This window comes from Pseudorca crassidens, chromosome 19, assembly GCF_039906515.1.
Source record: "Pseudorca crassidens isolate mPseCra1 chromosome 19, mPseCra1.hap1, whole genome shotgun sequence".
Lineage (NCBI taxonomy): Eukaryota > Metazoa > Chordata > Mammalia > Artiodactyla > Delphinidae > Pseudorca > Pseudorca crassidens.
The window spans coordinates 58,038,464-58,107,599 of NC_090314.1; the positions used below are offsets into that span (position 1 = coordinate 58,038,464).

The window sequence follows — 69,136 nt, forward strand, 5'->3', positions numbered from 1 at the left end:
ATCTGAAAAGCAGAGTTCATCCCAAAGAGACCATAGGACCAAAGCAGTGAGAAATCGCAGTCTTTGACATTGGGTGTATGGTACATGGTCAGTGCCTGATAAATGCTGTACTTTATTGAATATTGATTATCCCCAGCCATTTCAATAGCTCCTTCATCTCCCACCCCACCCCCTCACCCCCAGCTACAAGGACAACAACCTTTGGCAAAATCTACACCTGCCCCGCGCTCTATGTGTCCTTGTCCTAGAGAAACAGTGTGGATCGCCTCACTCCCCTCTCTGCTTGCTGCCGCCCCACTAGGTGATGCCTCTATCATCGCCCGGGGTCCCTGTGATGGGAGCTGGGCCCTTGCACTCACCAAGTTGCTGTACTCCACCTCCTCCTGTGTGGGTCGCATGGGCTGTTCCAGAAGGGGCCACATCGGCAGCTCTAGGTTCTCATAGCAGGGTTCACTCAGCTCAGCAGCCTAGGGTGGGCAGGAGGTGTGAGGGCTTGGTGGGTGTCCACAGAGCCCCTGCATGGTCCAGTCCAGAGGGCCTTCTGTCCCTCCTTCTCTGCAATCATCTCCCCTTTCCCTCTCTGCTCTGAGCGTCCCAGTCTTCCCACTCGGCCTCCCCCTTCCCACACGCTGGTCCTCTCAGGGCAGAATTTGAATGGTCAGGTCAACAGCTGGGCTGGGAGGACCCTCCCTCACTCCACTTTCCCCTGGGGTGGGAAGAGACTGGCTAGAGTTCATGATGACCCAATGGCCAGATCTCCCAGGCGTTGTTCTTCCCGTTCGGGGCGAGCACCTCGCTCCACCCATGTGTGATCCACACAGACCTCCACTGGCTGATGGGACAGTTCAGGCCCCCAACATCCTCTGTGCTCCCCGCAGCTACCCAGACACTCCTCCTGCAGTAGCCTTTCTTACCTGACTGGGGTTCTGGGGAGGCTCTGGGTTCTCACCAGCTAAAGAGACAAGAGAAGAGAAAGGAGGTCGAATCCCAGCGCAAGGCAGCGATGGGGATCCCTACGGTCCAACCGAAGGAAGGCCTTTCCCTAGAGACTTCAGCCCTGGGGACCTATTGCTTCAGGCCGGTAGCATGGTAGGAACTCAAGGGTTTGTTGAATGGGTGAATTAGTCAATGAGGACATGAATGAATAAACAAATGAGCAGGAAGGATCCAGCTTGGGGAGAGGGGCCAAACAAAGGTAGTTCTCCAAACAGTCACGCATAAAAATGTTCCCCAGGGACTTCCCCTGCAGTCCCCTGGTTAGGACTCCACGCTTCCAATGCAGGTGGCATGGGTTCGATCCCCGGTTAGGGAACTAAGATCCCACACGCTGCGTAGCATGGCCAAAAACAAACAAAAAAAGTTCCCAGGTAGGAGAGACAAGAAAGGAAGGACACTCATTTAAAAGGAAGTGTCTGTATGATGAAAAAGTTCTAGAAGTCTCTTTTGCAACAATGTAAATATACATAACACTGCTGAACTGTAAACTTAGAAATGGTTAAATTTTACGGTAGGGGGCTTCCCTGGTGGTGCAGTGGTTAAGAATCCACCTGCCAATGCAGGGGACTGGGTTCGAGCCCTGGTCGGGGAAGATCCCACATGCCACGGAGCAACTAAGCCCGTGCACCACAACTACTGAGCCTGCGCACTAGAGCCCGTGAGCCACAACTAATGAAGCCTGCACCCGTAGAGCCCGTGCTCCGCAGCAAGAGAAGCCACCGCAGTGAGAAGCCGGCGCACCGCAAAGAAGAGTAGCCCCGGTTCACCGCAACGAGAGAAAACCCGCACACAGCAACAAACACCCAACTCAGCCAAAAAAAAAAAAAAATTTACGGTACGTATTTTTTTACCGCAATTAAAAAAAATGCAGATCTGCAGGCCCCACTGCTGATGTACTAAATTATCAACGTTGAGGATGAAGTCCAGCTATCTGTGTTTTAACAAAGCCCTAAATTTGTTTAAATAAAATAATAAAATAAAAGGCAGTGTCCTTGGGCTTCCCTGGTGGCGCAGAGGTTGAGAGTCCGCCTGCCGATGTAGGGGACGCGGGTTCGTGCCCCGGTCCTGGAAGATCCCACATGCCGCGGAGGGGCTGGGCCCGTGAGCCATGGCTGCTGAGCCTGCGCGTCCGGAGCCTGTGCTCCGCAACGGAAAAAGGCAGTGTTCTTGTGGAGACCTAGAGCCACATCAAACTCTACAAAGTCACAAGGGTCATCTGCTCTGACCCCTGGCCTGGGCGTCCGTCCCTCCCAGACACGAGGCCCTGTCAGCTCTGAGGGATCGCAGCTCAGGCCACACAACCTTTTGTTTCTGGCTCCTGCAGCGTGGCTCTGCAGGTGTCCTGCCTCCGAGCAAAACCCTGTGCACCCCTGGCCCTTTCAACCTGGAGCCCCAGGAGCCGATGGGGACAGGTGATGCACACACAGCCAGAATGCCCTATAGGTCTAGGTGCACCGCCAGGCAACTCCAGAGCCCAGTCCACTGAACACTGCGGGGAGACACTGTCCAGCCTCAGGGAGGGAGCCCCAAAGTCAAAGGTGAGATACCCAGCTTCAGGAGACACAAGGGCACGTATGACAGAAGTGTTTGCTAAGCCCCATCAATTGACTCAGCAGAACATGCAACCAGGGGCTCTGAGATATGAACACATTTTGTTCCAAATGCTGCAGGCGGGTGCCCCACTACCCTCCGTCCCTTCAGCTGAGATGGGTGATTTGATGATAAGGAGGAAGGGGGCTGGTGAGGAAGGGATGGGAGTCCATTCCGGGGGAGGGAAGTTGGCATTGAAAGAGTTGGGTGGCAGCCAGCTGGACGGGAAGCACCCTGAAGGTGGAGCCAGTCTACCCTGGTCATGACAGTGTCCCCAAGAGCCCGGTACAGGCCCTCGTGCACAATAGGTCCTCAAAACAGCTTTGCTGTGTGAGTGAATGAATGAATGAACAAGAGTGGGCTGAGGGGAAAAACCATGAGTGGGCGGTAGGGCAGGCATCAGGCTGAGGCGGGAGGGGCAAGGACACTGGGTAGACAACCCCAGATGCAGCCAGGAGACAGGAGCTGAGACGCAAAGCAGGGGAGGGACAGTCAGGCTACTTGAAAAGAAAACCTTTCTCCTGTTAAACAAAGATCACGTAACAAGGTGTGATCCACCCGCACAAGTCAACTCTGAGTCAGGGATTTTCGGAAGAACATTGTTAGCAGGGAAAATCATACAATATGTTACGGTTTAAAAGTGGAATTACAGTATGATGCAAACATTTTAAGAAGTCAGATGTGCAAAAGGGACTGCAAGGACGTGACTCACATGCCCTTGGTTGGTTTTCTCTAGGTGGTGCGAGCTTCCATTTTTATTTATTAGGGTGAATTTATTTCCTTCTTTGTGCTTTACTTACTTTTCCAGTTTTCTACAGTGATCACACATCCCTTTTTTAAGCGGGGGGGGGGGGGGGGGGGGCGGGGCGGTGCTTTTTAGGTGAAAGGGCACCGTGGAGATGGCTGGGACCCATAGATCTGAGGCAATCCAGGCTGGGAAAATCCCCATGTGGTAAGCAGTATGGGTTGAAGTTTAGGGGGAGGGTTCCCAAAAATGATATGCAAGCAGCAGATGGGGAAGAGGAAGTGGTTTTCTTTCCATCCGCTGATTTCTCTCCTAAAGGCCTGAGCTGTGCTGGGGGGAGAGGCTGAACCCCACGGGGATGCTGGAGGTGAGAGAGTAATGCAGGGTCCCCTCCACCCGGCCCCCAGAAAGTACCAACTCCCAGTTAGCACTGCAGCTATGGAGCAGAGCAAGCTTGAAAGGCTCAGCATTGGTAACTACGCACGAACATCCCCCCAGAACACTGTGCGCGTGGAATCAAGAACTCTCAACACAGTAAGCAAACTTAAGGCTCACATTCCGTCTCAGGCAGAAACTGGCTGTCCTCCAGGTGACAGTTGGGCCTCCAGCCAGCAACAAGACCACAGCTTCACTGGTTCCTCTGTTCTTCTGTTTATTTAAATTTGCTCAGCTGTTTATTGAGCACCTACTTACTGAGCGCTGGACAGGATGCTGGGTGCCCCCTATGTTCTCCCTTTTAATCTGAGCTCAGAGAAGAGTGACTGGACCACAAGATGCCTGGAGCTTCCTGGGGTGCCCAACGTGACGATATTAAATAATACATTCATTCAACAAATACTGTACTTTCTCGAGTCAGGGTCCCTGATCTTAAGGAGTCGCACGGGCTGGTGGGCAGGCAGGCATGGAAGCAGCTGTGACAATCTGGTGTGAAAAGGGCTATCGTGGTGGAAGAACCGAGGTCCACCCGGAAAGGGCCCCTAAGCTGTTCTTGGGGGGCCAAGAAAAGTCCCAGAGGAAAGGAAATCTGAGAGCAGTGCTTAGGGCCCAGCAGGAGTGAGCCACAGAGAGGCAGGGGGGCACCCCAGGCGCCCAGAGCAAACGCAGAAGAAGTTGGGAAACAGCTGCCTTCCAGAGTGTAAGGATGGGCAGGTTGCAGAGGGCCTTCAGTGTCCTGTGGGGACCTGGACTTTGGAGAGTGTGGGAGGTCACAGAAGGGTTTAGACAGAAGAGGGACCCTGCTTCACAAGCACGCACCCCAGGCCCCGCTGTGGGAAACGCCTCTTTTCGGGGAGCCGTCTCCCACAGGCTGGATCTGCCAGGACACCGCCTCTGGGGTCTGCCCTCTAGGGTCACCCGGGATATATGGTCTCAGGGGATGCATCTGAGGACCATTCTGGGAACCAGGACACAGAGCCTCAGAGACCAGAGGCTGTGGGTGGGTCCTGCCTACCCCGGGGCGGCAGGTGTAAGGAACTCACTTACATTTGATCCATCTCTGAACCATTCTCCAGGCCAGCAGTGAGATGCCCCCCAACAGAAGCAGCAGAAGTGCCAACAAGGCCAGCAGCACTTGCAGCCTGAGGGGAGAGAGGGTGAGGTGGGCATCACGCCTTCCCGCTCTTGTTCAATAGATAGATAAGGTCCCATTGAAAAAATGTAGATGGTATAAGGTCTCCTTTCTACACATCCCCCATCTACCTAAATCCCCCCCCCCACACACACACGGTATACCTAAGAACCTTCCAGAGGCCCTTTATTCAGATACAAGAAAATACGAATGTACATTATTTTTATATATGTCCTTTTTTCACACAAAAGAGGCAGGGTATAAACACTAGTTTTTTTACTTAACAATGCATCTTGGAGAGCTTTCCATGTCAGTACATGAAGAAGTCCTTCAGGGTGTTTGATTTGTTTTGTTTTGTTTTTTTTTTACAGCTGCATAGTATTCCATTACATGGACGGACCATAAATTATTTAACTCTTCCCTCTCTATGGGCATTTCTCCCAGTCTATTGCAATTACAAACATGGCTGCAAAAACTCACCTTGTAACTATACCATTTCACACTTGGCCAAGCAGCAGCTGAGTTCCTGGGACGCTGACATAACTTGGGGTTTCTGGTCCCTCACTTGCTCGGGCCCCTTCTTTAATGTCTAGTTTGCATCCGTAACGTTCTAGTCTTTTTCTTAAAGATGGACTTCCCTGCCCCCTGTAAATTGCATAGGCTTCAGCCATACAAAACCCAGCTCTGTCCCCCAGGCGTGCATCTGCAGAGCCAGCTTCTGGAAGTGGCATATTTGGGGGCTGAATTTCACCTCGCCTGTTATTAGGATTGTCACTTGGGTTGTCAGGAAGCCAGTGGAGGGGCCTTGGGGGTGTCATGTAATAAAGAACCTGACTGGCCTTTGCCCCTGGCTCCTGGAAGGAAGACTCTAAATCCTTGGGATTTTCCTAGTAATAGGAGTACGTTCGTTATTCACGAGCCCCTTAGATCTGCCTGAGTTCTTGCTGAGAGATGGCATGACCCAGGATGGAAGCTGGTCACCACGTAATCAGAGATTTGGGGCTCGGAGCCAGCCTGACCTTCAGGGAAGTGAAGGGGGGTTGAGGATTGAGGTCAGTCGTGTGGAAAATGATTCAATCAGTCAGGCCTGTGTCATGAAACCCCAATAAAAACGATGAACACTAAGGTTTGGAGGAACTTCCTGGCTGGTGAACACATCAGTGTCCTGGGAGGGTGATGCCCCCTGACTCCACTGGGAAAGGGCACGGAAACCTGCATTCCGGATCCTCCCAGACCTCACCCTGGGTGTCTCTCCATTGGGTGGTCCTGACATTTATCCTTTATGATAAAACTGTAAGTACAGCACTTCCCATGGGAACCCCCAAATTTGTATCCAATTGATCAGAAATGTGATGACCTGGGGAATCCCCAAAGTGCTCCGGCATTTCTGAGGTCAGGCCGTCTTCTGGCACTGAGCCTAAGGAGTTTCATGGGACGCTGGGGTCTGTGCTAATTCCAGGTGGTCAGTGCCGGAATCACCTTGCAGGGCACCAGGTGGTGTCAGACTAGAGAGTCTGTGAACCCCAGAGATGGTTTCTGACTGTATGTATTTTCCGGTGAGAGAATCTATACATGTTGTCAGATTCTCCTGGGGTTTTTGGCCTCCCCCCTCCCCAAAAAAAGGATCGAGAATCACGAATTTAGAAGAAAGAATCTCAGACTTTGGAATCTCACAAACTTGGCTTGGGAGCCTAGCCTGCCTCTGTGGCTGCAGGACCCAGCCAATCACTTAACCTCTCAGAGACTTGGTTTACTGGTCTGTACAATGAGGGTAATAATGGTAACGGTTGTGAGTAACAAATGAGAACATTCATGTGAGGCATTCAGTACGTGCCTGGTAGGATATCATCAGCTCTCATTAAATTTACTTTCCGGGCTTCCCTGGTGGCGCAGTGGTTGAGAGTCCGCCTGCCGATGCAGGGGACACGGGTTTGTGCCCCGGTCCAGGAGGATCCCACATGCCGCGGAGCGGCTGGGCCCGTGAGCCATGGCCGCTGAGCCTGCGCGTCCGGAGCCTGTGCTCCGCAACGGGAGAGGCCACAACAGTGAGAGGCCCGCGTACCGCAAAAAAAAAAAAAAAAATTTACTTTCCCTCCAGCCACCCCCCAGCTTCTGCCCGGCCTGAGCCCTCTCTCAGAGCCCAAGGCAGGTTCACCCTGACCCCTACAACCCAAGCTAGGAGATGCAGGCTGGATGCAAAGAGAGCCAGAGGTCCCCAGCCAAAGGGATGGGGCTCCCGGCCCCAGATGGACAAGAGGAAGCCCACCTCCAAGACATGGGGACTCAGGTGCCTTACCCCCACCCCTGCATGGCTTCCTCCTCGTTGCTGGCACTGTAGGTGGGACTCGCCATGGCCAGGGCGGTGAATGACATTGTTGAAATACTGATTGTGATTGTCGAGGTCTTGGCCACAGCAGTAGGGTGGGTTGGCACTGATGCTGGTGCAGAAACACAAATTAGACCCAGGGAATGCTCTCTGACTCTCCCACCACTCGCCAATACCTTCTTTGTTTGATTTCACACGAAATGCTCACTCAGGAAGAGGGCAGGATGGAGGACCCTGCAGCCAAAGTCTCGCCAGGACCCTCCCGGGGCTGAGTGAGCATTTTCTAACAGGACACAGGTCCCCAACAGCCCCGATTCCATCCTGCTGATGAGGTCAGGGTCCTCTGGAGGGCCCACAGTCACTCCCACTCCCAGGCTCGTTCTCCCCCCACCCCAAGTCACAGCCACACGCTGCCTGCCAGAGACGGCTGTTTGGACTGCAGATCTTGTTAGCACCCCCACTGCACTGGGCACCCGGCCACCACCCCCTCTCCACTCAGCTCCCCACCTTCTGTGGGGCTGCCCCCAGCACGCCCTCCTCTCTCCTTTGCACACTCACTCTCTCAGCCTCCCCTTTCCCTGACACGCACCTTCCCATCGCTCAAGACTGAGGAGAGGGGCCAGCGCCCTGACTCTCTCCCTCTCTCTCTTCTCTCTCTCTCTCTCTCTCTCTCTCTCTCTCTCTCTCTCTCTCACACACACACACACACACACACACACACAGTTTTGTCTCTGATCAGATTTCTGCCTTGGCTAATCCGACCTGACACTCTTCAGGTAACCCTGTTGCTGGTACAGGGGGAAGGGGTGTGCACGGCTCACCTGGGAACACAGACACCACAACCTGGACGGTGGGATCCGGTGAAAATGGGACCGTGATCCCACACATGTACTTTCCTGCTTGGTCCTCTCTGAGGCTCTCCAAGGTCACTGTGAAGGTGAGGTTTGCAGGATGGTCCCTGATGGACACGTGGCCCTGCATCACTTCTCTCTCTGGCTCTTTGGTCTCCACAGTCTTCCACGGTAACAGACATGGGGCTTTGCACCAGTATTTGCTATTGTCTTTGTATTGCTCCGTGTACCGACACTCCACGCTCAGGGATCCCCCCACGACGCCTGTCACTCTGCTGGGGCCCCACAGGGACAAACAGCCTGGAAAACACAACCGAGTCTGGCTGTTCACTAGGTGGGCTTGGGTCAGGGGCGTGCTGGGGTCACCCCCAGTGTTCCCCCATCTCATGCCAGCCACCTCCCATCAGCCAGAGAGTCCTCCCCCGTCCACGCTGTCACCCCTAAGATTTGATCACAGCAGCTCCTTCCTCCAGATCCCAATCTCCTTTCCTCTGCCCTTCCCACCCCTCACCAACAAGACACCTCCCACTTCCGAACCTATCTGGACGATAAGAGCTCACCTCCAAGCACCCGGCTCTTCCTGAGGGACAGCATCTCGCCCTGAGGCCTGAGCAGCTCAGTAACCTGAAGAAGCGCTCCCAGCAATCTGTTCCCACCGAGGGAATATATACCAAGGCCAAGAAAGGGCTGCTAAATATTTCACAAAGGAAGACTGGATACACTTGGTAAACTTTGTGGATTAAAAAAACACCGGGCTTCGCTGGTGGCGCAGTGGTTGGGAGTCCGCCTGCCGATGCAGGGGACGCGGGTTCATGCCCCGGTCCGGGAAGATCCCACATGCCGCGGAGCGGCTGGGCCCGTGAGCCATGGCCGCTGAGCCTGCGCGTCCGGAGCCTGTGCTCCGCAACGGGAGAAGCCACAACGGTGAGAGGCCCGCGTACCGCAAAAAAAAAAAAAAAAAAAAAAAATCCTTCACACACACAGAAAGTTTACTGATGAAAGCCTTCATTTCATCCTGGGTCTTACTTCCGTTTGCGCAGCTCCTGTAGACTTAATTTTCAAAGGAAGCTAGTGTTCGTTTGTTCTTTTTTTTGGAACCTCATGGTTTGTTTCTAAGATTTTATGTCTGCCATTTTCCCAGAGAGTCCTCAGCTAAGGGGAGTTGGGGGACGAAGACGATGCACGTGACGTTAATGCTAGCCACCAAGACGAGGACACGCCCCCCTCCCTGATGCTTTTGGGTACCACTCCTCACACCCCTGTAATTCTGTGATCAGGCCCCCAAAGTGGTGGGGGAGGGGTGGCTTGCTCTCTTTCGCTAGAGTTAGAACTCTTTAATTTCACTTGCTTTTTCAGGTTCTTAAATCACATGAAGACGCTGGAATGTAAACTCCAGGGGCCTCCTTCTTATATCTTCAATGTCTACGAGTGCCCGACACATAGTAGGCCCTCAACAAACACTTGGGTGTGAGCACCTCTCCCACCCCATGCAGCTCTCAGTCCACAGGTGTCCAAAGCTGACTGCAAACTCCCATCCCCCCACTCCCGGGTGCCCATCAGGACGTCCTCTCCTGGCCTGGGTGGCAGACGCCCTTCAGAGAAACCTTTCCTAGCCCCGTCACAGGTGTGACGTTTCCTGAGATTCTCTGCAGCCATGGCCACGGTGAAGTGGAAAGGGCAGCAGAAGAACCTGGGTTTGGTCGGTACTATGACATATCTGCTGTGTGTTCTGGTGGCAAGTAACTTAACCTCTCTGAGCTTCAGATGCCTAATGTGCTACGTAGGGATGATCGGTAAGCCTCACGTGACACTTGGGGGTGTTGAATGAGATGATGGGTGTAAACGCCTGGCAAATAATATTAGGTTGAACCAAACGAAGTTGCTGACATTCTACTATTTTTGACGAAGAAAAAAGGAATTTCAGAAAATTCAATCTAATAAAAATAGATAATCCTCTGTCCCGCTGAAGGAAGACACGAAAAGATAAAATAATCACAGAGGCAGAGAAAATTAAAAGAATCAGAGACGGTCCTTTGCAGAAATTCTCTACAGATAAATGTGTAAATCTGGATGAATGTGTGATTTTCTAGAGAAACAAAAATCAGTAAAACTGACACATACCAAGTGCTTAAAAGATAAATGTCTCTCCCAGCCCTTCCTTCACGTAAGATGCTGCCTCTGGCCCCCACATCCAGACTCGATTCCCTGCCTCTCCTTGACTGTAAATTGTCACCTTTCTCTGCCTGGCTCTCAGCTCCCCTCCCTGGTCTGGGTCACCCCATCCCCCCCACCCACAGTACCCAACCCTCTGTCTCCAGGGTCTACCTTCCCTTTGCTCTACCTCTCCGTCTCTCTTTGTTTCTCTCCCTGTGTCTCTGTCTCTCTGTCTGTCCTTCTCTCTCTCCATCTGTCTCTCTCACTGCCTCTTTTTTTCTGTCTCTGTCTGTTTCTCTGTCTCTCTGTGGGTCTCTGTCTCTGTCTCTCATTATCTCTCTCTCCCTGTCTGTCCCTCTCTGTCTGTCTGTCTATCTGTCTCTATCTCTTCTAACAGGATGCTCCTTTTTGTCCTAATGTTTTACTTTAGAAGTGCAAAGTCTCATCCTACTAAATCCCAGATAAACAAGTGAATCATCCAGAGCAAGAAGTCGAGAGAGGAACACATGCCTACGCACCTAACCCAGGAGAAAAGAGTAAAGCCAGAGCAGAAGTTAGTGAATTAGGAAAAGGAAAACCATGGAACTAGTACACACACTGAAAAGCTGATTTTTCTTTTGGGAGAAACAAACAACAAAATAGACATTATTGTGAGTAGCTAGATCAAAAAAAAAAAAGGAGAAGACACGCATACACAATTAAAAAGAAAATAGCCCGGGGTAATTTTCAAGTCTCTGCAAAAACACTTGTAAACTTGGGCAAAACTGGTGATTTTCTAGGAAAGTATAAATCACCAGTATTAGCTCAGAAAAGATTTTTTTTAACGTAGACCAATACTGGTAAGTGTTATCAAGGGGTCCTTTCCCAATGATAACTATGCGAGGTGATGTAATTATTTCACAGTGTATATGGGTATCAAAACATCACCGTGATTATACACCATAAATGTACACGAGCTTTATTTGTTAATTATATCTCAGTAAAGCGGGGGGGAAAGAAGAAAAAAGAAGTTCCTTTTTCTTTCCTTTCCAAAAAAAGAGGAGCGAAACCCAGACAGTTTCACAAGTTAGTTCTCTCAAAACCTTCAAGGACCAAACAATCCCAATTTTATTTAGACATTTGCAGAGGATAAAGAAACAGGGAAACCTCCCTAATTCTTATCATGAAGTCCGTATAATACATCAAGACTAAAATCCAGCCAAATATCTTAATATAATTCGCCGCTTGAATAGTTCAAAGGAGAAAAAATTACAGGCATACTTAGACAATATTGCAGGTTTGGTTCCAGACCACCATAGTAAAGCGAAAATCACGATAAAGCAAGTCACGTGAAGTTTTTGGTTTATAAAAGTTATGTTTACACTATACTATGGTCTAGTAAGTGTGCAATAATATTATGTCTTAAAAAAAACCATGTACAGGGCTTCCCTGGTGGCGCAGTGGTTGAGAGTCCGCCTGCCGATGCAGGAGACGCGGGTTCGTGCCCCGGTCCGGGAAGATCCCACATGCCGCGGAGCGGCTGGGCCCGTGAGCCATGGCCGCTGAGCCTGCGCGTCCGGAGCCTGTGCTCCGCAACGTGAGAGGCCACAGCAGTGGCCAGCGTATCGCAAAAAAAAAAAAAAAAAAAAAAAAACAATGTACATACCTTAATTAAGAAATACTTCGCTAAAAAATGCTCCCCATTATCTGAGCCTTCAGTGACTTGTCATCTTTTTTGCTGGTGGAGGGTTTGAAATATTGCAAGAATTACCAAAATGGGACAGAGACACGTAGTGGGCAAAAGCTGTTGGAAAAATGGAGCCAATAGACTTGCTTGATGCAGGTTTTGCCACAAACATTCAATTTGTAAAAATAATACAAATAAACACACCAAAACAAACCAGAAGACCCCCGCGGTATCGATGGAGCGCGATAAGGCATGGCCTGTCATCATCTCTATAGATAATGGAAAGGCGAACGACACCTGATGCTGCTGTTTTTAAGAACACAGGGGATGCCTTCTTTACACTTAACGGAAACTCTGGACACCGGCCCAGTCAGGGACAAGGCAGGCATGACTGCTGCCGCCTCTCTCCTGGGCATCATTCTGGCCAAACCAGCCCGTGATCAATGAGAGAGGAAACCAGAGAAACAGCGAACCCTCCATGCAGGCAGATCCCGTGAACACCCTAGAGGGTCAGTAGAAGAATGAGCGGTGGGACTTCCCTGGTGGGGAAGTTAAGACTCCCTACTCCCAATGCAGAGGGACCAGGTTTGATCCCTGATCAGGGAACTAGATCCCACATGTATGTCGCAACTAAGAGTTTGCGTGTCGCAAGTAAGAGTTTGTGTGCCGCAACTAAGGAGCCGGTGACCGCCACTAAGGAGCCCACCAGCTGCAACTAAGACACAGCACAACCAAATAAATAAATATTTTTAAAAAATGAGTGGTGAGAGGATGACCAGTTTCAAAATTAATACACAAAAACTCACAGCTTTCCTATCGACAACTAGTTGGCAAATAGAATTGAAGAAAACATCAATTTATAAGCAAAATGACCCCCAAATTAAAAATGCCGGGAATAAACCTAGCAAGACTGCAGGAGCAACCTGAGGAGAGCCCTGAGAGCTCCTGGAGGCTTAGGAGAGGAATAAGTGCAAGGACACCCTCTTCTGCCCGGAGCAAACCTCTCCCTTCTGTCCCACAGCTGCTCTGCCCCACTCTCCCCATGGGATGGGAGTCCCATCTCCCTTCCTTGGAGACCACGGCCCCCTAGTCCTCAGGCCCCTGCCCCTCGAGCCGCCCTGGACAGTCATTCACCTCCATGACCCTGAGACCAAGGCCTGCCCCTGCCCGGTCCCCAAACTTCCTCCACCCCCTGGGACCCGTGAACCACAAGGCGCCTCCTGACAATAAACACGTCCCTGGGTGCGCTTGGTGGTTACTCTGCCACTCACTCTGGTGTGTAATAATTCATCCCCAAACCTCCTGCAAAGCCCCTCCTCCGGGCCCACATCTTTGCCCCACTGTGGCTCATCTAAGGCCACATGGTTGCAGAAAGGGAGACAGACCCTCAGCCCTACCCCTCCGTGTCTTATGTGGTGGACAGAGGGCGTCCCATCCTGAGTCTCCTGACCCCTCTCCTGCAGCTCTCGCCCTCGCACCCTCCCTCCTCCCGCTGCCCGCCTCCCACCCCACTGCAGCCCCTCACCTGGGACCCAGAGAAGCAGCAGAGCCGGGGTCAGCCACGTGGCCTGGGACCACCAGGCCATCTCTCCAGCACAGATGTCGTGTGCAACAGCGCCAGGCCACAGCTGGCCCCAAGGCTTCAGTCCCCCCTCGAGGAGGAGAGTCAGGCCTCCAGGCTCCCACTTCTGCTTTTCTTCGTGCTTCGCTGCTTCCTCGTTCAGCTTCTTTTCAGTTCTGTTCCCGGAGCTCTGAAAAGATGGAGGTCTTCGCTGAGGGAGCAAGGCGACCGCCGGGGCCTGAGGCACCCCGGCCGTGTTACAGGTTCTGTACGTATTTCCAGTAAGGAGACCCTCCCCAGTCCCACAGCTCACCTCCTCTTCCCTCCCACCCCCCAAACCACAGTGTCAAGGTCCCTCCTAATCCAGCCAGTAACTCCCTCAGTTTCCCCATAGTCGGGGTGGTCAGGGTGAGCGCCCTGGGGGAGGAGCAAGGGCCCTGGACAGCACCCACAGAGCGACTGCCCTGGGGACCAGCACTTCCAGGAACACCCCCGGCTCAAGGCCTGGATCTCCAAGTTGGCACGATGACCCCAGAGTCCCTGAATGATTGCTCGTCTTGGACACATGTCCTCCACTTGGCCTGAAGGTACTAGGGCTGTGACCTTCCTTCCCATGCAGTTCCCACTGGACCCAGCTCAGGGCTGAGTACAGAGCAGGTCTCAGCAAGCCTGCAGGGACCCCTCCTTCGGGGATCTCAGGCTCTAAATATACACACACATATTCCTCGTGACAAGTGCCCCCAGCTCGCACAGAATGGCCACACGAGCGTAGGAAACTAGTCCTAACGCGTGAGGAGGGCTAATGTGTCACCTGAGGGCTTGCAGATAGCAACTCCGAATGCCGCAGTCCGGAGTCCCTAGAATGCCCTTCCCTTCCTGCTCTGGCTCTAAAGTTTCCAGAAATGTATATCTTTCAGTTCAACCACCAAAGTCATTGCCAAGGTCTTGAATGTCAAGGTTAAGGGGCAGATGCACCGGACTGAGAAGAAGCAGGAAGCTAGGCTGTGGCTTGTCCACGTACCGCTGGAGTGACCTTGACCAAAACCTGTGACTCCTGTAAAATGTTAATAATAATAGCTAGGGGCTTCCCTGGTGGTGCAGTGGTTAAGAATCCGCCTGCCAATGCAGGGACACGGGTTCGAGCCCTGGTCCGGGAAGATCCCACATGCCGCGGAGCAACTAAGCCCGTTCGCCACAACTACTGAGCCTGCGCTCTAGAGTCTGTGAGCCACAACTACTGAAGCCCATGCGCCTAGAGCCCGTGCTCCGCAACAAGAAAAGCCACTGCAATGAGAAGCCCGCACACCGCAACGAAGAGTAGCCCCGGCTCGCTGCAGCTAGAGAAAGCCTGCGTGCAGCAACGAAGACCCAGTGCAGCCAAAAATAAATAAATGAAATAAATAAATTTATTTTTAAAAATAATAATAATAGCTAATTTGAGGGAGTAAATAGTATCATAATTATAAAAATACCTGAATATGGGGTAATGGTATCCTCAAGCCAGGTTTTTTTCCCGACGGAATAAGTCTGTCCTCCAATGAAAGGCGATAGGAAAATAGGATTTGTTAGGGAGACATATGCTTTACAAAGAGTCCACGGGGTGCACTTGTCTTTAGAAAGAAAAGATAGAGAAACACTTGAACTACGGCAAAGAGGAAAGGGCCAGAGGAATTGATCCCCGCCACAGCCTCCTGGTCGCCCTAACCTGTCCACGAGCCCCAGCAAGAAATAGAATGATGTAAATTTACCGCATGACATCAGAAAATTAAGAAAGTGGCACTTGCCGCACTGCTCCCTGGTGACCATTAGTGCACACGAGGTGGGGAAGATGAAACCTGCCAGCTGCGGGCTTGAACCCTCTTTCTCGGGGTGGGGGGAGGGAGGCCCTGCAACCACAGAGCCTCTCACCAAGCTTGGGGTCCTGTTCCCCGTGTGGATGAACATGCTCAGAGACCAGCGGGCAAGGGTGACGTGGTGATGGATGGGGGCTCCCTGGGCAGACTGGCGGCAGCAGCATTGAGCCCCGAGAACGGTAAGGAGGCGCCAGAAAAGATTGAGGGGTGGGGCTGCTCAGCGGAACCTCCCTCGCGCAGCAGCACAATCTAAGAGCCGCCGCCCCAGGAAGGTCAGCAGCTCCCCGTCAGCTCTGCCTCTTCTTCCTCCTGAGCTTGAAGGAAAGCCAGGGGGGCTTCAGGGAGGGAGTGTCTCACCCACAATGTCTTACCCGCTGCAGTGGGTCGACTGTGGCCGAGAGGCTGGGCTGAGAAGCAGGATGAAGCGGGTGCCTGTGGCTGGTGGTGAGAAGGGGAGCCTGACAGCTGGGCTAGTGGGCGATGGCGGGAGGGGCCCGCCGTGTCCGCTGAGCACCTGCTACTCTCCAAGTGCTTGCATGGTGGTGGAACACACCCGCTCGGAGTTTCATCACTGCAAGATGCATAGGGCAAAGGTATGGACTCCAAATGAGAAGCAGTCAGGGGCGGGGCAGCGGGGAGGGACGGATGGAGGATTGGGGGCATCTAGTTTCCCTTCCGCCACAGCCTGGGTGAGTCCGGCGTCCGTGGCCTGACCCCGAAGCTCCCGTCTGGCCTGGCCTGCCTCTCTGGGGGGCTCCCCGGGACCGCCCACGCCTCGCCCTCCTGCCCTTCTCTAGGGAAACTACCCCAGCGTGGCCTGACCCTCTGGGGGCCAAAGTGGCTTGAGCAGCCCATGTTCCGGGGCATCCCACAGTCCCAGGGCTACCATCCACAGCCAGCGTGACGGCCGTACCATGCTGTTCTGCTTGGGTCTGGACGTGCAGTGGTTGAGACGGAGAGGAAGAGGAAGCTGTGGGTGAGCAGAGGGCTGGCAGTGCCAGCCAGGGGCCTGAGACCCCTCACTGATCCCCCCTTGGAGGGATCCTCCAGGTTTCCTGTCCACAGAGCCCCTGCTCTACACAGACCCTGTCCTTCCTCGCAGGTACCTGGACCTGGAGAGAATGTCTCCACCCTCGAGGAGGAGCCGGGGTCGAGAGCCGGTGCACCGGGGACCTGCGGAGCTCACCGGGCAGCCGTGGTCGGGGTGGGGTGGCGTCCCCCTGGGGCTGCCCCCGGCTCCGCTGCAAAAGAGATGGTCATGAGGTCCTCAGGGTCATCACAGGGATGGGGCACCCACAGCGGCAGGGGCGTGGACGGCTCCCCAAGGCCATTCCTTCATCCTCAGCCTCCGCCATGCCTGCCACTCACCCTTTCACAGCCATACTCAGCCATCTTCTCAGAAGACCCCCTCCTTCCTCTGGCCTCTCTGAGCCCCCTCCTTCACCTCTGTGCCCTGCAATGCCTCCTTCTGTATTTGATCACCTATGCCCAGGTGTCACCGCGTGCCCTCCTTTTCATGGAAAGACTGTGAGACCTCACGAAAGCAGGGACCACACGGGGCCCCCATCGCCCCATGCTCACATGCCCACCGCACGTCCTGGGGAAGGGAAACCGGACTGGAGATCAATCCAGAGAAGGCCAGGGCACCGAGGTCTCTCTCTCATCCTCTTGCCAAACTCCACCCCCAGGGAGAAGAAAGGGATAGAACTTAAAATGGTGCGAGCGTGTTAAATCCATCCAACCGAGCATGTAAGATGTGCACTTCACCTAAGTCACCTCTCAAACTAGGTTCAAGCAGAGGCCAGTGGTCTGCACACCTGGAAGGAAAAGCACCAGCAGCGCCATGGACAAACAGCCCCCTCCCAGCTGCCCAGGGATGCACAGAGGGACAGGGGTCTAAGGGGGCAGCCTTCTGCCAGCGCTGGCTTCCAGCGTCTCTGCTGAATCACAGGTAATAATCTGAGATCTCCCCAGGGAGCAGGACTGAAAGTGTGGGGTGGGTGAGGGGAGCCGGCCTCTGGGGGACCCCTGACTGTGACAATGGGGACAGGACAGTGGGGAGGGTCCAGCCTTTGTGTCCTGGCCCTGAGCTGCATTCTGGCTTTTTGGGTATCCCTGTTCAGTCAGTTTCCCCTTCTGTGAAATGGGAACACTACTCCTCGCCCTGCCCCCTTCACGGGAGGCATAAAATGAGATCAGAGACGTGAACGGGCTGGTCCATCACTTACTCTCCTGTTTCCTCAACACACGTCATGCACATGTGTTCACTTCTACTCCTCACAACCCAGAAAGATGAGATAACTTACTTGTAAGAACCCACGTCTGTCCAGAGTAATCCCCAAACTTCTGTCCACCAGACCATGACCCATGACTCAAAGGGTGGTGACTGCACAGGGCAGGGCAGGACAGGGAAAGAATGGCTTCGAGAAGGCAGTGGAAGCTGCCCAAACTGCTGACCCAGGAGCACAATGGTGAACAGGATGATGAGGCCACGGGAACCAAACTGATGACCTTGCCAGGGAGTACCCATCCCCCTCCTGCCTCCCCATCGCCACCACCACCTTCTGCTTCCTCCTTCTTCCCAAGGACCGCCCCAGGCAAAGACAAAACTGTCCCTGGCGGCCCTTGCCCCTGTGCTGAGGAAGAGTAGGGGGGCTTGAAACAGCAGGTGGTCCATTAAAAAACTTCTAATATTTGACCTTGAGGGGCACGCTTGGCCTTGGGCTTGAACGTGTGAGTTTCACGCGGAAGATGACCCCAGCTCCCAAGGCCTCAGGAAGGTCAGAAGCTTCCTCCCCACCCCCAGCACCCTTGTAACCATCCTGACCCCACTGCTCATCTGTCTCACACCACAGTGACCTTCTCGCAGACATTTCCAGAAGCTGGTAGAATGTGTGTGTTTCAAAGGACCACTGCAGGCAGGCCAAGCGTTAACAGCACTTCATTATAGGGGAGCACTAACTATAGAAAAGCCCGTCTCTGCATTCGTGTCCCCAGGCAGCAGGTCGAGTATTATACGTGCTGCCTGTTAGGAAAGAGAGAGCCAGAAGTGCTGATTCACCTTGCCCCAAGTCCTGTGTGTTCCCTTCATCGTTCTGTTTTCCTGTGCTGCCCTGAGACCCGAGAGGTCTAGCCCACTTCTGTTTTCTGAGTCTCTTAGTACTTTACCCAAAGAAGAGATTCCAAAAAAGGATTAATGAAAATTACAGCATTTAACACATCAAGGCTTTTGATATGCAACACACACACACACACACACACACACACACACACACACACACAGAGCAAGAAATTGGACTATTCTTTAGACAGCTGCAAGATTTATAAAAGTATTAATTCATGGTGTGGGCTGGTCACGGGACGCTGGTGTCAAGTTATGAGAAAGGTACCTTCTCTCCTTCCCAGAAGGGGAAGTCCCATAAATTCTGGGCCTTTAAGGAGAAATTCACTGAAAATAATGTCAATATTAAGTTTGAGGAAATGTTCTGAAATTGGGTTCTGGTAATGGTTGTATAACTCTGTAAATGGACTAGAAATTATTGAATTATACATTTAAAAGGAGTAAACTTGATGGAAGGTAAGTTATACCTAAATTTTTAAAAAGCGAAGTTGAAGCCCGTTGTGAAGGGAACCAGAAGGCCCTCTCTCTACCCCACCCCGACCCCATCCATCGTCTTGACCCCGGCCTGCCTTTCTCCTTGGGTTTCCCCCCCATCTGCCCCTCCCCCACTTCCTGATCAAATGCTTCAACATCAAAGAGCTGATTGCCTCCTTCCTGCAAAACTGAAAGGGAACAGGAGAGGCTGTCAAGGTGCCAGAGATGAAGTCATCAAAAAACTTTCAACAGAGGGGATGAGTGTCCGTACCTCGCTCTCCCTGGGGAGCGAGGAATTAAGTGCGGGGGTGTGGTTGCTGTTTGTCCATAGAGCTGCAGGCAAGATCTACTTACTGCCTTGGCCGGGCCTCCACCCTCCGTGCGCCCAAACCATGCCTACCCGCTCCATCACACTCTGAATTCCAGTGCCTTCTGTGGTTCAACTCCTGTCTGCCCACCTGGCTCCATCTCTGCTTGTCTGTCCCATCTCTGGTTGGCCCCAAGGGGACACACGAGGGCCCCCGGAGACTCAGGGTGACGGGGAGGGGAGTGAGTAGGGGCAGTGGAACTGGGGTGGACCAGATGACCAAACCTAGCCTTGGAACAGGCAGGTTATGGGGCAGTGCTGGAGGTCCAACAGGCCTGGTCCTAATTCCCAAGGTGGCCGGAACCAGGGAATACCAGTCAGTCAGCCAAGAAGCAGTGCAGCAGGGACTAGAGAAGTTGCTTTCCTTAGAACCTCGGCAAAGACGCAACTGGCCAGCCATGGGCAGCCCCTGTCGCCATCTGTCGGTGATTGCCAGAACTGCCGGCTTTCTGGGGCAGGTAACTTTGTTCCCGTCTCTGCAAGTCAGGAAGTAGAGAGGCTTCTGTCCGGGTATCCAGGTGTGTGGCACTGATCCTTCCAGATCCCCCAGCCAGTAGACCAGGAACAAGAGGAAGGCTCCAGTCCCTTAGAAAGAAGATGTAGGGCCTTCAGAGAGGCAGGCTGGCCCTCCGTGGTGGAGAAGGAGGGGATGAAAGCAGAAGGGGTGGAAGGGATGGAGAAGGAAACGGGGCGGTGCCCAGCTCGCAGGCCAGGAGGGATGGCAGATGCCAGAGCTCAGGCTCCGGGGTCTCTCGGGCTCCTGGTTCGCAGCCAGTGAGACCAGGAGGGGCTCAGATGCCCAACTAGACCACCAGCTCTCAGGCCAGCCTGGGACGGTCCAGCTGCCCCATTAATGTGGGCACACTGTTGATCCAATTCCTGCCTCCTTTGGACTGTTCTAGAGGAGGGGTGGGGCTGAGGCTGCAGGTGTGGGGGAGGAGCGGCCTCACCTCCGGTTGGGAAGCAGAGACAGGGAAGTGGGTCTCACACACCCCTGCCCTCCCCTGCCGGTAATGTCCTCCACTGCAAGGATGTGGGTTCAGTGCTGCACCACCCCAAGGCTCCCTGCTGACAGGAAGCCCTTTCTGAGGATGTATTCTGGCCACAGGGACTCAAGGATGAAAGCTTAAACGCCGCTGAGGTTTCCAGGTCTAGATAACAGGAGGCTCAGCTCTTGTCATGGGCAGAGTGCATGTTTGTATGTACGTGGGGGAGAGGGTAGGAGACATAGCACAGCACTGCGGGGGCCTGGTGGGGTGAAGCAGAAGAGGCATAATCCTGGTACAGCTTCCCAATTCCGCTCACCACATTTGTTTACACAGAAGCTGGCAGGGGTCTTAACCCTGGATGCATATTAGAATCTCTCGGGGAGATTTTTTAAATTTTTTTATAATGTTCTATGTCAATTATACCTCAAGCTTTTTTTAAAAAATTAACCAATTTATTTATTTTTGGCTGCGTTGGTTCTTCGTTGCTGTACGCGGCGCGGGCTTTCTCTAGTTTTGGCGAGCAGGGGCTTCTCTTCTTTGCGGTGTGTGGGTTTCTCATCGCAGTGGCTTCTCTTGTTGCAGAGCACAGGCTCTAGGTGCGCGGACTTCGGTAGTTGTGTCATGAGAGCTCAGTAGTTGTGGCGCATGGGCTTACTTGCTCCAAAGCATGTGGCATCTTCTCGGACCAGGGCTCGAACCCATGTCCCCTGCATTGGCAGGCGGATTGTGAACCACTGCGCCACCAGGGAAGTCCCTTGGGGAGCTTTCTTAAAACATCCTTGCCTAAGCCCTTCCTCCATCTCCCTCCCCCTTTTCCCTACCCAACTGCACCTGGAGATTCACAGTCAGCGGGTCTGGGTGGAGCCCTGGCATGGCGTCATGCTCTGAGGGAGAGGGAGGAGAGAGAATGCTGCAGGGGGAGAAAAGAGGTTTCAGACAAACCCTGGACACATCCAGGAGCAGGTGGAGGAAGCACAGAAGTCTGCCGGGGAACTCAATTCAGGGAGCCACTCTCTAACCCCTAGACCACCAAAACTCTCCCGAGAAGGAGAGGGCTCAAACGGGGGGACTTGACGTGACTGGGGGATTTGGTGCCCCATCCCCAGTCCTTCCACAGGGTCAGATCCATAAAGGTGGCTCTGAAAATGAATGGATGGATGGATGGATGGATGGATAGATGGATAGATGGACGCTGAGAGTGATTAAGAGTGTAGACTCTGGGTCTCACTGTCTGGCCAGCCCTGCCTATCCTAGGAAAGCCACATCTTTCAAAGGCACAGCCCACCCCTTCCCCTCAGACTTTGTCCATGGACCCCTACCTCTACCCCAGCCCCACGTGACGTCACACTTGGACGGGCTGCCCTGAACCCGAGGGCCGGGACATGTCCCTCCAGGTTGACTGTTCCAGCCAAGATCCAAGATCCTGCCATACTCTCTGGCTCCACCAGGGGGCACTCTATGCCCAGGCACCATTTATTCATTTATTTGACAAATATTTAATGGAGATCTGGGCTGTACCAAGAACTGGGCCCAAAGACTGGAACGTGAAGATAAAAATACAACAATTCTCCTTTCCAGGAGTTTGTGGTTCAGGGGGAAACACGGAAACAAAGACAGGAAAACACAAAAGATTACCCTTAAAAGGTAGAAGTGATTCTGAGGTCAAGGCAGAAATCCAAGTGGCCTGCGTGGAGGAGGGGTCACAGATCAGACACAGCGATCAGCACAGACAGGCGGCCCAGGGCCCCGCACCCTCCTTCTCAGTCCCACTGGATCTCTGCCCTCCTGGAGATATTCTGGGACGTGGATGGACAGAGCCCTTGAAAATTCCAGAAGGATGTTTGTCCTGTTCCCAGCCGGCTGTGAACACAGATCCCGGACCCGCCTCAGACCTCCCGCGTCAGGGTTCTCCAGGGCTGGGGACTGGGAATCTGTCTTTTTTATTTTGGGGTGTTTTTTTGGCCTCACCACGGCTTGTGGTATCTTAGTTCCCCAATCAGGGATTGAACCCGGGCCACAGCAGTGAAAACACCAAGTCCTGACCACTGCACCGCCAGGGAATTCCTGAATCTTTCATTTTTCACAAGACCCCCCAGAAGATGCCTACAATCAGATAAGTTTAGGAAATTACTGTGCAGGATTCGTGGGATACCTGGGACTCTACTTGTGCTCAGAGGTGGCAGAGAGGATAGGACAGGATAGGACTGTGCCTTACACATGGTGACCAACTCAATAGATACTTATTGAATGAAATGAAATCAGTGGGAGTGGCTTAAAGAGCTCTCTGGTACCTGCACAGGGGAATGGAGATCAGCAGCTCCCCAGCATTCCCCAGACAGTGTCAGGATTCCCATTGGGTTCCCAGAGGTCTGGGGCATTAGGGTGAGTGACGGAGGGCCCTAGAGTCCTAGTAGAGTTTAATGCCACCGCACTCACATGCCTCTGCATCCCTGAGCATCAGAAATATTTGTTAAAGCGTTGCACAAGCAACAGAAAGATAACTGTGCCTGCGGTGACCCAGATTCTCCCAAAGCTGTGTTAAGATTAGACTAACAGGACTTCCCTGGTGGCGCAGGGGTTAAGAATCCGCCTGCCAGTGCAGGGGACACGGGTTCGAGCCCTGGTCCGGGAAGATCCCACATGCCGCGGAGCAACTAAGCCCGTGTGCCGTAACTACTGAGCCTGAGCTCTAGACCCCGAGAGCCACAACTACTGAGCCTGAGTGCCACAACTACTGAAGCCCGCGCAGCTAAAGCCTGTGTTCCGTGACAAGAGAAGCCACCGCAATAAGAAGCCCGCGCGCCGCAATGAAGAGTAGCCCCCGCTCAGCGCAACAAGAGAAAGCCCGCGCACAGCAACGAAGACCCAACACAGCCAAAAATAAATTAAAAAAAAAAAAAAAGATTAGACTAACAGGGGCAGGGTAAGGTGGCTCAGACCACATTTTGGTCACTGGTGAGGTTGTGACCAGCAGCATCCTCATTTACAGACTGTACTGCCAGGATGAGCTCGCCCAGGGGCGCTTGGAAGACTGGGTCCTGGTGGATTTGGAGGAAGGAGGGGGCTGGGAGATGGGGAACCCCAGTTAGGGGAAGTAAGTCCAAGGAAAGGGTGGGAGGGAAGGTGGAGGGTAAAGAGGTTATGGCAGCGGAAAGGATTTCAGGATTTGAAACTTGGAAGAGGAAAGAGTTTGTAAAGAACGATCTTTAGAAAGATAAAACCTGGAACTTCCAAGGTCAGCATCAAACTAAACAAGATTCCTCCAGGAGGTCCTGACTCTGTCCCTGGAGTCCCCCTTCCCTGCTGCCCCGTCCAAGGGTGGCCAGAAAACTTTCCCCTGGTCACCACTAGGACAGCAGGGGCAGGATGGCCATCTGAAAAGACCCTTCCTCAGCGCCTTGCACCCCGGGAATGCCAGGGTAGGGGCTTTCCCTCCTACTGGGCAAGGCCGAACTTCCTTTGTAATCTCAGTGAGTCCGAAACTGGCCAAGAGGACTGTGGTCCTTTGTGCCCTCCAATTGGAATACACCACTGTGTTCGGGTGTTACCTGCAGCTTCTGTTCCTTGGAAGATGGATTCTTTAACCACCTGCCCAGGTGGCCTTGGGGATCAGAGCTGGTGGGCGGAGCTCACTCCTGGGACACTTATGGTGGTGCTCTGGACCCAAGATGGGGAGATGCCCATGGCTTTTCTGGCTTTCCTCCAGGGCAACTGTGGGCTCACTGTGATAGCCAATCACAGCTCTCTCACCTCACTTGGGATGCTGTGGGGCGGGGGCAGCTCCTTCCCTATCCTTTTATTGACACATGAAAGACAAGGAGGCATGCTTTCTAAACAGAGGGACTTTACAGGTGGGGTTGCTCAGTGCCGGTCCTCCCTTGACCCAGATCTGCAGCCCTTATCTGGGAAGGGGCACAAGGAGGTCAACATTCTTGGCTTATGGACAAGGGAGATAATTGTCTCCGTTTATTTATTAATGCCACCTGCTTTCCTGGAGGAGAAAAAAAAATCTCAGCCTCGTGGTGCCAGGGAGTCTCAGCCCCCGTGCAGGGGTATCGCATCCCAGAGAGAATCACACGAAGCCTGCATGGGGCTGCTTGACACACAACCACAGCCATGCCTGCAAGACGGCACTTCTCAAGGCGGTCCTTTCCTGGGGCCACCCCAGGGGACTGCCCACTCACCTCAACCTTGCCCAAGACTAGCCCAGGGGTTATGGGAGAGTTTCATCCCCCCTACCCAGATTCATACGGTGAAGTCCTAGTACCTCAGAATGAGAATGATTTGGAGAGAGGGTCTTTATAGGAGTAATCAAGTTAATATGAAGTCATGAGGGTGATCCCCAATCCAGTATGACAGGAGTTCTTATGAAAAGGGGACATTTGGACTCATAGACATGCACAGAGGAAATGATGTGAAGAGACACAGGGAGAAGATGGCCATCCGCCGGCCAAGGAGAGAGCCTGGAACAGACCCTTCCCTCACAGATTCAGAAGGAATCAACCCTGCTGACACCTTGAGTTTGGACTTCCAGCCTCCAGAAACGTGAGATGATGCACTTCTGTCGTTTAAGTTTCCCAGTCTGTGGTACCTTGGCAGATGGCAAAGTAGCAAACGAATATACCAGATTCTCTACTCATTGGTCCCCATGGAGAATGGACCTTCTGATGACTCACAAACTCCCCTGGTGGCCTTTGTGATTCTGACCGAGGGAGAGACTCACTTACCCCTGCCCAGGGGTCATGGGCTCCACTTTCTAATCTGACAACCTCTCCCAGGTCAGCCCTCACCCCCAACACAGATACTCAGACACACGCACACTTATGGGTGACTCTGTCCTTGCAGCCCAAGGGTATAGCAGCACCTCTTCCATACGGTAAGGTAGCTGTAGAAATCACACAGATGGTGGGTGGTAACTCCCAGAGACAGCTGACATGTGGCTGAAGTGACACGCAGAGATGGAGGTCACAGATTTGCGGCGCGAGGAAAATTGTGTGCCTGACAGAGTTCCGTGTGGAAACTGATGTCAGTGAGCATCATGGTAGGGAACAGCCTTTAATAAATATTGATGAAGAAGTAAAGAATGAATGAAATGAACGAGCCAAATGTTATTCCCAGGTCTGAACTGTCTGCCCTGCGGGACATGGCATGCTTTATAAGGATGAGCTACATGCAGAAAAACTGAAAACTGCAGGAGCACGCCAACCTGCGGCCTGAATATCTCATTCAGAGTCCTCAGAATTGCAATTATTTAGCAAGGTAGGGGTGGGGTGGGTGTGGGATTCCCATGCCCCTACATGCAATGAACACACTCTGCTTTCTCCAGGCCCCCATCCTCAGCTGCCTCAAAAACCTCCCCAGGGGAGAAGGCACTGGACAGACTTGGCGGGGTGAGAGCTGCCTATCTTTCTTAGGGGACGAGGAGTGAGAGGTGTGGCTGAGGAACGCTGCGTCCGGCCTCTGCAAAGGGCAGGGCAGTGACCACACAGGCCCGTGGGAAGGGGGCTGCTACAGGGTGAGTTCACTTTGCGGGCACCTTTTCTTTCTTTCAGATCAGTTGTTTTTAAATACGCATTTTTTTGTTTTTTAAGCTGAACTGCAAGGCACGTGGGATCTTAATTTCCTGACCAGGGATCGGACCCGAGTCCCCTACACTGGAAGGGTGGAGCCTTAACCACTGGACCGCCAGGGAGGTCCCAAAGATATGTCATTTGTTTTTGTGGAGAAGGAAGGAATGAGAGGAAGGAAGCAAGGAGGGAAAGGTGGGGGTGGGAGACTGTGAAAAATCTTGTCCCCCATCTGCCTGGTCCTGGGGACCCGTCCCCTCCTCTTTAACCTGTTATGATGTCTTTTGTCTCTTTATGCAGATACTGGAAAATATGAATATGGGGAAAGAAGGGACTAGTAAAACCTCCCCACTTCCCGCTGGGATTGGATCCTTTTGAAAATTCTGCTTTGCATCCGGAGGGGCGGGTACCCCACCCTCTCTCTACCCCCGACCTGGCTGTGAGGGCCAGCCCCAAGCGGGCCTGGTTCAGGGGCCAAATTGAATCTTCCCCAGCCGGGACCTATAGTTTTTTGTGCTCCAAAAACCCCATTCCCCTGCCCTCTACCTCCAGGTGTGTACGTCTGTGTATGTGTGACGTGTATGCGTGTGTGTGTGCACGCTCGTGTGTAAGAGGATGCCTTATTTTTTGCCTCCCCTATGGAAAGAGAACAGAGGCTGAGCCCTGCCACGTCTGGTTGGCCCCAAGGATTGGGGTCCACAGCTAAGCCCCCGCTGATGGAGATGCTCCCTTGACCCTCCATCCTGACAGCCCCCGGGCTCAGTGGGTGGCCTCAGCCCACCAAGGCCCCTCCCCCAGCTCCTCTGTGTGAACCGGAGGCTGCCCTTCTGGTGCCCCAACTACACTGACTGTTGGTGACAGAAACATCTGAGTCTCCCGCATCCCCGGCCCCAGGGCCCTGCTTAGTACCCACCTGGGGGAGGAGCTGAGAAGGGGTTTGCACAGTGAGGGGAGCTGGCTGGTCACATGCTGCCTGAATGTCGTCAGGCTGAGGGGTCATAGTCTCCAGGCTGGCCTGAGGCTCCTGCAAACCAGCTCGGGGAGGGGAAGCCCGTCAGAGTCAGAGTCCTGGACTTGGAGCGGAGTGGGGAAGGGGGTTGTGCCTCCAGCTCCAGACCCAGACCCAGCGCCCTGTGTGCCTCGGCTGGACGCCCACGGCAATACCCCCAGGAGTGGTTCTCAATCCAGGAGTTTGCCCCCAGGGGCCACCGGGCAATGTTCGGAGACATTTTTGGCTGTCGCAGCTAGGGGGATGGTGGCGGCGCTACTGGCATCTAGAAGGTGGAGGCCAGAGACGCTGCGCAGTGCCCTACACTGCATAGGACGGCCCACACCACGGAGAATGGTCTGGGTCCAAACGTCAGGAGCGCCAGTCTGAGGAATCCCGCCCTAGAGGCAAGGCAGGCAGGAGGCAGTGGGGCTCCCCGGGCCCCATCACCCCCACCCATCCAAGCTTCATGAGCTCAGCGAGCCTCCCAGAGGGGATTTCTTCTCAAGGGAACAGGGACCCGCTTCCCTGGCCCCCGCTCTGTGCTGGGCCCAGAGATACAAGGATGAACGCTGCAGGAATCGGCCCGGGTCCGGGGCTCGCAGCCTGGGAGGGGGCGGAAAAAAGGTCCCTAGAGGGGAAGTTGAGTGGAAGGACCGGGTCTTGGCCGGGCCGGGCCCTGAAGGCGGAGAAGGGCCAGGACTCGGCGGCCCCAGGCAGGCCGCAGCCCAGACGGCTATACAAGTGGAGACAACCGGTCCGGGCCGGCTGCCCCGGCGGCGGGGATCAGGTTGCAGGGGTGTCGGGGGCGGGGCCGGGGGTGGGGAGCAGCAGGCGGACCCAGGTTGGCTGGGGGCTGGGGGGCGGGTCCTCGCTGGAGAGTGACGTCGGGACGCCCGAGGCTCGGTCCTCAGCCCCACCTCCTGCCACCCCAGGTGCGTGGGAGACAGTGGGGCGTCTGCGGCGTTCGGGGGCCCGCTCCCCCCCGCCCCCCTCCTCAGGGCAGGGCCGGAGAGGCGGGGCAAGGAGCAGAGAGCTGCCTGGGATTCGCCACCCCCCGTCCCCGCCCCTCGGCCCCCCGCCCCCAGTGCCTCTGCTCCAGGCACCGCCAGGGCGCGGTGGCCCCGCGTCCGCCCTGCTCTCCTCCAGACCCGGAGTCGAGGCCCCTGGGGTCACCCTCAGCACAGCCCTATGGTTTCGGGGCCCCTCTCAATCAACTGCTGGGGGCCCCAGATGCAGGGCTTAGGCAGAGCTGGAGGCTGGGGTCTATTTTACAAATGAGGAAACCCGGGCAGGGTGAGGGAAGCTGCCCAAAGTCCGGGAGTTAGTAAGAACCGGGTCGCACCCGAGGAGCCCTGTTGACAGCAGAAGGGCCACTCGGAGGGACGCGGGCGGGAGGGGCCCGGCGGAAGTGTGCCAGCTTGGATCCGGGATGGAACCCACCATCACCGCGTCCACTTCAGCCCCTGGGTCTGACCTGGGGAAGGAGTTAGGCTGTGAGACCCCAGCGGGCAGGGATCCGCTCTTGCTAGGTCCCCGGAGTAGGGGCTTAGTAAGCATTTGCTTACGGACTGAAAGCAGTTCAGCCTTAGCTCTTCTTGAATTCTTGTGCCCAGGTGACCCTCTTAACACCTTGGCTGCCGACCCCTGCCGGTCAGGGTTCTGCCAAGGGTCTGTCCCTCTCCTTGGGGTCTCCCTCCAATCCCAGCAACCTGCTGTCCCGCCCATTGGGAACCCGTGAGGACAGCAGAGGAAAGAGAAGATGTGGCACCTCCAGAGGGCAGAAGGTGGTGAAATGTGGCCTGGAGGGCAGCCTGCCTGGGCAGGAGACAGGCGGCAGCTAGTTCCTGGATGCGTATCCTTGGCACTCACTTCCACGGAGTGACCTTGAAAAGCTCAGCACTAAATACGAACTCAGAGTGTTAGCTCTTCCATTTTACAGATGAGGAAACTGAGGGAGAGTCAAGAGGGCTGCCCAGAGTCACAAAGTTAGTAAGCCTGAGCCTGGATCCGAACGCGTGGCCATCTGATTCCTGGGGTGCGTTCTCCCCTCTGCAGAGTTGCCTCCGGCTACAAGGGCAGTTGGGCTCTGGCCCCCACCCACTTCCCTGAGGGTACTGATGTCCCCTCGGTCACCCACATCCCACAGGGACCCACGTCTCAGCCTCCGCCCTTCAGCAGCCTTTCCTCAAGGAGACCGAGGTCAGAGCCCCGCCCTGAGCCCTAGGGGGATGAGGTCAGAGCATTACCGGGCTGGTGCTAAATAATTTATGCGGCTGCTGCAAGCGGGGGCCGCAGCATCTAAGAGGGCCCAGAGTGCAGACGCAGACAGGAAACAAAGTCAGGTCACTCGCACTTGTGCCTGAGCACCGCGGGTCCCCCTGGAGCTAGAAGTGCTAGACCTGGTGAGAATGGATTGGAGGGCTGACGGACTCTAACTAGCTGCGTGACTGTGGGCAAGTCACTTAACCTGTTTCTTGCTCTTACAGGAACTGTGAGCTACCCTGGAAGAGTTCAGGAACCGCATGTGTAAACTGAATGCTGGGTGTGGCATTTGGCAGGTCCTCCTGACTCAAGGGAGGTATTAGTTATACCTGGCTCCCACCCACCTTCCCATGAGCCCAGAAGTTTACCCAACGGTGCTCCCACCTCCCTCCCCACCAGCCCACCAGGCAGCAGCAAGATTATGATAAAGGTAGGTCCCCTCTCTTGCCCCATGCCTGCATCACCAGGCCTTGTGTTTGCGGGGAGAGGGGGTGTGTGGGGAGACAGTGACCTTGGGCTTGGCCTGTTTGGGAGGCCTGGTTTCCCCTTAGAACAAATCCCCAACCAAGAAAAAAATTTAGTTGGAATCAGACAGACTTTGTTGGTCTAGAAGGCAAGGAGCTGGATTTAAAAATATATATTAATAAATCCCAGACAAATTCTTAATGAACACACAGGGATTCTGTGGTAGTAATTCCTCACAGAGAATAAGGTCATGTAATCCTGAGCAGTGATTAAGTCCAAACTACTCCGCCCCGAGCTACAAGGTTTGACAGAAATGGGGATGCCGTTTACCAAGGTGTTGGCCTGACGTCACCTGCAACATGTTCTGGCCTATTCTGGTTTTTTCCATTCAAGGCTTGTGATGCAGCTGGAACACTTCTGTCTTCTTCACTTGGCCATAGACTGGAGGAAGCAGGGCCACGGGGTGTTCTTGAATCTGGGCAGGTTTGCATCTTTCAGGAGCCCATCCCTCCCCGGCCTCGCCCGCAGGCCTCCAGGGGACTCAGACTCTGAACAAACCCACATTCACTGCAGGCTGCTCCCCGTGGCCCCTTGGCACTGCCAGGACTCACTCGAGACTATCAGCTCGAAAAGCGAGATAGAGCCTTTATTCACCGTGAGGGATTTGGGGCTACTAACCTAGATCACAAGGAGTCGGGGGTGCTCAGAGCTCCCCCCTCCCCTTCCATCAGAGTAACTAATACTCCATTCATGGAACTGGACAGTCCAGGACAAGGGTCAGTGGATGGGGAGGGGGTCGTCACACTCGGGGGTACAGCCCTGCTCTCTGCAGGGCCTGTTCACCCAACTTAGCCCTGGAGAAACACGCTGGTGACAAAGGCACAGGTGCTGGGGGCAAGAGGGTGGCGCTGGGGTGGGAGTGAGGGCTGTGGGACCGCCTATGGGGTCAGCACCTGCGTTGTGCTCATCCTGCCTCGTCTCAGCAGGCAGAGGTGAGCTCTGGGGACACACCTGGCTTGAGGCCCTTGGAGGAGCCAGCTCTGGTACCCGAGGGCAGGAGGCCAAGGAGACACTGCAGAGATCTCGTTCCCACGAGTCTGGAGCTGTGAGCACATCTTTGCCAGTGCCAGCATCATGCAGGTCGCCAGGACGCCCCCACTTCCCTTGGTGGCCATCAGGACCTGGTGGAGCCTGTCATGGGTGATGACAGCACCAGCGCTGTCGAGGTGCCCAAGGTGAGGCAGAAGCCTAGCCATCTGCCCGCCAGGAAATGGCACAGTCTTCAGTCCTGGACACCTCGTACCTAAGGGGCTGCGCCCAGTCCCACAAGTCTCAGTCCTGGGAGAGGCCTAGACCCCGGTCCATCTGGCCCAGGACTCTCAATCGACCCCTGAGAATGCCGCCCTAGCCCCTCCCTTGTGTCTTGATGGGACCTAGTTCAATGAAGGTATCAGGTGGTGATGCAGAGGGGCTCAGATCCAGGACCCGCAGGCCAGGAAGAGAGGCACGATCTGTCCGGGTCTCGAGTGAGCTTTGCCCAGCTCAGCGGCCTTCCACGGTCCAGGTGGTGGCAGGAGGTGCAGGTGAGAAGGGCAAGGGCCACCTTTGCCACGGTTTGGCTTCGCCTTGGAGCAGGGCGGGACTGGCTGAGGCTGGAGCCGAAAGATGGCCAGGAAGGATGACCATCTGGACACCCACAGCCAGGGGCACAGGGGCTGTGATGTCGGGGGAGGGCATCCAGAGGGAGGCTGGGTGTCTGCAGACGGCTCCTGTGGTCTCAGGTCACTTGGGGACCAGGAGAGGCTGGGCTGGGCAGGAATTGCGGGGGCGGGGAGGGGGGTGGACCACAGCCCCAGGCACATGCCCCAGGGTTTCACACGGCCCCTGACTCCACTGTTCCAGATCGGTGGCCTCCGGGCCCTTCCCGCTCCAGTGACAAGGGCCCTGCCCAGCCTGGACACAGAGGAATGAGGACAGCAGAACGACGTGCGGTCCAGGGAAGAGGGCGTCTACCATCTTGTATTATTTTTCGGGGACTGAGCCTAAAGTAACCAGAAAGAACAAGTGTTTGAACAACTAATAAAAGGGTTTGAGTCTCCAGGGGATTTGGTGCAATCTGACGTCGAAGGAGAAGTTTGATTTTTTTTTTCTTCCAGCAACCTTTCTCCCCTCTTCCAACAGAAACATCTTTTCCCTACAACCGGTGTCAGAAAATAGCTTCTGGCGAGTTGGGGAGGAACATTCCCAAACCTGGGAGGAGCCGACTTGGCCAGCCCTTTGCAAAGGGTCAGAGCACCATTGCACGTCTGAACCCAGGCCGCCGGGACCCGCTACAAGCCAGAGTCTTGGGAAAGCCTGACCGGTCTCAGCACGGCCACTTCCAGAGGCTCTGTGGCCTCTCTGGGTCAGTCTGCTTACCTGTCAGAGGCGGTGAGAGAGCTACTTAGATCACTTACCCCCAGGGCCCTGTCTAACCCTAAAATGGTCTGGTTCTGGGACACACACACACACACACACACACACACACACACACACTGTGATCTAAGAGACGGAGCAGTGGCCCTGCACCCCATCCACTGCCGGATCTGCACCACCCTTCCCACTAAAGGGGCTGAAGCCAGCCCATCTTCCCTTCAAATACCCTCCACAGAACTCCCCCGGCCCTGGCCCCAGTGGAGGGGATCCCAGAGGAAAGCTGCCTCGTCTCACATAAGCCCAGATGCTGCACGAGACCCGAGACAGGAGCCGGGCCCAGAGGTCCACGCTGATCGCACAGGACACGGACCCAGGCTTAGCTGAAGAACCCTTCCCTGGGGAGAGGTGTCAGCTACTATGGTGCACAGAAGGAAAACCCAGCAGCGGCCTTCCTGGGAGCTGGATTCAGAGCCGGGGGGGGGGGGGGGGGGGGGGGGGAGGAAACGCCCACAGGCCAGGGTGGAGGGGCAGATCAGACACCGAGAACCCAGATCGGACACGACATTCCCAGAAGAAGGGTTAATAAAGCAGAAACGTGTTTATTAGGCACCCTTGCTCCTCACAGAGGAGCAAGACCCGGGACAGAAGCGCCTGAGACATCTCTCAAGGTTGCAGGAATCTCTCTGAAGACTCCAGAGAACGTAGGTGCTGACTGGCCGCCACCCCAGGAAGAACACAATTTGGCTGGAGCGTGGCCGCCGCAGGTGACCTTGACACGAAGCCAGGTGACCCTGACACGAAGCCGGAGTTGGCTCCTGGACTCCACAGACACTGAGGAGTGGGTGAGGGGCCCGGGGACGCCCAGCCGAACTGGCAGATGGGGAGGGCCTCCCGGCTGAGGCCCTGACCTGTCCTGAGCCAGCGAGGGGGAGGGGGAGGGGCTCCCAGGGGCTCCCAGGAAGACCCTCGCCCGGTCAGGTCCCCAGATCTTCCCGCCTCCTCCTGGTGCCGCCTCAGTCCCACACGTAGGGGTTTCTAAAGACCTGGGAGTTCTTGCCTTCCTTCGGCAGGGTGGCCTCCTGGTGGCTCTGGGCTGCGTAGATGTCTTCGGCCCGCAGGGTGGAGTTGGCACTGCCCATCACCTGGCTGTTAGCAGTGGCCCGCGGGAGGATGACGTCGTAAGCTCCTTCCGACTGGAAGGAAGAACAGGCGGTGTCACAGCTGGGTTCTGCCCGGGCGGATGCACACACACTCCCACTCCGCTTCCTGCAGGGCTGCGCCTGCCAGCTCCCCCTTCCCTCCCTGCCCTCCTCCTCTGCCCCCTTCCAGCCGGGCCTGGGATGGATGACTCCGAGTCTGGAAATGGAGGAGCTGACCTCTGACCTCCAGCCCCTTATCTCACCCTGCAGAGGGCCACCCTCTGGGCATGGAAATGAGGCTCCCAGTCACCTCCGATGGTCCTGGGGCTTCACACAGTGGACGGCTCTTTCCAAAAGGATCTTCCTCTCAAGCCCTGTCCCACTCCCTAAACCTTGGGGCCCAACAGAGAGTGAAACACACAGGGCTTCTGTGACCCGCCCGGCTACGCTCCCAGGCCCCCTTCCTCCAAGACTCTTAGCTGAGTACCCCCGGTGGCATTACACCCCCCCAACGGCATCACTGGCTGTTGTGCCGGGCCCAGAACACCCTTCTGTCAGGCCCCAGGCGTGTCACCCGTTTCTCATCCAGCAGTCTGATTTAGAGACTTAAACCCCGAATGGTTTGGGGTTTGAGAGTTTTAAGTTTTGGAGACTTAAAATCCAAAGTCTCTGCCTGGATCCTGGTCGGAGCTGCGTTGCTTCTGTTCCTGTGTGGGTGAGGCTGGGGCATGGGTCCCAGGTCCCACCCTGGAGGGAAGGTGAGCTCCAGGCCTCACCTGCCTCATCCCTAGGCACACAGCTGCCACCAAACCCCCGCAGCTCCAGGGCCCCAAGCTGCCTTCTGAACCCACTCAGACCCGGGTGGTCCTCCCAACCCATTTACCATCTCCAACTCCCCCTCCCCCTGTAGCTCCTGGAACATCTAGATCGAGGACGGGTTCTCCAACCTGGCTGTGTGTCAGAATCACCTGACTGTTTATGAAGCCACAGCCATGCCTAGGGGGCCCCACCCCGCGGTGAGCTGGTGAATGTTTCACGACCCTGATCTGTAATGTTGGCAGATCTCTGTGGGCGGTTATTCCCATCATGCCTTGGATAACTCCAAGTTATCGAGGTGACATCACTGAAGAGATGCTAACTGTTCGCTCCATCACACCGCTGGCCCTTGTGCCTTTTTAGCAAGCTCCCGGGGGATGGTAACGCTGGGGGTCGAGGGACCATGTTTCTGGAGCCTCCGTGAGAGAAAATATCTATTAGTTCAGCTCCTTCCTGAAGAAGCACGACTCCATGCACACAGGTGAGGGGTGGCCAGGTGGGGCACCCTGGGGGTCTGGGGGCCGGCAAACTGTGCTTGTGCCCTTCAGAGATTCATTCCTCGGCCTATCCTGGCTCCTGGCCGCAGCCTCCCTCTCCTGGGACCTAGCTGCAGGTTCAGGCTCTGGAGAGCGAGGGGTCTCCCCAAGAGCAACTGTCAGCCAGCCGGGGAGGAGGCACGTATAGGAGTGAGTAAGACTAACCCACTGGCTTCCTGTTCCCACCCGCCCTCCCTTGGCTAATGGAGCATCTGGTTTCCAGAGCCCAGGGGAGGTGTAAGGTCGAGAGCTGCTGCCTGCTGGTGGGGGGAAGGGAGCAGGAGAGCCTCTTGGGACAGCTGTGGTGGAGCAGCTAATACCTACCCAGACCTGCCCTGTGGTCCTCGGTCCACCACGAATGGTACCTACCTGGCTGAGGCCCCCCCTTGTCCCTCCCTAAGCTGCTTAGGGGAAAGCTGGCAGCTCCCACCAGCTCAGAGAGAGACTGTTCTGAGCAGCTGTCCTCAGTGGGTGTTTGACACCCCGATGACATGGGGCAGACAGGTCCCGCCACAGTGTCGCGAAAGGCAGTAGGAGCATCAACCCCAGGAGGAAGGCTTCGGGAGCTGGGGTCCCGGGCTCCCGAAGGCTGACGCATCGGATGCAGAGCCTGCCTTCTCCCTCCCGCTGCCACCCACCCTGCGCACCCGGGCACCCCACTCACCGGGGCTTTGTGTATCAGGGTCATCTCAGTGGGCTGGTACACACTGGTCAGCAGCTGCCCGTTGTACCCGCTGTACGGTGACACTGGTCTCTTAGCTGCAAGGAGACATAGCAGCTGTTCCGGGCTGGGCTTTAAGCTCCCTTTCCTGCTCTCAGGCAAGGCTCCCCAGGAGGCAGGGAGAGGGAAAAGGGGGCTAGGCCAGCCCTGGGGGTGAGGCTGCGGGTGTACCCCACCCCGTGGAGCCCAGCATCACTTTGTTTAGATGCACAGAGAGCACAATGCTCGCCTTCCCCTGGGGCTTTCCCTGCAGCATGAGACCCCCTCCCACCGAAAAAACGTCCCGTCAGCAACCTTCACATCCCCTTCCGCCCTCTGGGGCCAGAGGCCAAGAGGGGCACATGGACCTTCGGCCGCCTTCCAAGATGGCCAGCCTCCAGCTCTGGCCTCTCCTGCTGTGGGCCAGCTGCCAGGCGCCAGGGTAAATAAGCAGAGACCCCACTGCCCAAGAGTCTGCATGGGGCAGGGCTGGGTGCTGTTTGCCCAGGACCCAGAGCTCCACCGGGGGGACTGCAGGCACATCCGGTCCTGTGGCCCCCTGGCAAGTTTCCAGAACTATTTTCAGCTCTGGGAACACTTCCCTGTGCCTTCCGGGGTGTCGATTTCCCGATCTGTCCTACGCTGCTGGGCGCTGGGTCGGAGGAAAGCTGCTGACCAATTCTGGGGGCCGGGGAGAGGGCTGAGCCGCGAGGGCCGGGGCAGCGGATGCCCGTCTCCTGCTGGCTGATGGCCCTGTGGCTCTAAAGGGACCACAACTCTATAGGGCTTCCTAAGTGCTGGGCTCACTCAATTGATTTTTCCATTTAGAAAAAATAAAATAAAAGGAAAAAAAACGCTTACAGCCCCAGAAGTGTTTGCCTTGAGGACAAAGGCTCTCTGGCCAGCGGGTGACAGCAAAGGTGGGGGCCGCCGAGGCTCCTCCCAACATTCGTCCCCAAGCCTCACCAACTGCACCTTCCCCCCTCACTTGGCACCAGGCTGTGCGGATGCCAGGGGCCACGCCACTGGGCAGGTCAAAGGTCAGTGCCTGGCAGGGTGAGGATCACTCCTTTCCCCAAGGCGGAGATTACAGGGATCGCAGCTTGTAGAGAAAAAAAAAGGCAGAGAGTTCCGATTCTGAAACCTCCCCTGCCTCTGCCTCTGCCTCTGCCTCTGACCCCTGGCAGAGGTCCCAGAGGTAGTGCTCAACAATCAGGCAGGTCAAGTCTTAAGCCCCCAACACCTCGATCAGCAGAGTAGGGGGTCAGCGTCCAGGCTTTCCGGGTCACAGCAGACGAAGGGGCTGTATCCAGCCGGCTAAGAAAGCACGTGAGACGCATGCCACAGGGCACATCCGGAAAGGCTCAGTGCCTGGCACTCAGTGTGTGCTCAATAAACGCTAGTGGTCCTTACAGTGAACAAATGCCAGAAAGAGGCTCCTTCCTTAGGGAGCTGGGAGCACGTCTGACCGAGTCTCCTGGAGAATGGCCACCCCCTCCTGCCTCCCAAGCTTTTTCCGACGGGGGCTCGGCCCAGGCTGCAGGGGCTTCTCTTGCCTTCTTGCTGCTTCCACCTCCGAGGCGCCCTCGGCTCCAACCACCAAGGCTCTGGGGCTGCCTAGCACCTCAGGAGAGCCCCATCCCATTAACAGAGCCGGGGCAGGAGCTCGGGGACAAGCTGGCTATTGGATACCGGGTGCTGCTTAGATCAGCATGTGGCACACGCGATTTTATGAAAAAGAAAAAAGTTTGAACTGAAAAGACTGTAAGAGGAAACTAAGACTATGGATATGTACATAATGGAAAAACAAGCTCTGGAAGGATAATAATATTGACAGAGCTAATAGCTAATACTTCTAGAGTATCTTCCAAGCGCCAGAAGATGCATTAATTGAATCCTCAAAAGAATCCTATGAAACAGGAACCATTATTATCCCCATTTTACAGATGAGGAAACTGAGGCAGGAAAATATTAGCCAACAGTGATCAGTTCTGGGGACAGAACAGGAGGGAATGGGGTAGAACTGACAGTGGAGGGAAATTTTACCTGTAATGTGTAAAATTTTACAATGAAAATATATTCATGAATTGCGCGAGTATAGGAAAAAAATCCTTAAAAAAATGGAATTTAGGGGACTTCCCTGGTGGCGCAGTGGTTAAGAATCCACCTGCCAACGCAGGGGACATGGGTTCAGTCCCTGGTCCGGGAAGATCCCACATGCCTCGGAGCAACTAAGCCTGTGCACCACAACTACTGAGCCCGCACTCTAGAGCCACAACTACTGAGCCTACGCGCCACAACTACTAGAGCCTGCGTGCTGCAACTACCGAGCCCACGTGCTGCAACGACTGAAGCCTGTATGCCTAGAGCCCGTGCTCCGCAACAAGAGAAGCCACCGCAGTGAGAAGCCCGCGCACCGCAATGAAGAGTAGCCTCCGCTCGCTGGAACCAGAGAAAGCCCGTGCGCAGCAGCAGAGACCCAACGCAGCCAAAAAGAAATAAAGAATTTTTTTTTAAATATGCAATTTAGGGACTTTAAGGCAGAAAACTCTGGATAATCTCAGGAACCTCCCATTTTGCCCAGGAGACCAGCCCCCTGTCCTGCAGTAAACCACCTGGAATAAAAGGGGACCTGGGGGGAGGTCCCTGGTGGTCCAGTGGTTAGGACTTGGCACCTTCACTGCTGCGGCCCAGGTTCAATCCCTGGCTGGGGAACTGAGGTCCCACAGGCTGCATGGTGTGGCCAACAATTTTTAAAAACTAAAAAAAGAAAATAAAAGGGCACCTGGGGAGGATGTCCCATGACCCACCTGAGGCTGGCTCGTCCATGGAAAACGCCTTGTTTTCCACAAACATGCTCTGGCCCTTCTGCTCTTTCAGGATGGTCTCGTAGCCCACGCCCCGGGTGGGGTACAGGTCCCCCTGGTAGCTCTGCTCCGGGCTGGGCTTGGTCACCTGGGAGACCTCAGGGATGACATAGAAGAGCACGAAGGCCCAGGCATTGGCGGCGAGGGTGATGGCCAACGTGGGGTCATCCCACGTGGGGCTGTTGCGCTGCCGGTTGCCGTAGGTGTACATGACAATCCAAACCACCCAGATGGCGATGGAGGTGGCCGTGGTGAGCAGCACGAAGACCCCGTGCTTCCGCCAGCGCTTGAAGCGGCCGCACAGGGTGGGCCAGGCCCCCGTAAAGGCGCAGAGCAGCAGCAGCATGACGTAGATCAACGCCATGACGAAGTCCACGTTGGCGATGGCACAGGGGGAGGCAGTGGCCCAGCTGGCACTGCCGTTGGCCGGAGGGCCACCCTCGCCGCCGCCTGCCCGCACCAGCGTGATGACCAGCCACTCCGTGTTGATGATCACCTCCACGAGGCTCAGCAGCAGGGCCACGACGAAGACCACCCAGCCCCGGGGCCCGTGGTTCTTCCGGACCAGGAAGTTGAGGGCTAACACGTGAGCCACTAGGCAGGCGAAGCAGATGGCGAACAGGACCCCGAAGAGGAAGCGCCGAGAGGCGCAGGTGGAGAAGTCAGGCTTCACCACGCAGGCGAAGACGAGGCAGAAGAGGCCCAGGGTCCCCAGCAGGAAGAACACCTGGGTCCCCAGCAGGCTCCGCTTCTTGGTGTCCTGCACGAAGGGGAGGCTGGCCACGAGGAAGATGGTGAGGACAAAAGTGGTGACGATGCCCGCCCCCGCCACTGCCTCCAAGATGATGCCCCAAGCCCCAGAGCGGTCACACAGGTTGTAATAGAGGGGGTTGAGGTCCGGGCTGCAGCCAGCTGGGGCGTGGTTCTGGGCCCGGGCCCCTGGGAGTAGGAAGAGAGGCAGTCCCAGGCATATCAGCACCGCTTCCTGGATGGCCATCCTGGCTCCCAGGCCAGGCCCCAGCTGGGTCCCTAGAGACGGAGGGGAGAAAAGGCACAATCAGTCCTCCAGGGCAAACTCTGACACACGAGGTGCCGTCGCCCCCATCCTGAACCACGGCACACTGACCTTGTCTGTGCCTCTGGGCTTCAGAATCGTTCTTAACACAGAATTCCTGGGCCTTGTACCAAGTGACCAGAGAGGCAAATGAGATGAAACCCAAGTGTGATCCCTGTTCCCGGTCATGGAAAAGGAGGAAACTGTGCTGAATTTTCAGGCCCCTCCTCCTCCCCCAAATCATAACCTGGGCCCAGATACTCCCTGAGCTCTTGCAGGTGGGCTGGGGGCTGAGGTTTGTGAGCGAGTTCACTCAGCACTCAGTTCCTCTCTGTCCCGGGACTTGCAGAGTTCAAATGGCCAGACACCACGCCCCTCCACTCTGTCCCTGTGACGCCTGAGTCTACGGCAAATCAGCCACTCATTCATTCATTCGGCGAGTATTTCACAAGCACCTGTAACAGGTGCAAACTGCAACCAGACAAAGTGAAGAGACGATTGAAAAGTTGTATGTATCAACACTTTTCCCCTGACGCCTCCCTACCACTGCCCTTTTCTGCCCTTCATTTTACGGCTTTTAGTGCCAACGCTTCTCCTCAGAATCCAAAGTTCTTTGCAAGCTCAGTTGCTAGAGTCTCAAGAATAAAATCAACGAATTTCTGGGACTTTCCTGGTGGCACAGTAGGTAAGACTCCGTGCTCCCAATGCGGGGGGCCTGGGTTCAATCCCTGGTCAGGAAACTAGATCCCACACGCATGCCGCAACTGAGAGTTCGCGTGCCTCAACTCAGGAGCCGCCTGCCACAACTAAGACTCAGAGCAACCAAGTAAATAAATAAATATTAAAAAAAAAACAACAACGAATTTCCCAGCTAGGGAGTTAATGACTTAATGCAAAAATCCTCCTATGAGGCATTAACATTTTAAAAGCGAGAACCAGGCAAGGGCAAAGCAAAACCCAAAGAAATTAATCTATAATGGAAGAAATTAATCTATAATGTGTAGAGGCACATCTACAGTTGAGGCACTGTAGCTAGAAGGCAAGAAAGATGTCTTTTATTCACACCAGGAAGGTAACTTACTACTGCAACGACTCACTGGACCGGTCCCGGACAGCAGCCTTACTAAATGCTGTAGACTGGCACCAAAGAAAACCAAACCCCTGCTTTCAGTACCAGCTGGATTTTCCCTGTGTGAAGTGGAGGTAAAGAGTGTGGCAGGTTAAGAGAAATTAAAGACCAAATCAGTGAGTTTTCTACTCAAAGACTTTAAATTTACCTGGAGGACAGAAAATTTAAATGCTCTAAAAAGCAAGTCATAAATTCCAAAATTCTATGAAATGCAGGGACTCCACATTTAAATCACCCCTTATTATGTTCAAGTAACTAGGTGTAACCCCGCCTCTTCCTCTCTCACCTCTTGGACCCAGGAACTTTCCAGAAAGACAGCAACCAAGCTTTCCTGGGCTGATAGTGACCACTAGTGGCTGGGAGGGGAATGGCACGATCCAACTTCCCCACCACCTCTCTTTCTTCCCTTTAGGAGGTGGAGTGTAGATTTGCACACCGCTAAGCCCTTAATGTTTTCACCATTCCTGGTTAGTTAATATATAACAGGTAAACAGAACTGTCTCTCCATGATTGAGAAAGGGAAGGACGCTGCTACTAAGTCAGAGGAAATAAAACTCAAAATTAAGTGAAACTGACAGAATAAAGATCAACAACTTTCAAAGTCCTGTAAGATATCCTCTACATATGCTCCTTGAAAGCATTTTAGGTCTCTCAGCCTTCCCAACTACAACCTTGTCTGCCAATTAAGCTTGCTTTTCCCCAAACAACACCTACCATTAACTTTTTTTTTTTCGGTACGCGGGCCTCTCACTGCTGTGGCCTCTCCCGCTGCGGAGCACAGGCTCCAGATGTGCAGGCTCCGTGGCATGTGGGATCTTCCCGGACCGGGGCACGAACCCGTGTCCCCTGCATCGGCAGGCGGACTCTCAACCACTGCGCCACCAGGGAAGCCTTACCATTAACTTTTAATAAATTCACACTCCTGTGTGAATTTATTATTGTTTTCCTACATAAATGGTACCGTAACGCAGCTAGTTTCTCTCGACTTCCAATGCAAAAGCATGTTTCCCCTACATCACGATTTAAATAAGCTCTTGTGGGGGACTTTGTGTAACAGTAAATCAATAAAGCACAAACTGTACTCTATTTACAAAGGCTGGGAAGAGAAAAGAGGAATCGGAGAGGGCTAATGGATAAGGAATATTGAACCACTCCGGGAGATAATTAATGGATACCGTGCTATGGGGTCCTAGGCACTCAACTCCCTCATGAGTATTTCTGGCTCACAGCAAAACAGCTAGACCTTGGGGTGAAGCTGGAGATGTGGTATGAACCCTGAGAATGGTCACTCAGACTTAGCCTCCGGCAATCTGCACATCTTCAAGAGCTGCTCATCCCATCTCCCTCCGCCGGGTCCCCAGGTCAGAACAGACAAATATTCCAAATCAGCAAATATTTACTGTGCGTCTAGGGGGACCGGGCCCAGTAGTTCCCCTAGACGCACAGTGGAAAATACAAAGATGAACAAACACAGTCCAAAAGGTAGGTCTACAAGAAAACTACCCAAAGAAGAATAAGGTAAGTGTCACACAAAAGAATTTACCTCTGGGGAGAGAAAAGTGCTACAGGAACACAGAGGAGGAAGTTCTTCCCAGCTGAGGGGGTCAGAAAGGACAGAGTGAAGAACACCTCCCAACAGCATTTTATTCAGTTTCTAATCAAATTCACCAAATATGAACTGAGTCTGTAAAGGGAGGTTGCAGCTGGCTGGCTACAGATTAGAGACACTACAGGGAAGGAGTTTAGGGCTTGATTCTAAAGGCAGTGGGTAGGGAGGGTGGGAGGGAAGGAGACGCAAGAGAGAGGAGATATGGGAACATATGTATGTATATGTATAACTGATTCACTTTGTTATAAAGCAGAAACTAACACATCATTGTAAAGCAATTATACTCCAATAAAGATGTTAAAAAAATAAATAAATAAAGGCAGTGGGGAGCCACTGAAGGCTGTTTTTTAAATGATGAGGGCATAACCAGCGCTGTGCTTTAAGATTTAAGTCTGGGAAAAAAAGCATAGGCAATCGATTTGTTGAGGACACATTCATCCCCCGCTAAAGACCAAGGCCAAAGGTAAGGCCTAATGGAGATCTTTTCCCAGATAAAGTCTAAGGCCTGGCTGGATGTGGGGGAAAGGATGCTAAGTCCACGCTGCAAGTTCAAATCTTGTAACAGCCACGTCATTACAAAGCACCAAGGCCGCTCCCACTTAGCCTGCGACCACTGTGTCAATCCCTCTTCTTGGTCTGTCTTGCTCTTAGAGCCATACCTGCCTGTACCTTGCGAGAATCCAACACCTCATAAGAGCTTGGGCCAGGGCCAGAGAAGCTTCACAGCCCGCACCCCAATTTCCTTCTCACTTTGCTGTTGGCCCTGGACCTTACCCTTTAAGCCTGTCGGTCCCACCAACATGGGAACTTCAAAGTGGGGGAGTGGAGAGACAGCCAGACACCAACTCAAGTGGGGAAATCGGACCCATTGGGCCTGGTTCTTGTCCAATGCCTGGGACAGCGACCCTTGGAGGCCAGCAGGAGACTTAAAGAAAGCTCAGCCCAGTGTCCTTCCACATCCAGGAATGCAGATTCAGCCAGCCAAGGGATGCTGTGTTTGAAGATGGCGGCCAAGGGGGAAAGGGCTTGGATGAAACAGACCAGCTCTGCCTTGAGACTCTCCCTCCTGCGGGTCCCTAGAGCCTGCACTTCCAGGCTGTCTTCTGACCCTCGATCGTTAGAATTGTGTGCGTAGGCGTCTCCCCTACCTGGCTGTAAGGTCTGAGGGGAGTGAACAAGACTTGTTTTTCTTAGCATCCCCTGCAACATCTAGTCTTGCACTGAACACAGTAGGCATTTGAAAAGCATTCACTGAACGGATTTGGTGCCCATTTCTCCCCGTCCCAGTCCGCCCTCTTCATTTTAGAGTCACGTCTCCTGCTTTAAGGTTCTCAGTAGGGGAGACTTCCCTGGTGGTCTAGTGGTTAAGACTCCGAGCTCCCAATGCAGGGGGCCCAGGTTCGATCCAGGGTCAGGGAACTAGATCCCACATGCCACAACTAAGAGTCCGCGTGCTGCAACTAAAGATCCCGCGTGCCTCAACTAAGACCTGGCACAGCCAAATAAATATATTTTTTTAAAAAAGGTTCTCAGTAGGACCAAGGAGGGGGACCTCCTTCAGTCCCATGAGTTCCCCCCACACCATGGCTGCAGCCCAGCCGAGCTGCAGATTATTTTCTGGACAAAGGGGCCCTTTTGCTTCACCTCCCTGGAATCAGTTATACAAGTATTTTTAATCACCTCTGAAATCGGCCTTTCCCTAGGCTCAGCCACTCAGTCCCCAGCTCAGGTCTGAGTCAGCCCAATCCAGTTCCAGAATCCCCTTCCTCCCTCTTTCCCTCTCCCAGGGGAGGCAGAGAGACCTCAGCAGAGTGGTGGCTCAGAGGCCCAGCCAGCCCTGAATGGGCTTCACCCAGCAAGGATGAGGCAGCCAGGCCTTCTCACCTTTCCTCACTCCCCTACCATCTACACGAAAGCCTGAGAACCATCCTGAAAAGGGCAACACGAGCTTCACACTGCAGCCTTGGTCTGTCTCCTGGGCTCAAAGGGACAGAGTAAGATACAGACCCACAGCCAGGGACCTTCAAGGGTGCCACGACCATGTAGAGGCCCCTCTCCGAGGCGCCTAAGCAGAGCCACAGAGGAGCCTCCTTCCTGCCGGGTCTGCCGCCACTCAGCAGCCCATGAAGAGAGACGGATGGACCCACTGGCAGCCTTCCCACATCCTCCCCTTCTCCCATCCATCTCCTCCTTCCTCTCCGCCCCCGGTTAGGTCCTGCCGTCTTACTCCTCTGTTCAGGGGGCTCTGGTGTTTAAACCAACCAATAAGAAGAGGGGTCGGAGATGCCTGTACCTGTACGGGGCTACTTCAGAGCCCAAGTTGGGGGGTGGGGTAGAGGGCTTCCAGGAACCCCAGGCTTAGACCTTCACACCGAGGGTGGATATTCGGCTCCCAGTTCCCTGAACATTCTGAAACACGTGAGTCCTCAACCCAAGGGTCCGCTCTGGAAAGCCACTCCGGAATGCGCCCCACCCCCCAGCGGCACGCCCTTCCCCAGCCACAGATAAAGGCCCAGGCAGGGAACCTCCAAGAGCACAAAACCCTATTTCAACATATTCGGGTCCCTGAGCTCTAGGATCAAGAGCGTGGGGTTTTTTCAATGACTGCGTTTTGCTGGATTTGAAACTGTGGGTCTGGGGCTGGAGAGGCGCAACTGCACCTCCGCGGCTGGGAAGGGCGCAGGAAACCCCGTGGGGCGTGAGGGAGGAGCGGGGAAAGAGAAGGGATCTAGAAGCCACGCCGCCAAAGGTAGAGGGCCTACGACTGACCGAAGTTCCGAACTTCCCGCAGGAAGATTAAGCCCTCCCCTCCCTATACCTCTCGCCGGGACCGGGGTCCACACCCACGCTCCCCTGGATGGCGGAACAGAAAGAGCAGGGGGCCAACCTCTCTCCCATTTCCTCAGGTCCCAGAAACCTGCCCTCCCCATCCACGGTAGCGGGCCGCGGAGAGGACGCCGGCCCCCCAGTCACTACTGGCCGCGGAGTCACGCAGAGAGGCTGCGAGGGAGGAGGGGGTAGTCCTTGGAGACCCCGATCGTGGAGTTCTCCCTCGCCGCCAACTCCGAGCCGCAGCGCCGGGCTTCCCACACCCCCAGTCCCCACCCTGCTCCGCTTTGGAAAGTTTCTGCGAGCGAGCGAAGTAGAAGCGGTGTCCTCCGCGCCCCGGTTCGCCACCCCTGGGCCTCAACCCTCGCCCACTCCCCACCAGCCCGACCCCACTCTTCCCGGCGGCCGAGGGGAAGGCGGAGCGAGCAGGCTGCAGCCCTTACCTGGGACGCGTCGCCGGCCCAGCTCCGGCGCGGCGTCCGGGGCCAAGTCCAGGCGGGGCGCGAGCGGGGGTGGGAGGGACTCGGCGCAGAGAGCGGGGCCAGGCCCAACCCTGGTCTGAGGTGGCGGGGCTCAGGCGGGGGATCGGGGCGCAGGGCCTGCCTCTCCCCGGGACTCGGAGCTGGCTGCGCTCCGTCTCTCGCCCTCGCGCTGGCCTCTGCCCGCGCTCGGCTCCTTTCTCGCAGCGAGGGTGGGCCGGCGCCTGCATCACCGTGACATCACCTCCATTGAGGAGCTTATCGGGCGCCCGCGGCGCTCCAGGTACGTGCAATCCGCTTACACAGTAACAAAGCCCGGCCGGCCCTCCCCCCACCCATCCCCGACTCACCTCCAGGCTGCGACTAGACGCACTTTCCGGCAGGGGAGGGAGATCGGAGTTTCTGGCCAGGCCGGCTTGTGGGCTGCTGCTGTTTACTGCCACGCCCCCGCACGCGGGCGCGCGCACACTCACGCGCACTTACTTTCGGGACTCGGTTTTCTCTCCGGAAAGCGGTTTGGGGTGCAGCCCAACACAATTCGCGGGCGGGCTCTCCCTCTCCGCGAGTCCCAGCGCGCGCGCACACAAACACGCGCGGGGGCCACCTTGGTGCGTCTCTCCGGGGCGGACACCTAGTCTTTGTCACCTTCGTCCTGGCTCTCCCGTGAGACACACGCGGGGCACAGTTCGCCGCTCCGGACTAGAGCGAGGCGCACACTCAGATACAAAGTCTGTCTTTGTCGCGCCTTCTGCCCTCCCCGAGCTTGCACACGTGGACACACCACACACCGAGCGTCCACCTCTTGCACGCGCGATCCTTCCCCGGCACCCGGCTCACCAAGTGTGCGTGGGAACGCCACCCCGCGCGCCCCTAACGCCGTGGGCCGGGCCCAGAACCACTCGGGACCGTGGGCAGAAGTCGCCCTGGGTCCGACTACCCGGCGCCTGGGTTTCCTGCGATCGCCGGGACACGGTCCACCTTAGCGCGCGCTCCCCTCCCCGTGTCCCCGTTCCCTGTTCGGACCTGTCCTAATTAGCCTTCACGGTTCAGTTCCCCGAAGTACAGTGTTTAACCCGGCCCCCGCGGTCTCTGCGCTCCGTGACACATCGGCCTGGCCACCGAGTCCTGCCCCTGCCGCCGCCCGGGGACTTTTGCACGAGTTCGAGTTCCCCCCTCCCCGTACCCCAACCTCACTCCCTATCCTGGGGTGCGTCAGCGGGTTGCCCCCCTTTCCTCCCCGGTCCCAGGAATCAGCAGAAGGGGAACTGCAGAAATGGGGAAGCGAATCCAACCTAGGATCACCCCGGCCCAGTAAACAAGAGATTTTCCCGCTGCCTTCCCCTAGGGCTGCGGGCTCCGCGGGAGGTGGGCTACGCAGCGGGGCCTAGTTGGCAAGCGCCGGAGGCCCGGTGGGGCCGGGGCGCACGGAGAAGGGAGTGCTTGTTGCGCCTGGCCGGGGCCCAGGGGACGCGGAGGCAAGGCCGGGCGCCGGGTCTCCGGGGTGCTGGTTCTCGTGACGCCGAGTTGCCTGGGGGATCGCCAGCGGCGCGCGGTCGGAGTCAGCCGGTGGCCTGGCGGGCGGCTGGGCGTGTTGGTTCTGCCCGGAGCGCCCGGGAGGAGGGCGGGAATCGTGGGGGGAGGTGGCTGGTCTGGGGCTGGGGGTAGCAAGGTGGGGGAGGGCGCAGGCAGAGGGGAGGGGACCTCCCGGGCTGTTTGTTTGCGTGCTTCCATCTATGACAACCAGAAGTCAAACTCCCTGAATCACCCGGAGCTGCCGGAGCGATAAACCCCACGCTGGCTCCTCCCCTCGCACACCAGTTTTCGGACTCCTGGAGGGAATGTTTGCTTAGCAGCCTGGGCTGGCGGTGAGGCCCTGCTTTTCTAGAACCCTATATCTCTTCCTGCGCCTGGCCCTCTCTGGCTGGCCTGGAAAACGTGAGGACTGAATTGTTTCAATTCTTTTCAATGTTGAGAGGAAGAGCGCATTGCTGTGCCTTTGGTCTCCTTCCCCTAATAACTCCACCTCCTGCATCTCAGGGACGACCCCGCGCACACACACACCGGACGTGAGCACGTGCAGACCTGTGTAAGGGCCAGGCAGTGGGGGGCCCACCCTGAAAGGGGGAGCAGCAGGTCAGACCTTCCCGAAACAGATCAGTCACTCTAACCTCTGACTAATTTTCATCAGCTGGGCAACCAACGCTGAAACAAGTTTGCTGGGAGGGGTCCCTCATTAGCATATGTTTAAAGCCAGATCTAGGAGCCTGGGAAAGGGGTGGGGAAAGTGGTGGGGAGACCAGGATACAAGTGACCTCAGGGAGACACAGGTGAATTCGGGATCTGTCTCGATCGTGGAGAACCCCTTCACCCTCCAGAGACTTCTCCCATGAGGCAAGTCTCACCCCTCCCTCCGGGCCCAGGCAGGGGCCAGGTTGGGGTATCCGGTGCCTGGCCACCCACTGGCAGTGTACTGGAAACAGGCCTGGACACCTCAGTGAATGAGCTCCGCCCCCAGCCAGCCCTGTGCCTTGACGGCAGTGGAAATGTAGGGCCGTTTTCTGAGAACGGTTTGCTCTCCCCCTTTCCGCCCCATCTCACTCTGGAACATCTCACTCTGGAACAGGATACGCCTTCAAGACAAAGGAAGGCCCTCGGGGCAGACGACCTGGGGCTTCTGAGGCTCCAGGATCCCTGGTGCCCTTGGCTTTAATCCCCCAGGGCCTGTCAATAGCAGGAACACTGGAGGGTGGAGATCCTGAGAGCCTCACCCCCAGCCCTGGGAGCTGGACGGCTGTGGGTCCCGATGGACACGGCCAGTGGCCGGGAGAGAAGTTTGGTGGGAGGCGCCATTGCGTCAAAGACTCCAACCGCAGACTCATCTGCGCCCCCAGGTACCCTTCGCCCAATGTAATAATACATCGGCACGTAAGCCTTTATGAACTCCCATCTTCCCTGAAAGGTAACACTTTGAGAAGCGGTCCCATAGGGACACTGCCTTCCCACTGTTCAGATAGATCTTGGATCAATGGATTGTGTGGACGGCGTCTGTACCCCTCCTTCCCAGCACGGTGTGTGAGTTCCTGTTGGCCGCCGGCTGATCGAAACTACCTTTATGCATTGGAACAATTCCTTTTTGAGCCGCATGAGTCTAAGCTAGTGACAAGGCCCAGGGTGGGGTGCAACTTTGCCACTTGCCGGTTGTATGGCCTGGACAAGTCACTTCACTGCTCTGAGCCCCACTTTCCTCTACTATAAAGAGGTCAGGATAGCACCACCCCCAATCCTTGGAACGAAGCCATGTCTACGATGGGCCTCGCACAAGCTTGACACTCAGATGCTCAGTGATCAACCTCTCCTTTCCTGGTCCATCCCCTCTGAGCCTTAGTCCCCTGACAGTTAAAAAGGCCTAGCAGTGGGAATTCCCTGGTGGTCCAGAGGTTAGGACTCCGCACTTCCACTGCCAGGGGCGCGGGTTCAATCCCTGGTCAGGGAACTAAGGTCCCGCAAGCCATGCATCGCGGCCAAAAAAAAAAAAAAAGTTCTAGCAGTGTTTAATCCAAACTCTTGTAGCAGCCTCGCCGTGCCATGCTCTGGGCTTCTCCTGTGCTATTCCTTTCCTCCCCCAACCCCCTTTCCCTGTCTGACCAAAGGTTTTTAAAACCTGCCCAGCCTCAAAGCTCAGCTCCAATGTCCCTTTCTCTGCCATGCTTTCCTCACCTTCCCCAGAATGAACCGCTGTGAGCTGCCCTGTTTACCCACAGCCTAGTATGCATTTGTTTATTTATCATTTATCTCGGTGTATCTTAGCCTTCTCAGTTCTTGTCCTCTCAATAGCAGGGACACGTCTCACTCGTTGTGTTGTTCCCGGTATCTGGCACCGAACCTGACACTCGGAAGATCCATTTATTCTATGGTTTGAACCCTAGCAGCAAGAGTTGAGACATGGCCCCTGGAGGGCAGCCCCCTGCTGACTTTCCCCATCACCCTGGGGTGGACCACTGCAAACACCATGCAAACAGGGCCGTGCCTGCCTTGCCCACTGGCCACAGGCCTTCCTGGGAAGCAGGCAAGCCCAGTACCTGCTGGAGACACCACCTCCCCTGGGCCGGCAACACCCTGCATTAGAATGCAGGGTAGGGGCCTTGGCAACCCAACTTGGGGCACTGGAGGAGCAGGTGAGCTGGCCCCGGGGGTGCTCGAGGTCAGTTCTGCTCCCTAGAGGGGCTTCCCTATTGCCTGGGTAGCAGGGGTCCTGGATTGCCGGTTCAGTGTGCAGAATCTCTTTCAGGAGCCATTTCCTCCTCCGGGGACTGGGAGGCCGGCTCTCCCTCCCTAGAGGGTTGAGTGCCCCTGATCTTGCCGCCTGGCCCCCTGGCCCCCGTGGAGCAGACGTAGTCCCTCGCTGAGCTGAGGGCGAGGCTCTTGGCCCCCTGACAGGTAGGTGCCTGGAATCTTGCACTCGGCAGCTGGGTGTACCCAAACCAGCTGGTAAACAGATTTTGCGTTTGACCTCTCCTTGCTCCCAGGCTCCGCATTAACTGGTTCCTGCCCAGGCTGCGGTGTCTGGCTAAGTTTCCTCTTCTCTTCAGCTCCTAGGACTGCCGGCTTGGAGCAGCCTGATACCACCTGGCATTTTGAGAGGACCCAGGTACCACGGTGGCCCCTTAAGAAGCAGGAAGCCAGGGGCCAGGGAGCAGGTGAGATAAACACCCATTCGCCACAACCCGCTGCCCATGGATGACCCCTCTGGGAGGGTACCCGGAAGCGGGCCTAGGGCAGAACCTGCCGGAATGTCACCTGACGCTGAGCCCGTCCATGGTGACCACAAAACCTGCCTCTCCCTCTCCCCCCTTCCCTGCCCATGGCTCAGTGGCCACTAACCAGCTCCCTGTTAGAAGGAGAGAGCTGCATTTTCTGAGCTGCCCAGGTCTGGAGAACCTCCGTCAATAGACTGAGTGAATCTAGGAACCAGGGTCCAGGGATTCAGGCCCCTCAACCCGCCCCTTCCAAAAACAGAAAAGAAATGTGTACACAGCAGTGTTTAGTCCCCCTTCCCTTCCTTGAGGAAGAGTCTCCCCTCACACCCCCCCACGCCCCCCTTGTGAGAACATTTCAGGGCAGGCGCACCCTCCCACTGGGGTTACACACACACAACCTAATCACCCTGCCTGCAGTCTTCCTTCCGTTCCCTGACACCTCCAGTCACCTGCAAACCCCCTCTGCTGCGGGACATTCACTGACTTCCCCCTGGCATTCTCGGCTCCTAAGATCGTCACTGGTTCCCATTCCCTCTGAGTAAAAGATCTAACTCCCTTGCCCAGCATTTAAGGCCCCTGCAGCCTGCATTCAACCTGGACTGGCCACCTCCTCTCCCTCCTCTTCCCCACAGGAAACGGCCACTGCAGCCTGAGAGGTCAGCTCTGGGTCTGGCCACCGGACTGACCTTCCTGTGGCTTCACTCACAATGTCCCCCACTCTCAATCCAGGGTGCCCCTTCCCGGCCTCTCTAAACCGTTCCCCTTTTAAAGCCTCTGCTTCTCCCAGAAGCCTTTGCTGGTGACCCCGCCCCATACAACTCCTCCCTCTGCCCTCCCAAAGCTTCCCCTCTAGCATGAATTTGCCAATCTTGTGCTGCTTTGCACAGTTAATTATATTTTATACATAGATATCTGGCCTCTGTAATTCCATGATAGGCTCAGTGAGGAGCAGATTTCATGCCTAGCCTTCCCTGCAGCCCCCAGGATACTGCTCTGTACCTATAATAAAATGGGTGGAATGATGGGCCAGGACCTGAGGGATGCTGTCAGCCTTTTCTAGGGGGAAGGGGTGGGTTCCGGGTCTAGGCTTGGCCTGGCTGCTGTCCTGAGCTCCACACTCAGATCCCCGCCTCCCAGAATCCCAGGCCAAGAAGCTCAGAGACACACAAACACTGGCTCATCTAATAATGCAACAACACCCATGATAGTTTATACCTCTGTGTAGCACTGTACAACTTTCCGTGTCTTTTATATATATTTGATCTTGACAACCCTAGGAGTTCAATTTCAAACTGAGGTTCGGGCTTCCCTGGTGGCACAGTGGTTGAGAGTCCGCCTGCCAATGCAGGGGACGTGGGTTCGTGTCCCGGTCCGGGAAGATCCCACATGCCGCGGAGCGGCTGGGCCCGTGAGCCATGGCCGCTAAGCCTGCGCGTCCGGAGGCTGTGCTCCGCAGTGGGAGAGGCCACAACGGTGAGAGGCCCGCATACCACAAAAAAAATCCCAAAAACCCAAAAAACTGAGGTTCATAAAGGCTAAGGGACTAGCCCTGGATTAGAACCCACTGGTTTTAACTCTGCTGGACTGGTTTTAACTTCGCTGTTCTATGTCCCAAAGCGCTTTCATATCTCTTATGTAGCTCATTTTCTGCTCTACGAATGTTTGTTTATGTACATGTCTCATGTCTTCAACCAGGGTGTAAGCTCTTTGAGGGAAAGATGTGTACCTGGTCCATCCTTGCCCGTGACAGGGCCTCGATCAGTGTTTGCCAGGGGGACTTCCCTGGCGGTCCGCACTTCCATGCAGGGGTCACACTTTCTATCCCCGGTCGGGGAAGATCTCGCATGGCGTGCAGTGCAGCCAAAAAAAAAAAAAAAAAAAAAAATTTGCGAGGGAGTAAATAGATGAAGGCTCTGCATGGGCCAGTACAGGAGAAGGACATTGGAAACAGAGCTGACCAGCTGTCTAGTCTGCAGCCTTCCTTCTCAGCCCCTCTCCCTACTCCCAACAATCCCATCGCCTTCAGAAGCCAGCCTCACGACAGCGCTGCACTGGGCAGCTGCCTGGCCTGTGGCTGGGCTGTGTGTCTCCCTCTCTGCCCTTTCTCCCTTCTTCAGCCCTGTTCTCCTGGTGGCCGCCAGCCCGCTGTGGTCACGTCCTCTCTGTGCACACCACAGCCTGCCCACCTTCAGGACGGCTCTGCCCTTCATCAGCCTCGCCAGCCACCAGCCTAGATGACCCAAAGCCTTCAAAAGACACGGTCTCTGCCCCCACCCCTTCGCCTGGGATTTGGGGGCACCCTGAGGGTCCTCTCAAACTCAGCCAGGACCCCAAGGGGACAGGGGGAGAGTCAGGGTGCCACAGGAGAGCCAGAACTGCCTGCACTCACCAGACATGGCGCCTCCAGCAGGGCAGTGCCAGCCAGCTGGCATCTGGGTGGAGTTCGGTCCCAGCTGTTCCGGCCGCTGCTTGAGGCTCGACTCCAGCTCCATTGCCGGAAGCCCAGCTGCTGCGGTGCAGCCCGAGGCTGCTGGGAACCGAGCTGCGCTATTCTGGGACTGTGATGGAGCTCCGGGACGCCTGGCAGCAGCTGAAATTTCAGCCCCTTTGGTAGACGTGCTGTTTGCTTTCCCTCCGATGATAAGGCAGAGTTCAAATCATCATACAAAGTTCAGAACCACTGATGGTGCATCTGAGTGTCTTAATAGCAGTTGTGGTTTTGCTAAAGTGGGGACTGGCCATAAACAATCTATACTTCAGCCCTCGGCTACAACAGCCTTCATTCTTGCTGTCACTCACACCACACAACCTGTAGTCATTTTCCTTTAGTTTTATAGTTTGTCCTCATACCCACTCTGCCACATTAACCCATCCACTGGCATTCTGGTGCAGTCCCTCACATTTAAATCCAATGATGGATTTCCTCTGAGAGCCGTCTCCCTCCCTCCCTCCCTCCCTCCCTCCCTCCCTCCCTCCCTCCCTCCCTTCCTCCCTCCCTTCCTTCCTTCCTTCTTAAATTGAGATGGGAAGATCTGATTCTGCAGTACAAACAATCAAGTATGAAGACTGAGTTTGGGTGACAAAAGACTAGGGTCATAATCAAACCCAATTTACAACAAAGTTAAGCCCCCGTGACTAACCTGTTTTGGGAGAGCCCTCAGAGAAGCCCCCTGAGATGATGCCTGGTTTTATTATCCTCATGTGGGAACTGGAGGCCAAGTTGGGAAGAGAGCCTACCTAAGGTCACAAGTGATGGACGTAAAGCTTAGGCCCGGTGTTTTGATCTCCTGCCATGAAATCATAGACTTTTAGAGCTGGAAAGGGCAACAGAGTTGTCCAAAGAGCACAGAACTTGCTCATCTGTAAAATGAGGTGATAATCCCTGCCCCTCTTCCCCTGCAGAGATTACATGAAACCACGGATCTGAGAACCCTTGGCTGGAGTGACCAGTGATTTGGGACCGTCCGGTCCCAGGCTCGTCTTCCTCCGCTGCCAGTCTGTGTAGGGAGAAAGCAACTCACAAAAATGGAAACAAGCTTGTCCTTAGGCTTTCCCAAACGTCAGCACACAGCTTCAGGGTCCGTTGTTGTGTTTGTTTAAAAAGCAGATTTCTCGGTTCCATTCTGGGCTATGGAATTTGAGTCTCTAGCCAAGAAGAAGCCTAAGTGGCTGTCTGTAAAAATCCCCTCTCCCCACTGCCAAATATGATTAATGATGCACACTGCCCTTGAGAACCAAGGTCAAACCAAGAATCGTTCAAGTCACCTATGAGGAGAGGAAGGTGGAAAAACACAACTGGTGCGGATGGCCCGTGAAGGATTCTGTGTCGTCACAGCCAGGTGGGCAGCTTCCCTGCTTTTTGGGGAATGAGGGCCATTGGAGGATGAGCGTGTTGGGGGAACCACTGGCCGAAGCCACCTGCCCTGACCAGGCAAGATAGTAATCACTTGCATGAGTTATCTTATAACAGGAGGTCCTGGTAAGGAACATGGAACTAACAAGCTACCACCAACTGGAAGGATTTGGGAAAGGTCAAAAGGAGAGAGCAGACGCCAGTGCATATGTCCTACCAACCTCCCAGAATCCTTCTCGCTGTAATTCATCTTGGCCGAGCCATGCGCGAGCCACCAGGAAGGACCCTGCGTCAGAGTGATTGGCCAGAGCCAACCGGGAGACTAACCCCATCACCATAAAACCTGAGACTGCGAGCCACGTGGCAGAGCAGTTCTCCCGGGTTCCCTTACCCCGCTGGCTCTCCACCCGGGCGCCCTTTCCCATTAAAGTCTCTTGCTTTGGGCTTCCCTGGTGGTGCAGTGGTTAAGAATCTGCCTGCCAGTGTAGGGGACATGGGTTTGATCCCTGGTCCGGGAAGATCCCACATGCCACGGAGCAATTAAGCGCGTGCACCGCAACTACAGAGCCTGTGCTGTAGAGCCCGTGAGCCACAACTACTGAGCCCGCATGCCACAACTACTGAGCCTGCATGCCACAACTACTGAAGCCCGCACGCCACAACTACTGAAGCCCGCACGCCACAACTACTGAAGCCCGCACGCCTAGAGCCCAGGCTCCGCAGCAAGAGAAGCCACCGCAATGAGAAGCCCGCACACTGCAACAAAGAGTAGCCCCCGCTCGCCGCAACTAAAGAAAGCCCGCTCGCAGCAATGAAGACCCAACACAGCCAAAAATAAATAAATAAAATAAATAAATTTATTTTAAAAAATAGATTAAAAAAAAAGTCTCTTGCTTTGTCAGCACGTGTGTCTCCTCGGACAATTCATTTCCAAGTGTTAGACAAGAGCCCACTCTCGAGCCCTGGAAGGGGTCCCCCTTCCTGCAACATAAGGGTGGAGCCAGGGTGGGAAGCACAGAACAGACCCACAAGGGATGCGTTCCAGGAAATGAGAGCCTTGCAGTTTTCTGTTCCTTCGCACATCCACTCTTTGGCCCTCCTGTGTTGAAGGCATGACTAAGGATCAGGAAGTCACTATTAGGCTTCTCTTCCTTTGTCTTTATTAATTTGGCTGCCAAATATTTTCCAGTCTGGTCTGAAATCATCCCAGTTAGGGCATGGTTCCTCGGAGTTCAAGTCTCATCATAACCTAGAGCTTATTATCAAGACTATAGATTTTCTATAGCACAGGGAACTCTGCTCAATATTCTGTAATAACCTAAATGGGAAAAGAATTTGGAAAAGAATAGATACATGTATATGTATAACTGAATCACTTTGCTGTACACCTGAAACTAACACAAGATTGTTAATCAACTATATTCCAATATAAAATAAAAATGAATGGACTTCCCTGGCGGTCCAGTGGTTAAGAATCTGCTTTCCAATGAAGGGGACACAGGTTCAATCCCTGGTCGGGGAACGAAGATCCCACATGCCGCGGGGCAACTAAGCCTGCGCTGCAACTACTGAGCCCGCACGTTCTGGAGCCCGTGTGCCGCAACTGAGACCCAAGGCAGCCAAATAAATAAAATAAAATAAAAATTTAGAAAAGACTATAGATTTTCTGAATCTGCCCCAGATTCTGTATTTTAACAAGTTCTCCAAGCGATGCTTGTGTCTCATAGAATTTGAGAGTCACCGAAATACAAATCTATCTTGAAGACAAGCAGACGCTTCCCAGGAACGCAAAGTGATGAAAAGAACTGGGGCCGAGGAACAGTAGCCGACCGGAGGGTGAGTGGTTGGAGAGCAGCGTGATTAAATGAACACACTCCCGGCAGTGGGGTTTTCATGGAGAGAGAAGTAATGAGAGTGCGTTAGAATGTGGAGTCCTCAGGGGCGCAATGCTGCAGTGAGAGGCATTGGGCAGACCCATAATCTGAAGCCCCCAGACTCTTGTCTGTTGGAAGATGAGGGTCCCGGAGGTGGGAGGGGGACCAGAGCGCAAGAAGAAAGTTGTGAGCCAGCCCCAAAGACCAGCCCTCAGAAACATTTTTCAGGAGCTGACCCCTTGTAGGTTTCCTCTCCCTGGAGGTCAGAGGCAGTTATCTCGAATTATTTTCCGTTGATGTCTGGTCTTGCCCCTTCTCACCCAGACTCCTCTTTGTGGACGTGGTAGAGCTCCAGAGAAAATGCAGGTCAGATGAAGTGAGGGCCTTGGGTGCTGTTATGGGCAAGTAATTTTCCCTCTACTCTTCTAAGTTCTCTGCTGGGAACTCTGTAGCAAAAGACACATTAACAAGAGAAAAACAAACATGTTTATTCACATGTTTACCTCATGTATACATGGGGAATAACCAGGGGAAAAGCGAGTAACTCAAAGAGGTGGCTTAGAATTCAGACTTAGATACCATCTTCAGCTTAAGACAAAAGAGGGGTGTTGGGGACTTCCCTGGTGGTCCAGTGGTTAAGACTCCACGCTGCCAAGGCAGGGGTCGTGGGTTCGGTCCCTGATCGGAGAACTAAGATCCCACTTGCCACGTGCCATGGCCAAAAGATAAAGAAAAAAAAAAAGGGGGGGAGAAAGGAAAAGCATTGTGATAAACAAGAGTAAGGTTATGAAGATTTCTGTCAACACCTTCTCCACTGATAAGACTGTCAGGATTTAGAGCCACCCTTCTTTTCCTGGCACAGAGTGGGAGACACCACTACAAATGGAGATGTCCCCTATCAATGTCAATTTCTCTTACCAAAGGGTAATTGCGGCTCTGCTTCTAGAGTTTCTCCTCTGTGTGCTGTTTCTCAAAATAATCCTTGCGCCTAAGAGGCATATTTTGGGGCGGCGTATTCTACCACGCTTCAGTGACAGTTTTGGAAAAACCACACCCGGTAACCTCACTTGATATTTTCCACACGGCTACACTTGCCACGAGGAGTCTTTGGAAAGCTACAAGCACACCTGGAAATTCTTTGCGTCCAATTTTCATAGGTGACACTGCTCATTCAAAGGTAAACTTCACATGCCGCTGCTTTTTCTTATTTCTGATTTTTTTCCCCATTGCCTCATTTACTGCAGGCATTCACTGTTTCCTATTATCAGATGTGGGGCAGGAGCCACAGACTTAAGGCTCCTTGGCCTCTGCTTGTCCAAGGTCATTTTTTTTTTCTTTTTTCCTTCGGTACGCGGGCCTCTCTCTGTTGTGGCCTCTCCCGCTGCGGAGCACAGGCTCCGGACGCGCAGGCTCAGCGGCCATGGCTCACGGGGCCCAGCCGCTCCGCGGCATGTGGGATCTTCCCGGACCGGGGCACGAACCTGTGTCCCCTGCATCGGCAGGCGGACTCTCAACCACTGCGCCACCAGGGAAGCCCCTCCAAGGTCATTTTGATCTGGTTAAACGAAAGGAGCCGTGCAGAGAGATTTACCCCGACAACACTTTCGTCCTAATACCGTATTGCATTTCAAAACGGTTGTCCATTCTCTTGGCCATTCCTAACCAAGGCTCATTCCTGTTCTTGGACCCACCCTGGCAACGAAATGTGCTCCAGAACAGCCCCCTCAGATGGTGCCCAGCCTGCTGCTGCCTGCTCTTGCATGCCTTTCTTTTTTTAAAATTAATTAATTAATCTCTTTTTGCTGCGCGGCGCATGGGATCTTAGTTTCCCGACCAGGGATTGAACCCGTGCCCCCTGCATTGGAAGCGTGGAGCCTTAACCACCGGACCACCAGGGATCCTTCTTGCATGCCTTTTTAACACGCCTCCTGCAAAGGCTGAGGAGTTCTCTCCGGGGGCTGGCTCACAGTCTGACTCCTACTGGCTGTCTCCCCACGACCAGCACAATGTGTGCAGCCAGCTGTTGACAGGGCTTTGCAGCTAGAACGGCCAGCTGCAGGGGTAGAGAATGATAGAAATGATAGACTCACAGGGCATCTATCCCCAGGCATTCAATTAAGCTATGAGCACTGGGCAGGAAGTCAGGAGACCTGGGTCCAGGACTCAGCCCAGCCGCCCGAGCAGCTCTTTTCTCACCCATATAATAACAATAGCTAATGTTTACTACGTGCCAGGGACTGTTAAAAGTTATGCATTAACTACTTTGATCCTCCCAACAGTCTCTAAAGTGGATACAATTGTTCTACATGCTTATAAAATGAGGAAACTCAAAGAAGCCAAAGTAACTTGTTCAGAGTCAATAACTAGTAAGTGATAGTTGACTCCAGAACTTGCACTCTTTTTTGTTTTTTCGGAACTTGTACTCTTAACTTACCATGCACACTGCCTCGGTTGAGATAGGAAAACACATATTTGCTACCTAGTGCTCCGTAACAAATTACCGTGAAATGTATTGGCACAAAAGCAATAAACATTTATTATGACACAGTTTCTGGGAGTCAGGAATCAGGGAGTGGATTATCTGGGAGGTCCGGTTTGAAGTGTCTCATGAGGCTGCAGCCAACATGTCTGCTGGGAGACTTCCCTGGCGGTCCAGTGGTTAAGAATCCGCCTTCCGACGCAGGGAACCCACGTTTGATCCCTGGTTGGGGTACTAAGCCCACGCGCCACAGCTAGAGAAGCCCACGCGCCTCAACAAAAGATCCCGAGTGCTAAGGGCCAAAGCAGCGAAATAAATAAATAACTGGACGGGGGCTGGGGGATTTTGCTTCCAAGATGGCGCCCTCACATGGAGCTGGTTGTTGGCTGGAGGCCTCAGTTCCTCATCACAAGAACTCTCCACAGACTGTTTGAGTGGCCTCAGGCTGTGGGCTTTTCCCAGTGCAAGTGTTCCGAGAGAGGGCAAGGCAGAAACTGAACATAGTGACTGGATCATGGAAGGCACGCACTGCTATTTGCACGAGATCTTATTGGTTATGTTACCCAAAAACCGGGTTCGCCTCTTGGTGGATGTTCAAGCCGAAAGACACGGCCAAGCCAAAGATCAGGAGAAGAAAGGACTTATTACCTGCAGCAAGTAAAGAGAACACCAAGGATCTTTCCCAAAGCAGTGTCTCTCTGAACAGCAAATTTATGGAAGGTTTAAGCTAAGGGTACATGGATTTTCATGAAGGGCTTGGGCAGCGGACAGAGTCCAAGCTTTAGTGGATAGAAGTCACGAAAGGTCATCGTCACCCCTTAGGTGCCATTGATTTGGTGGTTGAGCACCTCAGGCTAATCTTTACCATTGAAACAGAACTGGCAGTCTTTACAACTGATATATTATCTTTACTATTGTTAATTCTCTTGCCTGATAACAGTTCTTTGTCTCTGCATTCTTTTGTTCCCTTAAGACCATTAATTACTGTGACCTGTTCAAGGGTAAGCACTGTGGCCAGGCTTAGATCACGAAATGGCTTTGACCAAAAATGGCTTCTTGGACTTCCCTGGTGGTGCAGTGGTTAGGAATCTGCCTACCAATGCAGGACTCATGGGTTCGAGCCCTGGTCTGGGAATATCCCACACGCTGTGGAGCAGCTAAGCCCGTGTGCCACAACTACTGAGCCCGTGTGCCACAACTACTGAAGCCCGCGTGCCTAGAGCCCGTGCTCCACAACAAGAGAAGCCACCGCGATGAGAAGCCTGCACACAGCAACGAAGAGTAGCCCCTGCTCACTGCAACTAGAGAAAGCCTGTGCACAGCAACAAAGACCCAACGCAGCCAAAAATAAAAATAAATTAATTAAAAGCAATTTTTTTTAAATGGCTTCTCTTCTGTCAAGAAAGCCATGCCTGGTTCTCTTTTTCCAGGGACCCCCTACCCTATCTGCTTAGTGACACAGGTCAGCCCTATTCAGTGTGGAAAAGAACTACACAGAGAAGTGAATGCCAGGAGGTGGGACCGCTGGGGCCATCATGGAGGCTGACCATCACAGATAGTAACATGCAGTTGGGAGGAGCAAATCAAAGAATAGATGTAAACATGCTGTATGAGTTTGCCAGGGAAGCCGTACCACAAAGTGGGCGGCTTCAAACAACAGAAATGTATCATCTCACAGTTCTGGAGGCTAGAAGTCCAAAATCAAGGTGTCAGCAAGGCCATGCTCCCTTTGAAGGCTCTAGGGAGAGGATCCTTCCTTGCCTTTTTTTTTTTTTTTTTTTTTTTGCGGTACGCGGGCCTCTCACTGTTGTGGCCTCTCCCGTTGCGGAGCGCAGGCTCAGCGGCCATGGCTCACGGGCCCAGCCACTCCGCGGCATGTGGGATCTTCCCGGACCAGGGCACGAACCCGTGTCCCCTGCATCAGCAGGCGGACTCGCAACCACTGTGCCACCAGGGAAGCCCCCTTCCTTGCCTTTTTTAAAATTTATTTTTCTTTCTTTCCTTGCCTCTTATAGCTCTGGTGACTCCAGGCATGCCTTGGCTGGTGGCAGCCTCATTCCAATCTCTGCTCTGGCTTCACAGCACCTGTGTCTCTGTGTCTTCTTTTCTGTCTCTTATAAGGACACTTGTCACTGGATGTAGGGCCCATCCCAATCCAGGATGATCTCATTTCAAGATCTTTGTCTTTTTTCTTGGCTGTGCCGTGGGGCTTGCGGGATCTCAGTTCCCCAACCAGCGACTGAACCCAGGCCACGGCAGTGAAAGCGTTGAATCCTAACCAGTAGACCACCAGGGAACTCCCTCAAGATCTTTATCTTAATTATATCTGCAAAGACCCTTATTCCAAATAGGGTCACATTCTGAGGTTCCAGAGGAATGTATCTTTTCTTGTTTGTTTGGTGTTTTTTTTGGCTGGGGAGAAGGGGAGGTAGAGACACCATTCAACCCACTAACTGCCCCCCCACCAACCCAGTCTCTTCCAGTTATCTATTGCTGTGCAGCAAATAACCCCCAAACGTAGTGACTTCAAGCAACAGCCGCCATCTTATCTTTCATGGTTTCTTTGGGTTAGGAATTCGGGAAAGGCTTGGCTGGGCGGTTCTCCCCATGTGGGCTGATTTGGGCTTCCTCACAGCATGGCTGCCAGCGGAGGTCACGCTCCTCATGCAGAGCAAGGCGGAGAGCTTGCATTTGCTGACCTAGCTTCCAGAATCGCCAAGGGCCACTTCCACGTGCTCTGTCCTTGGAGACAGTCGCAAAAGCCTGCCCTCCCCCTGGGTTCACAGCAGCTCTCTGCAGAAGTGCATCTCCCTTTACAGGGGCAGAGACAGGCTCAGCAAGGTAAGTAACTGCCAAGTTATTACAACTAAGGGCAGAACCCAGGAAAGTAAGTTTAGGGCCCATAATTATAACACATATGTTGCACCTGTGGTCACTTTCTCTCCCCCAGTTTTCTGTTCCTCTGACCTGGGAAAAGGGCCTGACCGAGCCCCAGACTGCTATCTGGATGGTTTGGGGACAATCATGGTACTGCGCAAAGGAGGGCTGTGGACAGGTAGCCAGGTGACTTGGCTCTCAGCCCTGGCGCCGCTGCTTCTATTTGTGTGGTCTTGTGTACGTTCCTGTTCAGGAACAAAAGGAATGATGTCTGCCTTGCGCTTTCATGGTTGTCACGGGGAAGATGATGTTCAGTAAGTTAGCATGCTTGCTAAGCTATTTAATGCTCTTCAAACAAAAAGTGTTGTATGTCTCTTTGAGCTCCTCAGAGCGCCACAGACCTCCCAGTTGCTTTACAAATATTTGTTGATTTTTTTTTTTTTTTTTTCGGTACTCGGGCCTCTCTCTGTTGTGGCCTCTCCCGCTGCGGAGCACAGGCTCTGGACGCGCAGGCTCAGCGGCCATGGCTCACGGGCCCAGCCGCTCCGCGGCACGTGGGATCTTCCCAGACCGGGGCACGAACCCACATCCCATGCATCGGCAGGCGGATTCTCAACCACTGCGCCACCAGGGAAGCCCTATTCGTTGATTTTAATGTAAAGGTTTCCTCTATCAATCCTAGGAGGAGCAACACCAGCCAACAACTCAGCCTCGTAACCAGGGCCGGTTACCAGGGAGACCACTGGGCCAAGTCATCAATGAGGGATCATGGACTTGGAGTATGGGGTGGGGGTGGGGGGTTCAGTTGCCCCAAAGTAGCCAGTGAATAAGACTGGGGTAACTCTTTCAGAGTATTCCTACCTCTGAGAGCTGCGTAAACAAACTACCCCCCAGGCTTCCCTGGTGGCGCAGTGGTTGAGAGTCTGCCTGCCGATGCAGGGGACGCCGGTTCGTGCCCTGGTCTGGGAAGATCCCACATGCCGCGGAGCAGCTGGGCCCGTGAGCCATGGCCGCTGAGCCTGCGCGTTCGGAGCCTGTGCTCCGCGACGGGAGAAGCCACAACGATGAGAGGCCCACGTACTGCAACAAACAAACAAACAAAAAAAACTACCCCAAATGTAGAGGCTTAAAACAATATTTTTATCTCTCATGGTTGTGTGGGTTGATGGGGTTCAGTTGGCCCATTCTTCCTCGGCCATGGGAGTGGGGCCTCTGTGCAGCTGTATCAGAGAGCACCTGGGGCTGTGGTCATCTGAAGGCCCAACTGGGCTGGATGTCCGAGGTGGAAGCTCAGGGTTCCCCCACGTGGCCTCTCTGTCCAGTGGTATGTCCCTGGCTTCCTTTTTTTTTTTAATTAATTAATTAATTAATTAATTTTTGACTGTGTTGGGTCTTCATTGCTGCGAGCGGGCTTTCTCTAGTTGAGGCGAGCAGGGGCTACACTTCGATGCAGTGTACGGGCTTCTCATTGCGATGGCTTCTCTTGTTGTGGCATGCGGGCTCTAGGTGTGCGGGCTTCAGTAGTTGTGGCACACGGGCTTAGTTGCTCCGTGGCATGTGGGATCTTCCTGGACCAGGAATCGAACCCATGTCCCCTGCATTGGCAGGCAGATTCTTAATGTCCCTGGCTTCTTTTCCTTTTTCAATTTTTGAATTTTATTTAATTTATTTTTTATATAGCAGGTTCTTATTAGTTATCCATTTTATACATATTAGTGTGTATATGTCAATCCCAATCTCCCAATTCATCCCACCCCCACCCCCCCGTCACTTTCCCCCTTGGTGTCCATACGTTTGTTCTCTACATCTGTGTCTCTATTTCTGCCTTGCAAACCGGTTCATCTGAACCATTTTTCTAGGTTCCACACATATGCATTAATATACGATATTTGTTTTTCTCTTTCTGACTTACTTCACTCTGTATGACAGTCTCTAGATCCATCCACATCTCTACAAATGACCCAGTTTTGTTCCTTTTTATGGCTGAGTAATATTGCATTGTATATATGTACCACATCTTCTTTATCCATTCATCTGTTGATGGGCATTTGTGTTGCTTCCATGACGTGGCTGTTGTAAATAGTGCTGCAATGAACATTGGGGTGCATATGTCTTTTTGAATTATGGCTTCCTCTGGGTATATGTCCAGTAGTGGGATTGTTGGGTCATTCTGTTTTTAGTTTTTTAATGAACCTCCATACTGTTCTCCATAGTGGCTGTATCAGTTTACATTCTCACCAACAGTGCAAGAGGGTTCCTTTTTCTCCACACCCTCTCCAGCATTTGTTGTTTGTAGATTTTCTGATGATGGCCATTCTAAATGGTGTGAGGTGATACCTCTTTGTAGTTTTGATTTGCATTTCTTTAATAGTTAGTGATGTTGAGCAGCTTTTCATGTGCTTCTTGGCCATCTGTATGTCCTCTTTGAAGAAATGTCTATTTAGGCCTTCTGCCTAAAAGCTTTGCAAAATCTTTTAAGTTTCATTAGGTCCCATTTGTTTATTTTTGTTTTTATTTCCATTACTCTAGGAGGTGGATCAAAAAAGATCTTTCTGCGGTTTATGTCAAAGAGTGTTCTTCCCATGTTTTCCTCTAAGAGTTTTATAGTGTCCAGTCTTACATTTATGTCTCTAATCCATTTTGAGTTTATTTTTGTGTATGGTGTTAGGGAGTGTTCTAATTTCATTGTTTTACATGTAGCTGTCCAGTTTTCCCAGCACCACTTATTGAAGAGACTGTCTTTTCTCCATTGTGTATCCTTGCCTCCTTTGTCATAGATTAGTTGACCATAGGTGCGTGGGTTTATCTCTGGGCTTTCTATCCTGTTCCATTGATCTGTATTTCTGTTTTTGTGTCAGTACCATATTTTCTTGATTTGTAGCTTTGTAGTATAGTCTGAAGTCAGGGAGTCTGATTCCTCCAGCTCCGTTTTTTCCCCTCAATACTGCTTTGGCTCTTCAGGGCCTTTTGTGTCTCCATACAAATTTTAAGATTTTTTTGTTCTAGTTCTGCAAAAAATGCCATTGGTAATTTGATAGGGATTGCATTGAATCTGTAGATTGCTTTGGGTAGTAGAGTCATTTTCACAATATTGATTCTTCCAATCCAAGAACATGGTATATCTCTCCATCTGTTTTATCATCTTTAATTTCATTCAACAGTGTCTTATAGTTTATGACATGCAGGTCTTTTGTCTCCCTAGGTAGGTTTATTCCTAGGTATTTTATTCTTTTTGTTGCAATGGTAAGTGAGAGTGTTTCCTTAATTTCTCTTTCAGATTTTTCATCATTAGTGTATAGGAATGCAAGAGATTTCTGTGCATTAATTTTGTATCCTGCAACTTTACCAAATTCATTGATTAGCTCTAGTAGTTTTCTGGTGGCATCTTTAGGATTCTCTACGTATAGTATCATGTCATCTGCAAACAGTGACGGTTTTACTTCTCCTTTTCCAGTTTGTATTCCTTTTATTTCTTTTTCTTCTCTGATTGCTGTGGCTAGGACTTCCAAAACTATGTTGAATAATAGTGATGAGAGTGGACATCCTTGTCTTGTTCCTGATCTTAGAAGAAATGCTTTCAGTTTTTCACCATTGAGAATAATGTTTCCTGTGGGTTTGTTGTATATGGCCTGTATTATGTTGAGGTAGGTTCCCTCTATGCCTACTTTCTGGACAGTTTTTATCATAAATGGGTGTTGAATTTCGTCAAAAGCTTTTTCTGCATCTATTGAGGTGATCATATAGTTTTTATTCTTCGGTTTGTTAATATGGTGTATCACATTGATTGATTTGTGTATATTGAAGAATCCTTTCATCCCTGGGATAAATCCCACTTGATCATGGTGTATGATCTTTTTAATGTGTTGTTGATTCTGTTTCCTAGTATTTTGTTGAGGATTTTTGCATCTGTATTCATCAGTGACATTGGTCTGTAATTTTCTTTTTTTGTAGTATCTTTGTCTGGTTTTGGTATCAGGGTGATGGTGGCCTCATAGAATGAGTTTGGGAGTGTTCCTCCCGCTGCAATTTTTGGGAAGAGTTTGAGAAGGATGGGTGTTAGCTCTTCCCTAAATGTTTTATAGAATTCACCTGTGAAGCCATCTGGTCCTGGAGTTTTGTTTGTTGGAAGATTTTTAATCACAGTTTCAATTTCATTACTTGTGATTGGTCTGTTCATATTTTCTATTTCTTCCTGGTTCAGTCTTGGAGGTTATACCTTTCTAAGAATTTGTCCATTTCTTCCAGGTTGTTCATTTTATTGACATAGAGTTGCTTGTAGTAGTCTCTTAGGATGCTTTGCATTTCTGTGGTGTCTGTTGTAACTTCCCCTTTTTCATTTCTATTTTTATTGATCTCAGTCCTCGCCCTCTTTTTCTTTCTTCTTTCCTTCTTTCCTTCCTTCCTTCCTTCCTACCTTCCTTCCTTCCTTCCTTCCTTTCTTTCTTTCATTTATTTATTTTTGGCTGTGTTGGGTCTTCATTGCTGCGTGAGGGCTTTCTCTAGTTGCGGCGAGTGGGAGCTACTCTTCGTTGCGGTGTGCAGGCTCTCATTGCAGTGGCTTCTCTTGTTGTGGAGCACCAGCTCTAGGCACACGGGCTTCAGTAGTTGCGGCACGTGGGCTCAGTAGTTGTGGCACATGGACTTAGTTGCTCTGTGGCATGTGGGATCTTCCCTGTCGAGGGCTCGAACCTGTGTCCCCTGAATTGGCAGGTGGATTCTTAACTACTGCACCACCAGGGAAGTCCTCCCTCTTTTTCTTGATGAGTCTGGCTAATGGTTTATCAATTTTGTTTATCTTCTCAAAGAACCAGCTTTTAGTTTTATTGATCTTTCCTATTGTTTTCTTTGTTTCTGTTTCATTGATTTCTGCTCTGATCTTTATGATTTCTTTCTTTCTGCTAACTTTGGGTTTTGTTTATTCTTCTTTCTCTAGTTCCTTTAGGTGTAAGGTTAGATTGTTTATGTGAGATTTTTCTTGTTTCTTGAGGTAGGCTTGTATAGCTATAAACTTCCCTCTTAGAACTGCTTTTGCTGCATCCCATAGGTTTTGGATCGTCGTGTTTTCATTATCATTTGTCTCTAGGTATTTTTTTATTTCCTCTTTGATTTCTTCAGTGACCTCTTGGTTATTTAGTAAAGTATTGTTTAGCCTCCATGTGTTTGTGTTTTTTATGTTTTTTTCCCTGTAATTGATTTCTAATCTCATAGCGTTGTAGTCAGAAAAGATGCTTGATATGATTTCAATTTTCTTAAATTTACTGAGGTTTGATTTGTGACCCAAGATGTGTTGTATCCTGGAGAATGTTCCATGCACACTTGAGAAGAAAGTGTAATCTGCTGTTTTTGGATGGAATGTCCTATAAATATCAATTAAATCTATCTGGTCTCTTGTGTCATTTAAAGCTTGTGTTTCCTCATTTATTTTCTGTTTGGATGATCTGTCCATTGGTGTAAGTGAGGTGGTAAAGTTCCCCGCTAGTTTTTTAAAATTTTTTATTTATTTATTTTGGGCTGCATTGGGTCTTTTTCTTTAATCTTATTTTATTTTATTTTATTTTAAGTTCCCCACTTTTATTGTGTTACTGTCGATTTCCTCTTTTATAGCTGTTAGCAGTTGCCTTATGTATTGAGGTGCTCCTATGTTGGGTGCATATATATTTATAATTGTTATATCTTCTTCTTGGATTGGTCCCTGATCATTATGTACTGTCCTTCCTTGTCTCTTGTAACATTCTTTATTTTCAAGTCTATTTTATCTGATATGAGTATTGCTACTCCAGGTTTCTTTTGATTTCCATTTGCATGGACTATCTTTTTCCATCCCCTCACTTTCAGTATGAATGTGTCCCTAGGTCTGAAGTGGGTCTCTTGTAGACAGCATATAGATGGGTCTTATTTTTGTATCCATTCAGCAAGCCTGCATCTTTTGGTTGGAGCATTTAATCACGTTTAAGCTAATTATCGATATGTATGCTCCTATTACCATTTTCTTAATAGTTATGAGTTTGTTTTTGTAGGTCCTTTTCTTCTCTTGTGTTTCCCACTTAGAGAAATTCCTTTAGCATTTGTTGTAGAGCTTTTTTGGTGGTGCTGAATCCTCTTAGCTTTTGCCTGTCTGTAAAGGTTTTGATTTCTCTGTGGTATCTGAATGAGATCCTTTCCAGGTAGAGTAATCTTGGTTTTCGGTTCTTCCCTGTCATCACTTTAAGTATATCATGCCACTCCCTTCTGGCTTGTAGAGTTTCTGCTGAGAAATCAGCTGTTAACTTCATGGGAGTTCCTGTGTTTATTATTTGTCATTTTTCCCTTGCTGCTTTCAATAATTTTTCTTTGTCTTTAATTTTTGCCAGTTTGATTACTATGTGTCTCGGCGTGTTTCTCCTTGGGTTTCTCCTGCCTGGGACTCTCTGCACTTCCTGGACTTGGGTGGCTATTTCCTTTCCCATGTTAGGGAAATTTTCAACTATAATCTCTTCACATATTTTCTCGGGTCCTTTCTCTCTCTCTCCTCCTTCTGGGACTCCTATAATGCGAATGTTGTTGCGTTTAATGTTGTCCCAGAGGTCTCTTAGGCTGTCTTCATTTCTTTTCATTCTTTTTTCTTTATTCTGTTCTGCAGGAATGAATTCCACCATTCTGTCTTCCAGGTCACTTATCCATTCTTCTGCCTCAGTTATTCTGCTATTGATTCCTTCTAGTGTAGTTTTCATTTCAGTTATTGTATTGTTCATTTCTGTTTGCTTATTCTTTAATTCTTCTAGGTCTTTGTTAAAGATTTCTTGCATCTTCTCGATCTTTGCCTCCATTCTTTTTCCGAGGTCCTGGATCATCTTCACTATCATTATTCTGAATTCTTTTTCTGGAAGGTTGCCTATCTCCACTTCATTTAGTTGTTTTTCCGGGGTTTTATCTTGTTCCTTCATCCAGTACAAAGTCCTCTGCCTTTTCATTTTGTCTATCTTTCAGTGAATATGGTTTTCCCTCCACAGGTTGCAGAATTGTGGTTCTTCTTGCTTCTGCTGTCTGCCCTTTGGTGGATGAGGCTATCTAAGAGGGCTGTGCAAGCTTCCCGATGGTGGGTAGAGCTGGGTGTTGCTCTGGTGGGCAAAGCTCAGTAAAACTTTAATCCACTTGTCTGCTGATGGTGGGGCTGGGTTCCCTCTCTGTTGGTTGTTTGGCCTGAGGTGACCCAGCAATGGAGCCTACCCGGCTCTTTGGTGGGGCTAAGGGCAGACTCTGGGAGGGCTCATGCCAAGGAGTACTTCCCAGAACTTCTGCTACCAGTGTCCTTGTCCTCATGGTGAGACACAGCCACCCCCCGCCTCTACAGGAGACCCTCCAACACTAGCAGGTAGGTCTGGTTGAGTCCTCTATGGGGTCACTGCTGCTTCCCCTGGGTCCTGATGTGCACACTACTTTGTGTGTGCCCTCCAAGAGTGGAGTCTCTGTTTCCCCCAGTCCTTTTGAAGTCCTGCAATCAAATCCCACTAGCCTTCAAAGTCTGATTCTCTAGGAATTCCTCCTCCCGTTGCCAGACCCCCAGATTGGGAAGCCTTACGTGGGGCTCAGAACCTTCACTCCAGTGGGTGGACTTCCGTGGTATAAGTGTTCTCCAGTTTGTGAGTCACCCATCCAGCCGTTATGGGATTTGATTTTATTGTGATTGTGCCCCTCCTACCGTCTCATTGTGGCTTCTCCTTTGTCTTTGGATGTGGGGTATCTTTTTTGGTGAGTTCCAGTGTCTTCCTTTCGATGATTGTTCAGCAGTTAGTTGTGATTCCGGTGCTCTTGCAAGAGGGAGTGAGCGCACGTCCTTCTACTCCGCCGTCTTGAAACGATCTCCTGTCCCTGGCTTCTTAAGTGGCAGCTCACAACTCCAAGAGCAGGTAGAAATGGCCAGTCCTCTCAAGAGCTGGGTGTGGATATGGCTCAGCATCCCTTCTGCCATATTCTCTTGGTCAAAGCAGTCACAAAGCAGTGTGGCTACAAGGGAGTGGAGAAATGGACTCTACCTCCCAATGGGGCAGTGGTATGAACATAGGAGGGCAGGAATTGACGGCCACCATCTTTTTTTTAGTTAATTAATTAATTTATTTTTGGTTACATTGGGTCTTTTTTGCTGCACGCAGGATTTCTCTAGTTGCATCTAGCAGGGGCTACTCTTTGTTGTGGTGCACA

The 69,136-nt window shown here is 53.1% G+C and overlaps 2 protein-coding genes and 3 long non-coding RNA genes across 22 annotated transcripts in view; 3 read left to right on the top strand and 2 right to left on the bottom strand.

Annotated features, from left to right (window-relative positions):
• Positions 1–13,624, bottom strand: part of CD300A (CD300a molecule) — an 18,463-nt gene extending 4,839 nt beyond the window's left edge. The window contains exons 1-6 of the mRNA XM_067714767.1: positions 13,421–13,624; positions 8,046–8,375; positions 7,195–7,336; positions 4,814–4,908; positions 915–952; positions 360–467 (exon numbers count right to left, since the gene is read on the bottom strand). Of these exons, the coding sequence (XP_067570868.1) occupies positions 360–467; positions 915–952; positions 4,814–4,908; positions 7,195–7,336; positions 8,046–8,375; positions 13,421–13,481 (774 nt within the window). The 5' untranslated portion in view covers positions 13,482–13,624. The remainder of the gene's footprint in view (positions 1–359; positions 468–914; positions 953–4,813; positions 4,909–7,194; positions 7,337–8,045; positions 8,376–13,420) is intronic.
• A 17,369-nt stretch (positions 13,625–30,993) lies between these two features.
• Positions 30,994–31,643, top strand: LOC137212410 (uncharacterized). Its single transcript, XR_010937505.1, has 2 exons — positions 30,994–31,128; positions 31,448–31,643. It is a non-coding gene; the product is annotated as an uncharacterized lncRNA (long non-coding RNA).
• On the bottom strand, positions 31,003–52,381 carry GPRC5C (G protein-coupled receptor class C group 5 member C). 10 transcript variants are annotated; one of them, XM_067715752.1, is made up of 5 exons: positions 39,145–39,986; positions 37,962–39,047; positions 35,116–35,210; positions 33,004–33,153; positions 31,003–31,197 (listed from the first exon to the last, which is right to left on the bottom strand). In XM_067715752.1, exons 1-5 carry the CDS (start codon positions 39,314–39,316, stop codon positions 31,018–31,020), a joined length of 1,683 nt encoding a protein of 560 aa, XP_067571853.1. In that variant the 5' UTR covers positions 39,317–39,986; the 3' UTR covers positions 31,003–31,017. The 10 variants fall into 10 exon arrangements, 9 of the variants coding, with proteins under 9 accessions (XP_067571853.1, XP_067571857.1, XP_067571855.1 ...); XM_067715756.1 differs by lacking the exon at positions 31,003–31,197 and adding an exon at positions 31,204–31,587 and having other exon boundaries at positions 33,018–33,153; positions 39,145–39,972; XM_067715754.1 differs by lacking the exon at positions 31,003–31,197 and adding an exon at positions 31,204–31,587 and having other exon boundaries at positions 39,145–39,971.
• Positions 44,014–55,534, top strand: LOC137212408 (uncharacterized). 9 transcript variants are annotated; one of them, XR_010937496.1, is made up of 6 exons: positions 44,014–44,228; positions 44,717–45,401; positions 49,708–49,815; positions 51,153–51,348; positions 51,993–52,135; positions 53,278–55,528. It is a non-coding gene; the product is annotated as an uncharacterized lncRNA (long non-coding RNA). The 9 variants fall into 9 exon arrangements; XR_010937499.1 differs by having other exon boundaries at positions 52,068–52,135; XR_010937503.1 differs by lacking the exons at positions 44,014–44,228; positions 44,717–45,401 and adding exons at positions 46,809–48,009; positions 48,953–49,555 and having other exon boundaries at positions 53,278–55,534.
• Positions 55,535–60,597: 5,063 nt separating this feature from the next.
• LOC137212409 (uncharacterized) overlaps positions 60,598–69,136 on the top strand; it is a 14,505-nt gene continuing 5,966 nt past the window's right edge. The window contains exon 1 of the long non-coding RNA XR_010937504.1: positions 60,598–60,922. This is a non-coding gene — a long non-coding RNA (uncharacterized lncRNA). The remainder of the gene's footprint in view (positions 60,923–69,136) is intronic.

Coding starts and splice junctions, on each gene's coding strand:
- GPRC5C (XM_067715751.1), bottom strand. CDS start 39,316: ATGATTTGGGGGAGGAGGAGGGGCCTGAAAATTCAGCACAGTTTCCTC. Junction 39,048..39,144: donor AGCCCAGAGGCACAGACAAG/GTCAGTGTGCCG, acceptor CTCCGTCTCTAG/GGACCCAGCTGGGGCCTGGC. Junction 33,154..35,115: donor CCCTGATACACAAAGCCCCG/GTGAGTGGGGTG, acceptor TCTTCCTTCCAG/TCGGAAGGAGCTTACGACGT.